Source organism: Trichosurus vulpecula, chromosome 2 (genome assembly GCF_011100635.1).
Source record: "Trichosurus vulpecula isolate mTriVul1 chromosome 2, mTriVul1.pri, whole genome shotgun sequence".
Taxonomy (NCBI): Eukaryota; Metazoa; Chordata; class Mammalia; order Diprotodontia; family Phalangeridae; genus Trichosurus; species Trichosurus vulpecula.
In genome coordinates, this window is record NC_050574.1 from 379,189,490 (window position 1) to 379,256,410 (window position 66,921).

At 38.0% G+C, this 66,921-nt stretch overlaps 3 protein-coding genes across 3 annotated transcripts; all 3 read right to left on the reverse strand.

Moving 5' to 3' along the window:
- Positions 1-3,541: 3,541 nt before the first annotated feature.
- PSMG1 (proteasome assembly chaperone 1) lies at positions 3,542-34,078 on the reverse strand. Its single transcript, XM_036745910.1, has 7 exons — positions 33,737-34,078; positions 15,813-15,919; positions 13,501-13,652; positions 11,327-11,389; positions 10,477-10,675; positions 8,855-8,991; positions 3,542-3,734 (listed from the first exon to the last, which is right to left on the reverse strand). Exons 1-7 carry the CDS (start codon positions 33,871-33,873, stop codon positions 3,660-3,662), a joined length of 870 nt encoding a protein of 289 aa, XP_036601805.1. The 5' UTR covers positions 33,874-34,078; the 3' UTR covers positions 3,542-3,659.
- Positions 34,079-45,219: 11,141 nt separating this feature from the next.
- On the reverse strand, positions 45,220-45,734 carry LOC118838569 (ubiquitin-40S ribosomal protein S27a-like). The gene has a single exon (XM_036745913.1). It carries the CDS (start codon positions 45,696-45,698, stop codon positions 45,231-45,233), a length of 468 nt encoding a protein of 155 aa, XP_036601808.1. The 5' UTR covers positions 45,699-45,734; the 3' UTR covers positions 45,220-45,230.
- Positions 45,735-63,344: 17,610 nt separating this feature from the next.
- On the reverse strand, positions 63,345-63,965 carry LOC118839678 (60S ribosomal protein L7a-like). The gene has a single exon (XM_036747188.1). The coding sequence runs from the start codon at positions 63,951-63,953 to the stop codon at positions 63,345-63,347; it is 609 nt and encodes a 202-aa protein (XP_036603083.1). The 5' UTR covers positions 63,954-63,965.
- Positions 63,966-66,921: the final 2,956 nt, after the last annotated feature.

The window sequence follows — 66,921 nt, forward strand, 5'->3', positions numbered from 1 at the left end:
TATCCTGTATGTGGCTGCTGGTTTGTACATCTTTACTTGTTTCCTCCTTTAAACTAAATTTCTTGAGGGCAGGGACTTTATTTTGCCTCTTTTTGTATCCCCAGGGCTCAGCGCAGTGCCTGGCACATAGCAGGTAATTAATAAATGTTCATTTATCATTTTCATAATATTCAATCAACCCTGCATTCTTGGCAAAAGAATAACTTAGCTGTAAGATTTTCTTGTAATATAGTTAATATTCTGCTGTAGCCCATTTTAAAATATTTTGTTATATGCTTTCCTCTTGATATTCATTATGAGATATTGGTCTATAGCTTTCTTTCTCTCCTTTGACTCTCCCGGGTTCAGGTATTAAGATATTGTTTCACGAAGTTTATATAACACTGGCATTATTCATTCTTCAAATGTCTGAATTCACTATAAATCTATCCGGTCCTTTATTCTCTGTCCCCAATTCATTTATGATACGGCATGTACAGAGGCATGTTCTCAAGTTCAAATCTATCCTCCGACCCTAGCTTTGCAACACTGAGCTTGCCCAGTTCACTTAAATTCCCTTAACCCTGTCTACCTCAGTTCCTCATCTGTAAAATGAACTAGAGAAGGAAACTGTAAATCACTCCAGTATCTTTGCCAAATAAAAACCTAAACGGGGTCACCAACTTGGACACGATTGAAGTGACTTGAACAAATGACATGTTCAATTTCTTTTTCTGAGACTAGGTTACTTAAAATTTTCTATTTCTACTTCTTGTTCTGTTAACCTGGGCATTTAAAATTTTTGTTAATATTAAACTACTTAAGCAATATTTTGTTGGCACATAACTAGGCACAATATTTTCTAAGAAATTTCCAATACCATTTACCCTACTCTATATTCTCCAGTGACTATTATTTGTAGAATATAATGTACACACACACCCACACAGTTTTAATATACTTTAGAACCTGACTCCAACTTACCTTTACAGCTTCCTTTTACATTATTCTCCCTCCTGCACTCTGTGAACTATTCAACCCTGGCCTTCTCTCAAATGCTTATAGACACTTCACCTCCCATTTTTTGTTCATTGACACTGGCTGGCCCCCATGCTTGGAATTCACACATCACCTTCACGTTGTAGCATTTTTCTCTCTTCCCTCAGGAGTGAGACTAAGCAGCAGCAGCTTTTCCTGATCCTTCCAAATGATTGGTTCTCCTTCCCAAACTAGTCCCTCCTTTTAGATTATAGAGTCTTAGTTTTTAATCTTTGCATTTTTATCCTCAGCCCTCAAGCCTAGCACATAGTAGGTGCTAAAAGCTTGTTAAGACTAATAAGTAATTGCTGTCAGGGCCTATTATCATCCTAATTGTGGTTGCATGGGTTTTGTTTTTTTGAGTTGTCTGCAGTATTTTTTCTTTGATTTAGAAGTTTGGGATTTAATGACATCTTCCTTGAGGAGACTGGTAGATTTTCCACCCTGTACCCTTCACCCCTGCTTTCACTTGGCCTTCAAGTTCTAAAAGATGTGAGCGTTTTTAGCAAAATTGATGTCTGAAATTGCATATACTGTTGTTTAGTCTTGGTTTTTAAGAAATTTGATGATTCCTTAAATTATCTAAATTTTTTTTTATAGGTCAGCTATTTCTGATAGTAGCTACCTTACATTTTCCTGTATCTTCTCCTCCATCTTTTGATTTTGACTTACCGTATTCTGGAGTTAAGTTTTTGCTGCATTCTAATTTTCAAGGAGTCTGCTATTTGGGTAAGGTTTTCTATTTTCTGTTCTAGGGTCTTTTTCCAATTCTTTTCCCTACAATTTTTTTAAACATAATTTCATTTTTAATTTTTGCTTCATTTCTTCCAGGTATTCCTGGAGCCCTTTGGTGAAAGTAATTTCTTAGACTTAAGGAGTTCACTCTTTTCTGGGTTTACCTCGAGTGCCTCCACCACTCTTATTTCTTCACTGTTTCTTAGAAAATATTGTGCCTAGTTATGTGCCAACAAAATATTGCTTAAGTAGTTTAATATTAACAAAAATTTCTTTTGTTTGCTCCTGACTCCGGTCAGTTCCTGGTTTGGGACTTTGTTCAGGGTCAGGCTCTGCCCTATTCTTGCACTTTTAGATGAGGTTCTGGTCCTGACCCCAATTTACTAGGTTTCCACCTCTCTAGGTCTGTCCAAACTAAGAGCACTGTAAGATTTCATGTTCCTCTGGATAATCATGGGTCAAAATATTGTAGTCTTCAGACCCCCACCCCCTTAGTCAGTGCTGCAAGTTTCTAATACCCGTGGAGCTTTCTTGTCAGAGACATGGGTTTCTGCCTCCTCCTCTCTTTCTCCTACCTCCCCCCTCCCCCAACATCCCAAGTGCTGTAGGCTTTGGTGCCCTAGGAGTGTTACTGGTTAAAACATTGTCAGGCTTTCAGCCAGTCTTCCTGTTATTGTACTGGCTTCACTGGCAAGACCCCTCCCAATGCCCAGAAGGCTTGGGGTTTTTGTACAGTCCTGGGATGAAGACCCTTAATGTTTTTCTCTTTGAATTTCTTGATCATTACTTGACCTGGTCCCCTTTTTAGGATCTTTGCTGGAGCACTTTTGAGAAAGCTGAGCTCTTCCTTGACCTTTTTATCATAAAAGGAAAAAGGGCCCTATCTTTACAAAAATATTCATAGCTGTTTTATTCATAAGATTCAAAACAACCTTTGTCCAATGACTGGAAAATCTCTGAATAATTATAGTATGTTTATATAATAATTTGTTATGATCATATAAAGGAAATACTAAGGTACAATATGAAAAGACCCATTAGAAATGGCATTTTTAAAATGAGACAAGTGAATCATAACATTCAAATGATTGTAATTACATACCAGAAAATTATTTACATGTATATCCTTAAATACTCAAACGATTCTGTGATCTTATTAATTTAGGAATTCCCTCCAATGACGCAGGTCACAACTCATCCTGCGCGCTCCCTCCCAAGTTTGCCACAGCAAATAGGAGGCCTTTTTCACTTCTTCATGCTATCGTAAGGGTAAGAACAGAACAAGGACAAGAGTAGATGGATGTCCACCCTTTATCCTTTGTTCTTGCCATATTACCAGCCTATCTTCTCTACCAATACTACTCTCCTTGACAGTTATTGGCTCTATGTTGCAGCCTGCTCACATCTACCCCATGGCTTCCCCTTGCCTTCTGTGTGGTATTCATCTTTAGTTTTTCAGAGGCAGTGGTGTTTACAAATTTTTTTGCTATTTGTTTGAAGTCAAAGTTAACAGAAATTTAGATAAAGGTGAACTTAGAAATTTAGATAGAGGAGCACAGACTAAATGCATTTCATTTTATTGGTTTGCTGTTAATGCTCAGTTTTACTTTGCTGAAAGCCAAGAATTTTATACAAGACTGTGTTTCTTACAACATTTTTTATAATAATTACATTTGTTATAAAATTTAAAATAATTTTTCGGTAATAATACTCCGACCTAGAGTTAGAAAGAAAAACTTGTTTTAATCACAAATCTAACTCCACGCTGAAGTAAAGAAATAAACTCAGGTTACTTTAAAATAAACTCTTTATTTTGCTTTTTTCCCCACCAGGTAAATTAGTTACAACTAGAGAACATTTTTCTTTCTGTCCCCCCATCCCCAAGACTTTCAAAAATCAATACAAAATCATGTATAGATGTTGCTCTGAATTTCATTTGTTGTCACCAGTTTCTTCAGTACCTCTGTACCACGGGAAACATTCTGGAAAGAGAAAAAGTTAAGATTAAAATGATATGTCATAATTTCTTTCTTCTCTGGCAGTGCTTCAATTGCCCCCTGGCTGTGGATATTTTTAAATTTAGTTTTTCATAATCAATAAAAATCTTTCATCACCCTGATTGGAAAAAAAAGAATTCTTGCAACAAATAAGTACAGTCAAGCAAAAACAAAAAATCCCCACATTTAACGAATGAGTTAGCAATTGTGCTATCAACTGAGATAATAAATATATAAATTTCTAAGGATGGGAGTATTATGGCTTAAATATCACTAAGCAAATACTCCTCCCAATCTCTTTAACTAAGATGATACTGATCAAGAATCAATCTTTAATGCTATTTTATATCTAAATGATTATTAGGTAACTATGGACCTCTCTCTCAAGTAACCAGACAAATTAGATCAGATATAAAAGTTCCCAATAAAAAAAAGCAATCAGCAAATAAGAGAACTTTCCAAGATAGCCACATTTACCTAATTCAAATAAATAATGGAATGGAAAAATTAAAAAGAAAAACAAACACAAAGTACAGTAAAAAATAATTCAAGCTGTTGTCTTAAAACATAATAGAGAAGACTTGAAGTCAGGAAGATCCAAATTTGAATTTTGTCTTCGATGCTTGCTGTGTAACCTTGGACAAACTGGACAAGTCACTTAACTTTTCTTAGCCTCAGTTTCCTCATCTGCACTGGCCTTCACAGCACACTGCTCCAATTCCATTCTAGTTGCCTTGCCTTGGGAAGAAGGGCCTTGCCTGGATCACCATTTCATTATTTTTCAAGGCCCCTACCCTTTTTCAAGCTTTCTACCTACACCTCACTGCCAGAGTCCTGGCTCACTGATTGGTTACTCTTTCCAGTACTGTTTGTACTTCCACTCATATTCCCAATCCCATGGTCACAGATGTGTCAGAATACCCTTTGCTCCCCACTTTTGAGGTTTGTTCAATCCGTATTTCTCACCCAATCAAGATTCTGGTAGGTATTCCCTATTGCCTCCTGGGAAAGTCTTTCCTCATTTCAGTATACCTGGCTTACAATCTATCTCCCCTCCCCAATTCCTGCCCTCATAGCAGGGGACTTCAAAAAACGTATCAATATTTCCTCAAACACCCAACTTCCCAAATCTCCATTTACTCATTTCCCATGAGCTATATTCTTTTGAAAGCTACTGTCTTCCTCACTTCTCTAATGTATGTCAACCTTTACACCTAAGCTACCCATTCGAAGCTGCTCTTGACAAGTCATGTGAGAAGTTGGTCTGGATCTAGTTTCCATTAGACTGCCAGTTTTCCCAACAGTTTTTGTTAAATTGGCTCCTACCTGAATAGCCTGGGGTTTTTAATTTAACAAACACTATGCCACTATGTTCATTTGCTTCTCTATGTTACATACTTAACCATTCCACTAACCAACTTCTATCTCTTAATAATTATCAAATAGTTTTATGATCATTGCTTTGTAGTATACTTGGAGATCTGGTACTGCTAGGTTCCTTTACTTCCCACTTATTTTTCTTTATTTCCCTTAAGATTCTTGACCTTTTTGTTCCTCCTGATGAAATCTGGTAGTTTGACAGTACAGCACTGAATAAATAAATTAATTTGGGTAGTGCTGTCACTTTTATTAAATTGATTTGGTCTAACCAGGAACAACTGAAGTTTCTTCAATTATTGAGAAGTCCTTATTTCTAAAAAGATTAATAATTGCATTCATATAGTCCTTGTGTGTGTCTTGGCAGGTAGACTCCCAAGACTCTTATATAATTTGTAGTTATTTTAAATGAAATTTCTCTGTTTTTTCCTGCTAGATTTTATTGATAATATACTGAAATGATGACATGTGGGTTACTTTGTATTCAACTTTGCTCAAGTTAGTAGTTACAGAATTGATTTAGTTGGTTCGCTAGGATTCATTAAGTATACTATCCTACCATCTACAAAAAGCATCATCTGTATCATCTACAAAAAGCAAAAATTGTGTTTCCTCTCTGCCTATGATTATTCCCTCAATTTCTTTTTAATATACTATCACTACAGCTAGCATTTCTAACATTATGTCAAATAGTAATGGTTATAATGAACACCCTTATTTTACCCCTGATCTTACTGGAAAGACCTCTAGCTGGCTCTTGGGATACTACTTATATGAAGAAATGCTCTTATTCTTATTCTTTCTAGTGTTTTTAACAGGAATGAGTACTATATCTTATAAACTCTCTTTCCTTTTAATTCTTTAAAAACAATACTGATTTTTTTCTCTTGGTTCTGCTCATTTCATTCTAAACTTATAAAAATCCTCGAAGCTGTTCATTTGTACAATACTGATGTTATAATATAAATTGTTCTTACTTCTGCTTACTGTACTCTGCATCAATTAAATCTTTCCATGTCTCTTTGAAATCACCTATTTCTTACAGCACAACAGCACTACATCACAATCATATGTCACAACCTATTCATTCCACTATTAGACATTTTCTTAGGTTCCAGCTTTTTTTTTGCCACCACAAAAAGAGCTGCTATATTTTTATACATCAAAGACTTTTTTCCTCTTTCTTTGATTTCATGTATAAGGCCAACAGTGGTAAAACTGGGTCAAAAATGTTTAATAACTTTTTACGTACAATTCCAAATTGCTTTTCAAAATGGTTGTGCCCATTCACAGGCCCATCAATAGTACATCAATACGCCTTCTTTTCTAACAGCACCTCTAACATTTATTATTTTCCTTTCTTGTCTTCTTTGCCATTCTGATGAGGCAGAACATAAAAAATATTTTAATTTCTTTTTCTCTAGTTAGCAGCAATTTGGAGCAATTTTTCCATATGGCAATATACAAACAACTTAAAGTTGTAAGAATATTATCAATACAGTGATTAGAGGATCAATGATGAAACATGCTATTCATAACAGAGAAGTGACAGATTCAGGGTCAGGTATGAAGTATATATATCTTTGTGTACAGTCATCAGGGGAATTCTTTTGCTTGACCGTGTCTATTTGTTACAAGAAATGTGATTTTTTTCTCTTATTCTCAGTGGAGTGGGAGGGTGGGTAGAAGAAAAAAAATTTTTGTAAAGAGATGGGATGCTATAGATGTGAAATGTTACATGAACTTTCAGAGAGGTTGCTGTAAGTTTTACTTCACTGTTTTACTTTGTTTCAACAGAACTTTATGGAGAGGGAGTAGTATGTAAAATCATGCAAAAACAAAAAACATCAATAAAACTGAAACTTAAAATAGTAACTGAAAACAGGAAGATTAAAAAAAAATGAGACAGCTGCTTGGAACACCTTAGTTGTATTAGATCTCTATAAAAACACCTGAAAACTTCTAGCTCTGGCCTAGCAAAGGAAAGCTTCATGTAATGCATTATCTTTGACCTAATGGAAGAAAAAGTGAGTCACGTTGTTCAGCAAGATGGTAGTGGTTGTTTTCTACATTCTGCTCCAACCTACCAATTTCAAAATATGTGCCAAATCTGGAAAAATTAGAACAGAAAATATAAGACAGAAACACTGAACAAGGTCAAAGCTTCATGAACTAATATTCAGTAACTGAAACACTTAGGAGCTCCCACTCAGTCTTTCTACCCCCAAATCCATGAAGTACAACCTTGTAGGTTTGTGCTTCAGGATTTTGACAGTTGAGGCCCCTGTCCAAGATCCCTACTGCAGCAACTTAGTCTGAACATCCTTCTTCCTTCCCTTAGCCAAAAATGGCAGCAGGACACCGGATCTTCTAAGCACTTGAAGAATGTAACTAGAGTAAGAAGGAAGTGGAGAGAGGAGATGATAGTACTTCAGAGCCAGCTAGAGGAGAAGCAGTGAAGGAGTCTGTGTCTGAGAAGGTGGTCAGTCTTCTTCCTAAAGAGTTTATGCTGGGTAGGAAGTCCACCAACTCGTGGACATAGAGGATACCCAGTTTCTTTATATCAGTTCTTTCTCTGGAGGTAGACAGCATTTTTCATCAAGAGTCCTTTGGGATTATCTTGGATCACTGTATTGCTGAGAACAGCTAAGTCATTGACAGTTCTTTGTCATACAAGATAGCTGTTACTGTGTATAATGTTCTCCTGGTTCTGCTCATTTCACTTTCTATCTGTTCACCTAAGTCTTTCCAGGTTTTTCTGAAATCATCCTTCTTGTCATGTTTTATAGCACAATAATATTCCACTACAAATCACAGGCCACAACTTGTTTAGCCATTCCCCAATTGATGGGCATTTCCTCAATTTTCAATTCTTTGCCACCATAAAAAGAACTGCTATAAATATTTTTGTACACATAGGTCCTTTTCCTTTTTTATATCTTTGGGATACAGATCTAGTAGTGGTATTACTTGGTCAAAGGGTACCATATATTATGTTAATTGTAGGGTCATAGACTTAGAGCCAGAAGGAACCTAATTCACCAACCTGCCCCACCATTTTTCCCCCCAGATGATGAAACTAAATCCCAGAGAGGTTAAGTGACTTGTCCAAGGTCACAGAGGTAAGGAAGTAGCAAAGCTGAGATTTGAACTCAGGTCCTTTGACTCTAACTGTAGCATTCTTTCAACTGTACCATGCTGCCTCTCTCTTCTTTGCTTTCACAAGTAGGAAAACAAGTCAAAGCGCAGGTCCATGCACAATTAAATGCTTTTTGATGAAGACATGATTAGCTGTATACACTACTGGCTGCTGAGCTGATTTTTAAAAGTATGTCAGAGGATACCAGATCAAGACACCTGAAGTCAACAGTCAAACAAACATTGTGGATTAAGTTATTTTTAATACAAATGAACTAGAAAGTGCACATCAGAGGAAAAAGAGAGACAAAGAGTACCTGTGGATTAACTGTCCATTTTATACGTATATATGTATGCTTATTTGTGTGTGTGTGTGTGTGTGTGTGTGTGTGTGTGTGTGTGTGTGTGTGTTAAACTACTATTAGGAAAAAAAAGATGCACAGAAAAATACAGAATGAACAAAGTAAATATTTGGAACAGGAAGATTACCTTTAGCAAGGAAGCGACTTAGCTCGGGCTGCTTGTGTTTAATAGCAGATTGAAATAATATTAAAATACATTTTTATCATATAAACAAGCAAATAACTTACCTTAACTAATCCTTTCAAGCTTGTTGAACCAAGTATTGGTTTGAAAGCTTCAATTGTAACTATGTCTAGTTTCATTATATCAGTGTAACACAGGTATAGAATTGCTGGAATTTTCCACACTTGACAGTAACTCAGAACTAAGAGCAAACAAGAAGAATGAAAAAGAATGAAATTAAAAAGTCAATTAAAAGTAAAACTTACAGATATTAAAGGCAAGTCAGTGAAACCTCAGTTACTTCTGTGGTATGTACATACCACAATGGAAATAATTTCAATTTATCTTAGGATATATATTTTTCCCCAGCACATTCATCCTCTTAATTTTTAGTGGAAATAAGTATTAAAATTAGGTTACATTTCCTTGGCGTCAATGACTGATGGCAGAATGGCTAACACAAATATTAAGTGGCAAGAATAAGCTACTAAAGATTTTTATCCCCCGAAAAACAATGGCATTGTACTAGATGATGTCTAAGATCCTCTTTTTAAAAGTCAGTTAAAAGTTCATTAAGAATTAACTATACCAACTATAGATTTAATGACAGCTTCAATGAATAGGAAATGGTAATCTTTACTACAGTAATATTCTGGCATAATTACCAATAGTTATAAGGTACTGTGGGAGCAGCTAGGTGGCACAGTGGATAGAGTTCTGGACCTGAAGTCAAGGAAGATTCATCTTCCTGAGTTCATATCTGGCTTCAGGTGTTTATTAGCTGTGTGACTCTGGGCGAGTCACTCAATCCTATTTACCTCAGTTTCCCCATATGTAAAATGAGCTGGAGAAGGAAACGGCAAAACCACTCCAGTATCTTTGCCAAGAAGACGCTGGACATGACTGAAAACAACTCAACAACAATAAGGTAGTCTAAAATTTAAAGCTAAAACCAAAATTCAACATCTGACAGCAACTACTAAGCTAATTAAAACATATTAGCTTCACTGGTGTAGCTGCTAGTAGACAAATACTTCACAAAAACTGTAACTAGCATCATTTTAGAGTCTTAGAGATATCAAAACTCAAATTATGTTATCATGGCTTAAAAGCTGATACATGGGAAATCTCTATTGTACATAGTAAATCAAAAGAACATAATGTGAATCTGGAAATTAAAAATAAAATTAAGTCTGAAACACAATTTATAGTCATTAAAAGACAGTTTAAGTAATAGGCTATTTTATTGAAAATATCAAATTAAAAAATTAGCCAATAAGCATTTTGTAAAGTATCTCCATTACTGGTGCCAGATGCTGGTGATAAAAAAAACAAAAATGAAGCAGTCTCTGCATGCACAGGGAAATAAATAAAAGATAAGACATGAAATACCTTTTGGGGAAGGAAGCACTAGTAACTGAAAGGACCAGGAAAAGCTAAGGCATAGAGATGAGTAAGTTTTACTGTTATAAAGATTCCTTTTGTAAAATCTAAATTCTCAGAAGTATCAGGTAATTTTATCCAAAGTAGACCATAAAATCAGTTTGCATATAAAGTCCTAAGGTTTAATAATCAATAACTTTCCATTACTCAATATACCTCAAACGATCACAAACAATACAACATTCCTGGGCTATCAAACTAGAAATGACAACAAAAAACATTAAAAATTATATTTAAAAATCACCTGCAGCAGGAAGATCATGTACTATATTTGGCTGTTCTAAGAGTGTACAACAGGCAGCATCTTTGAAACTCTGTGTTTTTAGGGCTTTCAGGAAGGGAGCAGGAAGGTTGCCACTGGATTCTGGAGTTTTATAGTCAGTCACATGACGAGATGTAAGAATAGTTATCTGTAAATTTCTGTTCGGGGAAGAACCAAAAACCTGGCATAGAAAATTAATTTTAATAATATAAGCATAATTGTAATATTTTGTCAGAAAACCGAGAGCTGTATTTATTGTGTACCTAGTTGTATGTGCTATGTTTGTTAACAGAGCATTATGTTTCTTCTCTGTCACTATGAAAAGTATGGTTTTTGATGTGTATTAATTCTCTTTTTCTACTCTGGGTATCTCAATTATTTCATCTGGAAGACGAGCGACCTGAAACAAGTGATTTCTACAGACAATTAAACTTCTAACATTCTTTGACACTTATGGATCACAAAGCACATAGTTATTTGCAAATTATGATTAAATTAATATCAAATTTAAGGATTTTTAAAACTATTACACAAATGATTTGCAAATACTAATTTCCTTATTCTATCACAGTCTTACAAAAAAATGCAATTAATACAAAAATATTTTCAGCAAGCTCAATGAGGAAACTCAACACTACTCACGCAGATAATTCTCCCTACTATCTTATAGTGTGTAAAAGAAATCTAATTATTTAAAAATTATTGTTCTTGTTTTCCTAAGTCCAAAAACCATGGTCTACACTTCTTTATCTCCACTGGCCCTAGCACAATGCTGAGCAAACAGTAGAAGTGTAAAAAAAAATGCACACACACATATTTTGGATAATTTTACCTTTTCAAGCCACTGATATTGTTGATCTTCAGCAATGTAGCAACTGCACTGGCACAGAAAAACCTAAACAAATTTGAAGTGTTTTGTCAAGCCACTTATTTATACCATGGGATCTTATGAACAAATAACTACAACAAACACAGTTGCCAAATATATGCACACCTTTTATATTTGTTCTCAAGTATGTTACTAGGATTGTTTATTTTGTTTTTGTTTTAAATGATCCTTAAGGAATCAAGAGAAAATCAACAGAGGGATACATTTTAAATTCCAAATTATGACCGATACCAGAACAACATGCATTTTTCAGCTGGCATGGCAACTAAAATAAACTAATGATTCCTGTTGTAGATGGCTTCATTGTGGAAACAAAGTTCTAGATACGCTTGTGCACAAAATGCTAACTATGTGCCCTGAAGCAACCATAACCCCCGCAAAAGGAGGTTGTTGACTGTTAGCATTCTATTTCTTATATTGTCAATTCTTGTCTGTCAATGTTAATGGAAGAATAAAATCTGTAATATACCTGAAACAAAGAGCTGATGTTAGTTAGTGGGGGGGGGGTGTGTGGGGGCAAATAAATTGCTGGCTTTGGAGCCAGAGGACCTAAATTTAAATCCCAACTCTGCCACCAGGCAAGCCTGGCAAGTCACCTCACTTGTCTGGACTAGATTATCTCTACATCCCTTGCAGGTATAAATCTATGATCCCATGATTAAGGTTCATCTTCCAAATGGCCTCAGACACTCATTAGCTACATGATCTTGGGCAAGTCACTTAGCCTCTGCCACAGCTTCCTCATTTGTAGGATGGGAATAGTAATAGCAGCTTTCTCCCAGGTTGCTGTGAGGAGCAAATGACACAATAAATGTAAGTGCTTAGCATAGTTCTTGGCACACAGAGAGCAATATATAAATGATCAGCATCATCATCATGATGATCAAAAATTTACAAGAAATGTTAACTGATGACAACTGATTCAGCTGTCACAGGATCTCTGCCTTAATCCCCCCAAGGTCCAACAATGAAATGACCCAAAGCAGACCGTAAGAGGAAAAACAGAAACAAATTAGATCTTGAAATTAGACGATTAATCAAATGGATCTGCAATCTCGATGATTTGGGAGTTCATGGCGATGATAAGGATAGGAACCAAATGATGGCTGCCCATCCCATGAGATGATTTTTCCACGTCTCCCTGTAAGTTCACCACAGGGGACCTATCTAACATCCTGGAGATCTTCTTCACTTTTTCCTTATTTTGAGACAGTAGCAGTAGAGCATTTGGCTGTCCACCTGTCATTCCTTTTACCTCACCCCATAACAAGTCCATTTTCTCTATCATATTAATTCCTTGATACCATCTTACACTCTTATAGTTTTTATAATTCTTCATTGGTTATATGTTGCAGCCTACTCAACCCCCCAAGCCCCTTTGTTCTCCATGTGATATTCATTTTATTTGGAGATTTGTTCTCCATGTCTTACTACCACATTAGACATTGGTTAATGCTGTAATTTAAGGGATGAGACTCTGCTTTCATGGAAAGCTTGGAGTCATAAAAGTAACTTTGCAATATCCCAAAGATCATTCAATATGATCCTTGTGTTTTAATCCTTTCAGTCATTATGTATCTCTTCCAGGAGGCCATGTAATGTTCTGGGGCTAGCACAATGTCATCTACATCTAATGCAACTGGAGGTTGCATCCACAAAGATTCTCTCTTCGACTTGGACTCTGCACTAGACTCTTCTATTGCAATGAACACCTATGTCAAATATACATTTTCCTGCTTTTTTACCTTGCCTGATGTTTATGACCAGAAGTTCATGGATTAAGGTTATTTCTATTATTACAATTTTCAAGGAATCTTGAATGATTCTGATATATATGTGTGGACGGGAGGCATCCACAATCTAAAAAAACCAAACCAACAACCAAAAACCTTATCTTATAATAAACTAGAATCTAATCCAAACATATAACGTGTAAACTCTACTACTAGATGTGGGACTATTAGTATGTCACTAAATCTCTCTGAATTCCAGTTTCCTTATTGATTATACAACAAAAAATGCTAAACTAGATAATCTATGAGCTTTCTTGTACCAACTCAGTCAATGCTTCTATTAAACTGCACTTAAATTGTCATTTCGACACATATCTCACTTACGGTAGGATCTGACTTTAGACGGTAGAACACACAAAATGCATCTGTTGGGGAAAGTTTTGTTGTATCTGTTGTTCTGCACCATTCATTCCATAGCTTAGTAGATCCAATTTCTTCCCAGGTGTCTGAATTCATAACAAATGAAGACAAAAATGCTAGGAAGAAAAAGTTAACACACATTACTACTTTTATAACTTTGTTATATTTTACTACACTCTGAAAGAGATTTTTAAATATTTAAATAATTTATTTAGAATAAGATAAAACAGATGAGAAACAGGATTAAACACTAGAAATAGCAACAGACTTAAAGTCCAGGTGCCTAGCTTCTAGTTCAGCGCGCTGACCTCATTACCACAAGGTCTGGGTCCTCATCTGAAAACTGAACAAGTCTGAGAGGATGATCCTTAATGGCCTTTCAGTTCTGATATTCTACAATTCCTAGCTGATTATGCAGACTAAGGTAGCCTTGTCTCACAACTTTTCTACAAAGGAAGAAAATGGTTCAAAGTTCTAAATCTAAGTCAATTAACAAAAGAACAAAAAAAGGTTACTTCTCTCACTGAAGGTCTTTAGACAAGTCTTAGGGACCTATACAGTCTTTGAAATTTAATGATTCCTCCTTCCCTCCCTCAGTGTTGAGGGCCACATGGGCTCCCTCTCTGCTTTCTGGTGAGCTTGATCTTCTAGGGAACAATATATTCTTCTAGCTATATAACACCATTCTACACGAGCCTCAGCAACTTTCGGCAAGAGAACAGTACTGAGCCATTACAGAGTAGGCCTGCATAATCGAAATAGGAACTCTTCTGCTTAGTTAAGAAAGCTAATAATAAAACTGGAAAGTTGAGAGGGATTTCAGTGGCCTTCTAGTACAAGCAACATACATGAACAAGAATCCCTTCTGCAAACATATCTAATATGGCTATGCAACTAAGGCTATGTCATTTAAGTGGGGGATAAAAATATGTACAAATTACCATGTCAAATCCAATTCTTTAATGTATAATTTCGAGAAACAAACTTGTGTAAACCTTTGGAGTGAAGCAACTGCAAATGGGAGAGAAAGTTATTGGAGGCAAGGCTCCTTAACACAGTCTTTGCTTAATAGTTATGCAACCCAGTGCCACTCCAGGCAGCCCATTCCACTTTTGGATAGGTTTAATCATTGGGACCTAAGGGAGAACTGGGGGAGAAACTAAAGACCAATGTAACTTCCATTTTGTCATCAACCTCTTAGTTAAAATGGTGGCTCTCAATCTTGTGTTCTCACTTCAAATATTCCATTATACTATGCTGCCTTAATTACAGAATGCCATAATTCCAAAGGAACCCAAACTGCAGGTACTCCAAAGGACAATGGAAAGATGTAAGGAGCAGTACATTAGCAAATATAAACTATGTGAACAAAGGGAAAAAGGAAAGGAAATGAGTCAGTCAAATATGCAGAATGAGATACTACAGCTGGACTAGCCTAATGACAAAATTCTTGACATAACATTGCTTCAGCTTTGGTATTCACGCCTCATCTATTATTAGCCATTCATTCATGAAGAAGGAACACTACCACCCTTCATCAAAAACAAAACAACAAAAAACCCACAGCCTCCCTTTATAAAAAGTTAAAAATTCTAACTATTTCTTCATTTTCTCCAAGCTATTTTGCTTGGTTTCAACTCTCTACCATCACCATCATCATGCTCTCATTCTGGGTACCCTCCATCCCCTTCTCTTTTCAGTTTCCTTTTGTGTACTGTCTTCTCCTATTAGACTGTAAGCTCCTTAAGAAAAAAGACTTCTTTCTTTTTCTTATCCATAGCATCAGCACTTAGCATGGTACCTGGCACATGGTTGGCACTTAGTAAATTCAGGGGGTTCTGTGAATTTGGAAAGAAAAAAATTATCTTTATTTTCATTAACCTCTAATTAAAATTTAGCATTTCCTTCAATGATTTAACCAAGAAAAGCCTATTTCACCAGATTGCCAAAGGGATCCATGACAAAAAAAGCGTAAGAAACCCTGGTCTAATGGATGCATGTTTAGCTAAGGAAAACCTCCAGTATGTGGAGAATGAATCCTTATTGGAAGATTTATGGAAAGGACTGAGATGAGAAATACACGTAAGGAAAAAGTAATGGGATGTAATGAAAGAAAAAGAACCTCTATGTATGAGACGGAGAATCCATATAAATACATAAAATTTTTTATAATGAATGTACAGTAATTTTATACCCACATGCATATATATATGTATATGTACATAAATATACTATCATTATTATCAAAATATCTGGTTTGTTGCACTTTCACTTACCTACTGCATTATGTCCTATGGCCATTATAAACTTCGAACATGGATACTGCTCTAGCAGGGGAGTTTCCAAAGATACATTTGTCTGCGTCCGAAGGACCTCTACTTCTCTGTTAATAAGAAAGAAGTGGTACTAAGGCAGCATTATCATTTTCAACAAATAATATGCTATAATAAAAGCAACATTTATGCAGCATATTCAGAAAGGGCTTTCCTCACAACATGCCAGTTAAGTAGGTACAATAACTAATATTATCACCATAATACACATAGCTTCAAGCTCTGGGGACTACGTGCCTTGCTCAGAATGGCAAAGCTGGTAAAGTATTTGGGACAGGATTTAAATCAGATATCCCCTAACCCTTTGCACTATACAATGCAACTAAAAATAACTAGAATAAGAACAAATTAAAACCTCCCAAGTGAACACCAAAAAAGGAAAGTCTGAAAATGAAAAGTGATTAAGAAAATTGAAAATTAAGAAACAACAATAAACTAGTAAATAAAACCATGTGCTCTTTTGGGAAACGGGGATGATAAACCACTGGCTAATTTGATTTTTTAAAAAGCAAACCAAATTATCAGTATCGAAAAATCAAAAAGGTGAATTCAAAACCAATAAAGTACAAATAAATTCAATTACTAGGAACTATTTTGCCCAACTATATGCCAACAAAATTGACAATCTAAATTAAACAGATGAATATTTACAAAAATATAACGTTCTCGGAAGAAGGAAACAGAGAGAACAGAAAACAGAAAAGGAAACAGAATACTTAAATAACCATACATTAGAAAAAGAAACTGAACAATTGATAAATGAGATCCCTACAAAAAACAAAAACACTGCAGGACCAGATAAATGATAAATAAATCTGAACAAACATTTAAAGAATAACAAATTCCAATACCACATAAACTTATTGAGAAAAAAAATAGGTAAGGGAGTCCTTCTGTCACAAATATAGTCTTGAGACATAAATCAGGGAGAATCAAAACAGGAAAAAAAAAACAAACCAAAAACTTATTTTTTCCCCTAGTGCTTCAGTTTCCTTATCTGTAAAATGAGCTTGAGAAGGAAATGGCAAGCCACCCCTGTATCTTCACCAAGAAAACTCCAAAAGGGTCTTGAAGAAGATAAGTCATGATTGAAAATGACTGTAAAAAAGCAAAAAAAGATAAAAAGAAGCAGTTTTCTGAGGAAGAAATGAAAGCTAAGAACGATCATATAAAAATTATCTATATATCAATAATAATTAGAGAAACATAAAGTAAAACACCTTGGAGGAACTGCCTCACACTCATCAAATTGGTTAAGTGACTAAAAGGAAAATGACAAAGGCTGGTCTGGGAAAACAAGTACACCACTGGTGGAGCTGTGAACTTGTTAACCATTCTGGAAAACAACTGGAAATATGACCAAAAGGCTATCCTACTAGGGCTGTTCCCTAAAGAGATCAAGGAGGAAATGTATACAACATTATTTATAGCAGCTCTTTTTGTGGGGCCAAATATGTCCAGAATGGCTGGACAAGTTACAATATACAAATGTGATCGAATGCTTTAATGCTATAAGAAATGATGAAGGGGATGGTTTCAGACTTATGCAAAGTGAAGTGAACAGAGTTCTTTCTGTACAAAGTAACAATATTGTAAAGATAATCAATTTTTAAAGACTTAGTAACTCTCATCAACAAAATAACTTGCCACAATCAACAGACTCACAATGAAACAGGCTGTACACCTCCCAGATACAGAATTGATGGATGTGTAGATTGAAGCATGTATTTTTTTCCTTGCTTTTTTTTGGGAGGGGGTTGGGCCAAGGGGGAAGTAGGAGAAGAACATGGCTAATTCTATGCTTCTCCTGCCTAAACATATTTGAAAAATGTTTTGTTTTTCTTGCCTTCTCTTTGAGGAGGTGAGACATACATTTTTGAACATGGCCCCTGTGGATTTGTTTTCTTGACTTATGATTATTTGTTTTTTAAAAATTTTAAATTTTTTAAAATTTTAAATTTTTCTTTAATATTTTTAGTTTTCAGCATTAATTTCCACAAGATTTTGAATTTCTAATTTTCTCTCCATTTCTACCCTCCCCCACTCCAAAATGGCACATATTCTGATTATCTCGTTTCCCAATCAGCCCTCCCTTCTGTCACCCCACTCCCCCATCCCCTTTTCCCTTACTTTCTTGTAGGACAAGATAAGATTTCTACGTCCCATTGCCTGTATATCTCATTTCCCAGTTGCATGCAAAAACAACTTTTTTTTTAAAAAAAATCTGCTTTTAAAACTTTGAGTTCCAAATTCCCTCCCCTCTTCTCTTCCCACCTACCCTCCCTAAGAAGGCAAGCAATTCAACACAGGCCACACACGCATCATTATGTAAAACCCTTCCACAATGCTCATGTTGTGAAAGACTAACTATATTCTGCTCCCTCTTATCCAGTCCCACTTTATTCAATTTCCCCCCTTGACCCTGTCCCTTTTCAAAAGTGTTTGTTTCTGATTACCTCCTCCCCCCATGTGCCCTCCCTTCTATTGTCCCCCTTTTACATTCCCTTTCTCCTTCTTTCCCGTGGAGTAAGATACCCAATTGAGTGTGTATGTTATTCCCTGCTCAAGTTAAATCCAATGACAACAAGATTCACTCATTCCCCCTCACCTGCCCCCTCTTCCCTTCCTACAGAACTGCTTTTTCTTGCCACTTTTATGCGAGATAATTTACCTCATTCTATCTCTCCCTTTCTCCCTTTTTCAATATATTCCTCTCTCATCCCTTAATCTTATTTCATTTTTAAAGATATCATCCCTTCATATTCAACATCCTGTGCCCTCTATATATATTCCCTTCAACTACCCTAATACTGAGAAAGATCTCAATTATACACACCATCTTCCATGTAGGAATGTAAGCAAAACAGTTCAACTTTAGTAAGTCCCTTACGATTTCTCTTTCTTGTTTACCTTTTCATGCTTCTTTTGATTCTTGTATTTGAAAGTCAAATTTTCTATTCAGCTCTGGTCTTTTCACTGAGAAAGCTTGAAACTCCTCTATTTTATTGCAAATCCATATTTTGCCTTGGAGCATGATACTCAGTTTTGCTGGTAGGTGATTCTTGGTTTCAATCCCAACTCCTTTGACCTCCGGAATATATTCCAAGCCCTTCGATCCCTTAACGTAGAAGCTGTGTTATCCTGATTATGTTTCCACAATACTCAAATTGTTTCTTTCTGGCTGCTTGCAGTATTTTCTCCTTGATCTGGGAGCTCTGGAATTTGGAGACCATATTCCTAGGAGTTTTCTTTTTGGGATCTTTTTGAGGAGGCGATCTGTGGATTCTTTCAATTTCTATTTTACCCTCTGGCTCTAGAATATCATGGCAGTTCTCCTTGATAATTTCTTGAAAGATGATATCTAGGTTCTTTTTTTAATCATGGCTTTCAGGGAGTCCAATAATTTTTAAATTATCTCTCCTGGATCTATTTTCCAGGTCAGTGGTTTTTCCAATGAGATAGTTCACATTGTCTTCCACTTTTTCATTCTTTTGGTTCTGTCTTATATCTTGATTTTTTCATCAAGTCACTAGCTTCCACTTGTTCCAATTTAATTTTTAAGGTAGTATTTTCTTCAGTGGTCTTTTGGACCTCCTTTTCCATTTGGCTAATTCAGTCTTTCAAGGCATTCTTCTCCTTATTGGCTTTTTGGAGCTCTTTTGCCATTTGAGTTAGTCTATTTTTTAAGGTGGTATTTTCTTCAGTATTTTTTGGGTCTCTTTTAGCAAGTCATTGACTTGTTTTTCATGGTTTTCTTGCATCACTCTCCTTTCTGTCCCAATTATTCCTCTACTTCGCTAACTTGCTTTTCCAAATCCTTTTTGAGCTCTTCCATGGCCTGAGACCAATTCATATTTTTCTTGGAGGCTTTTGATGTAGGCTCTTTGACTTTGTTGACTTCTTTAGGCTGTATGTTTTGGACTTCTTTGTCACCAAAAAAAGATTCCAAAGTCTGAGTCTGAACCTGAGACGTTTTCGCTGCCTGTTCATGTTCCCAGCCAACTACTTGACCCTTGAGCTTTTTGTTGGGGGTATGACTACTTGTAGAGTAGAGAGTACTTTGTCCCAAGCTTGAGGGGCTGCGCTGCCATTTTCAGAGCTACATCTACACAGCAAGCTGTGCCACACCAGCGCTCCTTCTCCCCCAAGAACCGCCAACCAGGATTGTGGCCCAGATCCAGGCAGGGCAAAGCAGGCTTTGCACACCGGCTTTAATCTGCCACTTAATTCCTCCCACCAGGTGGGCCTGGGGCCTGAAGCAACTGTAGCTCTGGAAGCAGCCTCAGAACTATACCACCTCCACTGCCCCCAGGGTGGTGACTGACCACTAACTCCTTTCACTCTGTTCCAGCAGCTTTTCCTACTAACCTTTTCTGTTGTCTTTGGCGTTTGTGGGTTGAGAAATTTGGTAACTGCCACAGCTCACTGATTCAGGGTGTTATGCCTGTTCTGCCTGGCTCCCAGTCTGGTTGGTCCTGGCACGGCCCACGCTGGGCTGTGCTCTGCTCCCAGATCCGTGTGATAGACCCTTCCCAGTGACCATCCAGGCTGTCCTGGGCTGGAGCCCTGCTTCCCTTTGCTACTTCGTGGGTTCTGCAGGTCTAGAATTTATTCAGAGTCATTTTTTATAGGTGTTTGGAGGGACCTGGGGGGGAGCTTAAGCAAGTCCTCCTTTCCAGCCGTCATCTTGGCTCCACCCCCCAACTTACGATTATTTGTAACAGGAATTTTTGCTTTGTTTTTCCTTTCTCTCAGTTAATTGATGGTGGTGGTACTGATAGTGGTAGACAACGAATTACTATAAATTCAGGGAATAGCGTGAATAACAAATACTTGTAGGAAATCTAAGTAAGTCATAGGGAGAAGTAGTCTATAGATCTTAATCTAATTTTTTAAAAATAAGGAAGTTAGTGAACTAGACAGGATTTTAGAAAAGTCAGAAATCACAGATCTCTGGAGATAGAAAGTATACATATCAGTCTGAGTGGGGCAAATTTCCAAGCCGGGAGAGTCTGAAAGGCCGAAGGCACGAATCTGTAGGCTTGGAGAGTACTTTGCGTGCGAAGCTGCTCCAGACCAAAGCGGAAGTGGCCGGCCGGGAAATCCACGTGGGAAACAGGCTGGGAGAAAGCTGGGCACCCGAAACCGGCGGAGATCCCCAGGCCTCCGAACACAGGACGGCAGGCTGTGGAAGTGACGAGAGGCAGCGCAACGCCACCAGCCGTGAAACATCAACTCCTGAGGCTTGCAGCCCAAAGGTACGAAACGTGGATTCTTGAACTTCTGGGAGACATAATGACCAGGTAAATGGCTCTAATCCCTTCCCCCCCCTCCCCGAGAATTCCTCGGGAACAAAAAAAGAATGCTGAAACAGAAGAGATAGAAGTGGGGCTTCAGTGGCCAAATAGTAGAAGTTCATTAATCCCAGAGGGGCAGAGCCAGCAGGGGTCAACACCAGAAGCCCAGACGTAATCTTGCTCCCCTAGGGGAAGTGCCCATACCAGCTCAAACAATAAAGAGCTGAGACCATTGCTGAAGAGTAAGTGCTGGAGAGAACCCCTACGGAAAGAGACAACAGGGAGCCAGACCCCTCCCCCACACCTCAGGAAACTGAAGGCTATAATTCACAAAGACAACAACTAGACTCATAATCCCCAGAATAAGAAAGCTGGGACAGAGAGCCCTCAGCCCGAAAGGCAGAAATTTGTTGTAAAGCCAGGAAAAGGCTAAACAACATGAAGAAGAACACAAAAAAACCGAGGACCATTGATTCTTTTTATGGAGACAGGCATGATCAAAATACCAATTTGGAAGAGCATGGCAATGACACTATAGATACATCTGATACCTCAAAAGGTAATGTGAACTGGTCTTCAGCCCAAAAAGCATTGCTAGAAGAGCTAAAGGAAGATTTTAAAAACCAAATTAGGGAGGTAAAAGAAAATATGGAAAAAAAATCCCTGATGAAATCAAGTCCCTAAAGAATAAGATTGGTGAAATGGCTACGGAGATTCAGAATCTAAAGAGAGAAAATGACACCCTGAGAGGTAAAATCAACCAGTTGGAAAAGGAGACTCAAAAGCAAAATGAAAACACTAACTTATTAAAAATTAGAGTTGAGCAAGTGGAAGCTAATGAATCTAGCAGGCACCAAGAAGAAGTAAAACAAAATGTAAAGAAAAAATAGAAAAAAATGTTAAATATCTGATTGGGAAAACAACTGACCTGGAAAATAGATCCAGGAGAGACAATTTAAGAGTTATTGGTCTACTGGAAATCCATGATGAAAAAAAGAGCCTTGACAGTATCTTCGAAGAAATTATCAAAGACAACTGCCCAGAGGTCCTAGAACCAGAGGGCAAAATAGTCATTGAAAGAATTTACCGATTGCCCCCTAAAAGAGATCCCAAACTGAAAACACCAAAAAATATTATAGCCAAATTTCAGAACTACAAAGTCAAGGAGAAAATACTGCAAGCAGCCAAAAAGAAACAATTCAAATATCGTGGAACTACAGACAGGATCACGCAGGATCTCCCAGCTTTCACATTAAAAGACAGGAGAAATTGGAATATAATATTCTGAAGGGCAAAGGAGTTGGGACTACAACCAAGGATCAACCACCCAGCAAAACTAAGCATAATTTTTCAGGCAAGGAGATGGACATTCAACAAAATAAGGAAATTCCAGACCTTCCTGATGAAAAGGCCAGAACTCAATGGAAAATTTGATCTCCAAATACAAAACTCAAGAGACACATAAAAAGATAAACAGGGAGAAAGCCCCCACAAACCTTATTAATCAATAAGGGCAAATTATTTGCATCTTTATATAGGATTATACCATCTTACGTATGTTTTTTTTATATACATATATATATATATATATATATATATATATACATACACATATATATGTCAGTCTTGAGAATAGTACAGCTATTATGACAATTGAAAGGGATACACATAGATTGTGAATGCCTGTACAAAATAAGTGATATAAGGATAAAATACATAAGTAAGAGATGTAAAGGGAGGGCTATGAGAGAAGAGGTAAGGAGGTAGTAGAAAAGAGCAAATTACACCAAATGAAGAGGCACAAAAACATATTATAGTAGAGGGAAAAAAGGGAAGGAGAAGAGCAGTATTTGAGCTTTACTATCATCTGATCTGGTTCAAGAAGGGAATAACATACCCTGATAAATATAGAAATCTAACTTGTCCTACAGGAAGTAGGAGGGGAAGGGGGAAAAAAAAGGGAGGGGGGTGGTCAGAAGGGAGGGGAGAAGTAACAAGTGGGAAAAGGTAAGATAAGGGAGGGGAATAAAGAGGGAGGGTAAATTGAAGAAGGCGGCGGTCAAAAGCAAATCTTTGTTGAGGAGTGGAAGGGGAAAGGGAGACATAAAAGCATAAACAGGGGGAAATAGGATGGAGAAAAAGACACAGACAGAAATTATAACTGTGAACATGAATGGGATGAACTCTCCCATAAAACGGAAGCAGACAGCAGAATGGATTAAAAACCATCATCCTACAATATGCTGTTTACAAGAAACATATCTGAAATAGGGGGATACACACAGGGTAAAGGTAAAAGGCTGGAGTAAAATATATTGCGACTCAGCTAAAGTGAAAAAAGCAGGTGTAGCAATCCTAATCTCAGACAAAGCAAAAGTAAAGATAGATTTAATTAAAAGAGATAAGGAAGGACACTACATCCTGCTAAAAGGCACCATAAACAATGAAGCAATATCACTGTTTAACATTTATGCACCAGGTGGTATGGCATGCAAATTCTTAGAGGAGAGGTTAAGGCAATTACAGGAAGAAATAGACAGCAAAACTATAATACTGGGAGACCTCAACCTTCCCCTTTCTGAACCTGATAAATCTAACCTCAAAATAAATAAGATAGAAGTTAAGGAGGTAAACAGAATTTTAGAAAAGGCAGATATGATAGACCTCTGGAGAAAACTGAATGGGGATAAAAAGGAATATACTTTATTCTCAGCGGTACATGGCACATACTCAAAAACTGACCATGTACTAGGGCATAAAAACCTCACAATCCAGTGCAGAAAGGCAGAAGTAGTCAAAGCATACTTTTCAAGTCATGATGCAATAAGAATTATTTGTAACAAAGAACCATGGAAAAATAAGCTAAAAATTAATTGGAAACTAAATAATCTAATTCTAAAGAATGAGTGGGCCAAAGAACAAATCAGAGAAACAATTAATAACTTCATTCAAGAGAATGACAATAATATAACAACATACAAAAACTTATGGGATGCAGCAAAAGCAGTTCTTAGGGGAAGTTTTATATCCTTAAATGTTTACATGAATAAAATAGGGAAAAAGGAGATCAATGATCTGGGCATACAGCTGAAAAAGCTAGAAAAAGAGCAAATTGAAAATCCCCAATTAAATACTAAATTAGAAATACTGAAAATCAAAGGAGAAATTAATAAAATTGAAACCAAGAAAACTATTGAACTAATAAATAAAACAAAGAGCTGGTTTTATGAAAAAACCAATAAAATTGATAAACCTTTGGTCAATTTGATTATAAAAAAGAAAGAAGAAAATCAAATTACCAGTATAAAAAATGAAAAGGGTGAGTTCACCTCTAATGAAGAGGAAATCAAAACAATAATTAGGAATTATTTTGCCCAATTGTATGCCCATAAATAACTTCTATCAAACATTCAAAGAACAATTCTGATATTACACAAACTGGGAAAAAAAAAGGAAAACAAAGGCATCCTATCAAATTCCTCTACGGAATATGGTACATATACAAATATGGTCTTGATACCTAAAAGAGGAAGACCCAAAACAGAGAAAGAAAATTATATACACAGATCTTTCCTTATTATGGTAAACAGTAACTAAGACAAAAATCTAGCATTTTATCTAATGTGGACAAGCTAGATGCCTTTCAAATAAGGGGTAAAGCAATGATGTCCAGTATCAACAATGTTATTTGCAATATTGCTAGAATGCTAGCTATACTGATAAGACAAGCAAAAGAAATTAAGAGATAAAAAGGATTTTTTCCCCCTAGATGGCGTCAAACTCAAAAAGAAACAGACCCTGACAGGATGTATACTGACTTAGAAAACCACAAATTAACAATATCTATGTAGTATTGTGTTTTTATTAATTTTGTTAAACATTTCCCAATTACATTTTAATCTGGGTTAGGGCTCCAAATGAGTTTGACACTTAGAGCACTTTAGAGTCAATTTAACTGAAACAATAATTGGCAACATTACAGGCTACAAAATAATAACACACAAATCATCATTTCTGCATATTACCAACAAAACCTGGAGGGAAAATAACTACAGGATGTTTAAAATATCGGGGAATCTACTTATCAAGGCATATGTGAGAACTATATAAATATAACCACAGAGCACTTTTTAGAGAAGTAAAGACTTAAGTAATTAGAGAACTAATTGTTCATAGCAAGCCAGTATGATAAAAACAACAACGCTGACTAAATAATTTTATATATCCAGTGTCGTTCCAATCAAGCTACCAAAAGGATTACTTCATAGAGCGTGAAAAAAAAAGAATAATAAAATTCAACAGGAGGAAAAAGGGTCAAAGAATTTCAAGACAAACAATGGAAAAGAAAAAAAAAAGTTTAAGAAGAGTGCCTAATAGTACCAGATCCCTACTGCTACAAAGCAGTACTCACCAAAACAATTTGGTATGAGTTTAAAAAAAAAAAAAGAGCAGCTAGGTGGCACAGCGATTAAAGCACCAACCCCAGAGTAAGGAGGACCTAAGTTCAAATCCAGCCTCAGACACTTGACATACTTACTAGCTGTGTGACCCTGGGCAAGTCACTTAACCCCAATTGCGAGAGACAAGCTGATTAGCAAAACATATTGATGCAGAAGATCCAACTAGTGTGGTTAAGGACTCATTTCTTGACAGAAAACTGCTGGGACATTTGGAAGGTAGTCTTGTGGAAATTAGGTACAAACCAATACCTCACACGATATACAAAAATAAACTTCGATGGATACATTACTTAGATATAAAATGTCTTATCATAACAAAATAAAGGATCGCATAAGAAATTACCTTTGAGATTTATCCACGTCCAGAGAGAGAACTGATGAACTCTGAATGCAGATTAAAAACACTTTTTCTACTTTCTTGATGTTTCTTAATTTTTACTACTGTTGTTTTTTAAACAACATGTTTAATATAGAATATTTTGCATGAGGAAAAAAAATTAAAACATGAGATAGAAACCATGACTTGACACTGATGAACAAAACTGAACTAAATCATTTGAATGATTTCCAATAAACAATTTGGTTCTTTTCAGCACGCGTACAAAAATATACATCCCTTTTCCAACTACATATCTCAGTGAGGCTGGATTTTCATCATATATTTCAACAAAAAACGACATATTGAAACAGATTAAACACAGCAGATTAAAATCTAGATTTGAAAAAAAAAAGTGAAATAATGGCATTCTTCTCACATTGTTCTGGAAGTTATTTTTCTTTTTTTAAAAATTTTTAAAAATTTTTTTTAAAATTTTTACTTTTCAACACTTGGTTCTACATAATTTTGAGTGCCAGATTTTCTTCCTTCCCTCCCCCCTCCCTCCCCAAGATGGCATGGAATCCCATATACCTTCCACGTATAACTTCGCATTGAATTAATTTACATACTAGTCAAGTTATGGAGAAGAACTGCGATCAATGAAATGAATCATGAGAAAGAAGGTACAGGATCAAAAAACAAACAAACAAACCAACGCAAAAACATAAAAGAGAGAAAAAGAAAAAAAAAAGAGGAAAAAAAGGCTAGCATGAAGTATGCCTCAATCTGCATTCACACTTCACAGTTCTTTCTCTGGATGTAGATAGCATTCTCCATCATGAGTCCCTTGAAGTTGTCCTTACACCTTAGGTTGCTGAGAAGAGTGAAGTCTGTCAGGGTTGGTCCTCACAGAATCCATATATCTGTGGTTGTGTATAATGTTCTCCTGGCTCTGCTCCGCTCACTCAGCATTATGTCGTGAAGGTTTTTCCAGGTTGTTATGAAGTCCGTATCATCCCCATTTCTTATAGCACATAGTATTCCATTACCTTCATATACCATACTTTGTTCAGCCATTCCCCAATTGATGGGCATCCCTTTGATTTCCAACTCTTAGCTACCACAAAAAGAGCTGCTATAAATATTTTTGTACATATGGGTCCTTTTCCCACTTGTGTGATCTCTTTGGGATACAACCCTAGAAGTGGTATTGCTGGGTATGAACATTTTTATAGCCCTTTGGGCATAGTTCCAAATTGCTCTCCAAAATGGCTGGATCAGTTCACAACTCTACCAGCAATGTAACAATGTTCCAATTTTCTCACATCCTCTCCAGCATTTATCATTTTCCTGTTTTGTTATTTTAGCCAATCTGACAGGAGAGATGTGGTATCTAAGAGTTGTTTTGATTTGCAGTTCTCTAATCAGTAGTGATTTAGAGCATTTTTCATATGCCTATAGATATCTTTAATTTCTTCCTCTGAAAACTGCCTGTTCATGTCCTTTGACCATTTCTCAATTGGGGAGGACGTTATTTTTCATAAAAATGTCTTACTTTAACATGCAATGGGCTTGTTATTATTTGATAAATATTTTAAAATCTTATCAGTTTTATTTCTAATATACGTGTGTATATATGTGTGTGTACACACACACACATATAAGTGTGTGTGTATCCCCTATCAGTTATGTGTATACACACACATATGCGTGTGAGAGAGTGTGTGTGTGTGTGTGTGTGTGTGTATATCCCCTACAAAAAAAAGCTCTTTGGGGTCCTTAACAATTTTTAAGAGTGTAAGGGGATTCTCAGATAAAAAATATTGTATTTTAAGGTTACTTAGATCACTGAGACTTTAAATAATTTGCCCAGAGTAAAAAAAAAAAAAGTGTGTCTCTAAAGGCAATGGAGGTGGCAGAGTGTAACAACAATGCTACTTGCTGCTACCGTGGCTGTGTAAGGACAATAACACCAGCACACAGGACTGCTAGCACAGGTTCTTTGATGAGCTTTTCCAAGGAAAGCAACTTCAAGGAGTTTACAATCTCACTTTAATTAAACATACATATATCATTCACTTAGTTCAGAGGAAAAAGTCAGCACCCTGAACTTCAGAGAAAACACCAACAGAAATTACACACAGAAATTATATAAACAGAGCAAAATGACACAAATCAGCAGACAGGCTTCTAGCTGTCTGTCCAAGACATTACATACATAGTTGCCAGAGAGAGAGAGAAACACCAACATCTGGGTTTTTCAAAGTGTGTGTATGTGTGCGTGTGCGCGCATGCTCCTTAATGGCTACCCAGAGTCTGGTCTGGTCAAATCACATGACACCCTTCAAGTGAGTAAGCCCCCAGCAAAATCTCTCCTCCGAAGTTCTGAGAATTCTAGCTTAAGGGATACCCTTAGAGTACACCCTTTTTCGGGGTCAAGGGCTTTACAACGCCCAAAGGCTTCATGCCAGCCCTTTCCAGGGCTTCACCTTCCTACAAACAAAGGCAAGACTCAATCAAGGGCACCTGATTGCCTTGGTGCTTAGAAGCGCTACAAAACAAAAGACAACAAAAAGTCTCACTTTGCTTGCCATTACACATAGCCAAGGTGGAGTGTAAAGGCAGGGATTCACCCGAGCTCTCCCAAAATAACACCCCAAAACAAATTGTGGAGTGGCAGAACCAACAAAAGGGTGAGGTGAAACAATTTTGCTGCTCAAGACAATTTGGAAGGTTGGGCAGGAAAGGTCTGTCTCACTGGGGTGAGAGTGGAGTACAGTCCAGCAACCCAGCCACGTGGGGCTGCAGGGTAGGAGGGACCCTGGTCACAGTTCCAGGGCAGAGTGGAGTGCTTATCCACAGCACAGGCCAGAAGAATAGTGACCACACCACATATCCTTTCTTCCAGCAATACTACTACTACTAGAATTATATCCCAAAGAGATAAAAAAGCAGGGAAAGAACCTATTTGTACAAATAATCATAGCAGCTCTTTTTTTGGTGGCAAAGAATTGAAAATTGAGGGGAACTTCATCAACTGGGGAATGGCTGAACAAGTCGGGGTATGATTGTAAAAGAATACTATTGTGCTATAAGAAATGAAAAGTAGGATGATTTCAGAAAACCTTGAAAGACTTGTACAAACTGACGCCAAATGAAGTAAGCAGAACCAAGAGAAAATTGTACATAGTTAACCGTAATACTGTACAATGATTAACTTAGCTATTCTCAGGCATACAATGACCCAAGACAATGGGACTCATGATAAAAAATGCTATCCACATCTAGAGAAAGAACTGATGGAAGTCTCAATGCAAATCAAAGCATACTTATTTTTCCACTTTGTTTGCCATTTGTGTTTTTTTTTGTTTTGGTTTGTATCTTCTTTTAAAACATGACTAATATGGAAATAGGTTTTGAATGATTGCACATGTATAACCTATATCAAATTACTTACTGTCTCAGGGATGGGGGATGGTGTATGGGAGGGAGAGAATTTGGAACTCAAAATTCTAAAAAAAGAATGTTAAAAGTTTCTACATGTAATTGGAAAAAAATAAAATATTGAAGTTAAAAAAACCCCAAAACAAAGTTACTATTCCCCATAATCAAAACCGATTGCAAATGTTCATCTATTAAAGCTGATGTGTAATAAAATTTTACATATTTAAATCTCTGAAAATGTCTTTTTACACAAATATGTACTGACAAAATACTGCAATTCATATGCATATGATTTTAATTTAGCATCTTTATAACTTAGAAGGCATTTTAGAATTCTATTACATTCTAATTTCTAATTGAAGGTTAGATGGAAGCTCCTTGATTTCACAATTAAATGGGTTTTGAAATATGGAAATTTTTTTTTGCACTTGATCAAGGTCCAAAATAGCCTTCTACTACTGCAGCTTGAACTTGGAAAATTTATCTGTGGCAAAATTATGTGGGAATGGAAAATCTGTTTTCTGTTTTAACTTTTGACAGCACTGAGACATAATCTGTAATTCAAATAACATTAGTTGTTGAATTAACATCATTACAATCTGTTTCACACATAGATGCTATTTTGCCTGTAGTTTTACACTAAATTCAGTAAGAAGCATTATCAAGTCCATAGCAAAAGCTAATTTCCAAAGTCATTCAGCATTTGATAGTAATGGTTGAGAGTAGTTTTTGTTCAGAAAAATTTCAGTCCTTTTTTTCTTCCTTTTTTGTTTTTACATAATGGGTATGCATTAGTACTAAAAATAAATGAACAAACGAAGTGTCATGGCATGGAATATACCTGGCATTTGAAACACTGTGAAGTTATAATTTAGTTGCTGAGATTTGAGGTGTAACTAGCAGCAGTGTGAAGTGATAACGCTGTGGCTGCTATCTGGTCATATAACCTATGGCCATCTATAGGTCTGTCTCTCTCAACTACTCAGATCTGTAACTGTAGCTCCAATATGTTGGCTGTGTTTCAATAACACCTTATTTGAAAAATGTAAGAAAAATTCTTAGCTCCTAGGCCACAAGAAACCGGTCAGGGTAGGTGGTCCAAGGGCCAGAGCATGCCGACCCCTGGTCTAGACAATCAACAAAAAAAATAAATCAAGCCCAGATTTGTAGCAAATAGTTTTCTACTGATACCTTGGACAACTATGGTTTGAAGTGGGTAACATTTGAGAGATTCCAGGGCTGCCTTGATTATATCAATGATTTATTCCTGGAAGGGGGAACCAGAAGTGGAGGAGGATAGCATGCTTGTCCTACAATAACATGTAGGACCTACATGGACAAAAGAGAGTTTCAGAGCAAATGCCAAAACAGTGAAAAGGCACCAACAGGATGTGAGTGTGAGTGTCATATGTGATGAAAAGCAAATATACCAGCACAACCAGAACAGAGGGTATGTAAGAATATTGGAAAGGAGAAAGTGTCAAGTTGTAAAGGGCTTTAAAAACCAAATAGAGTATTTTATATTTGATCTGAGAGGTAATAGAGGGAGTCATTGAGATTTACTTCCATTCAGATCCCCTCACGGCAGTGTCCCTCCTCCAGAGAGCAAAGAAATAATTAAGACAACTTGCAGATGAGGCAGTCGAAAAGGCCATGAACTGTGATGAAAGGAGCTCACTGGCCCTGGTACTCAAGAGAGCAAGGAATTCAGGACAATGGCTATTGCTGTTACTAGTCTTCTATAAGGATGGTGACCTGAACTGCACAGAAAAAAGCAGGGAGTCTCCATGTAGACAGTAGTACCTATAACCAACCCTTTTTCTGTAATATAATGTTTTAAGTTCATATGACTTGGCAGTTTCATTTGCTCAAAAGAATATAAAGACTACCTGCGGGGGAGAGTTGAAAACAGTTCTTAAACTGCAGTACATGAAATGATTTTAAAAAAATATTTTGATAACTATTTCCTTTGTAATTCTACGCTTTCATTTTATCCATTTACAAACAGTATTCTGAGCAGCAGTTCATAGGCTTCACCAACCTGCCAGAACGATTCATGACACAACAATGCTTCAGAATTTCTGGCTTAAAAGGAGTCAAATTCAGATGCGCCTAGAAGGCTACAAGAGAGAAAGGAACTCAGATGTCATTCAGTCCAGAGCTGTTCTGGATCATAGAACTCCCTGCTTTTGTTCTTTCCACCTTCCAATATATCCACACACACACACACACACACACACACACACGCAAAAACCCTCTTCTGCTCAAAAATCTCCAATGGCTTCCTGTTGGCGATGAAGTTCAAACTTCTCAGTTTGGCACTTAGGGGTCCTGTACAATTTAACTGCCCCATTTCCAAATTACTCACTCCCTGCCCCCCAATTCAAGCCCAACTCAGGCAGAAATTTCCACCCAACAAACCTGATCAAGCACTTTGTTCTATATCTAACACATCCAAAATACTAAGTACAGAAAGGACTTAACGTAGTGCCAGGCATATAGCAGGTGCCATATAAATGCTTATTCCTTTCCCCTCTTACAGAAATTTGAGTTTGTGACATCCCCATATTAGTCTGTAAATTTTAAGCAAAAGGCTTAAATCTTATCAAATTCTTATCAAATTCTGAATACGCTCTAACCCTAGCATATTGTTCTTCACACAGTAAGTACTTGATGTTTGTTGCATGGTTAAAGTGTAAGAAGTCAACTTTAATTCCTTAGCTTTAATGAAAACGTTTCAACATTTAAGTTCCCAAAAATTCTTTTTAAAAATTTTTTTTAAATAGCGATATTAAAAACCATCAACAGATATATTTCAATATACAGTGGACAAGTAGGACTCTCAAAAAACAGTGAACTTGTCACAGTGTTTTTTTAAAAGAAATATATTACATCTAATGAGGTAGTAACAAAATTCCTCTATTTGTGGACCCTTATGTATTTGTTTTCTTTTCAACATTTAAAAATTTTTATAGACAATCTTTTCTGGACAGATTCTATCATTACCCACTAATCCTTTTAATTTCCCTCATACTTTGGACACTTCCCATCTGTCAATATTTCTATTAAATGTGGCAGCAAAGCTAGAAAAAGACATCAGATACAGTTTAACAGAGTGCTGTGTAACTATTAACGTCTCATGATGGGCACCCTAATTCTATTGACAGAGGTTATTCCACAGTTAATTGGCACCGGATAAGAGTTCTGGAACTGAAGTCAGGAAGACCAGAGTTCAAATCCATTTTGAGCTGTAAAATCTTGGGCAATTCACTTAACCTTAGCTACTTCATCTGTAAAATAAGGGCACTACCTTCTCATGGCTCATGTAAAGATAAAATGGGTTATTAGTAAAGCTGTTTGCAAACCTTAAGGCCTAGGATTTAAGAACGCCTCAAAGAACCTTTTTTTTTTTTATCCTTGAGACAAAGAACAGAGCGTTAGGATGAACATTTTTATTTCAAGGTATGTAAAAATATAGTATATACTGAAGTATATAATATAGTATATATACTTTATATAGTAATATTATATGTATATAATATAGACTTTATATATTTATATAATATGTATATAATATAGACTTTATATAATAAAGTATATAATTACACATTTGCATCTTAAGGGCCTGGTTCTTCTGAGGCTAAAACCATACATTAGTACTGTAGTGGTTCAGTCCTGTCCCGGTGAAGCATAGCACACTGACACACTGTGCGGGGGAATTTTTCTGCAAAGACCCTGCAGTGGTTTGCCATTTCCCTCTCCGGTGGATTAAGGCAAATAGAGGTTAAGGGACTGTCCCAGGGTCACACAGCTAGGAAGTGGCTGAAGCCAAATCTGAACTCCCGTTTTCCGGACTCCACGCCCGGGGCTCTATCCGCTGAGTCACCTGCCAGCCTCCTAAATCACTTTCATTTTGCCGGCTCAAGTCAAAGACTTCTACAGGAGCAAAAACAGTTGAGCACAAAAAGAGTTTCAGCCAGTGAACCAAATGCTTGAACGAGGGCCTGGCACGCAAAAGTCTCAGCATCACGGAGAGTTGCTCGGGGCTGAGTGACGGAACCACGCACACGCAAACAAACGCACACAGAAAACACGCGTGTACACGAGCGCACCTACAACACACGCGCAGAGTGCCTTCCAGCACCACATTTACGTCGCTAGGATCCGGGACACGCTTACGCAAGGGGCGCTTGACCAGAGACTAAGCTTCGTAACCGTCCCCTCACTTCTCCAAACCCCCCGCATCCCCCCGGGGAAATCCCCGCCTGGGCGCACGTGGAGGCCTCCAGCAAAGCCGGGAAAGTCGGCGACGAAGTCCGGGGCGCGGGGGGACGAAGGCGGCCTTACCTCTTTCTCTCGAGCTCGCGCCGGACTTCTCTGTCCTCGAGGTTATCGGGCGCCCAGAGGTCCTCCTCCTCCTCCTCTTCCTCAGTCACTGCTCGGGAGCGCACCTTCACTACCTCCCCGAAGAAGGTAGCCGCCATCTCGCCCGCTGGACTCGGCCGTCGGCTTCCACAGGGGCCAGCACCCCGCCCTCTCAAGCAGAAAGCTCAAACCACGCCCCGCCGTGCAGGGAGAAAAAGGAGCGCTAACTTCGGCATCGCCAGAGCTCCTCCCCCAGCGACACCGAGAGGCTCGGGCTGGAGAAGAAGAAGCGCCCTTCGAGGGGGCTGGGCCAGAACGCGAACTGCGCAGGCGCGCGCAGGCGCCTCTCCCTGTCGGCCCGGAAGAAGTTTTCTTCGGCCCGCCTCCTAGAGACCTGTGCTGCCCTCCTGCCCCGGAATGGGTTCGGGACTTTACCGTATTACGGTAACTAGGCCGATTAACCAGGACTCCTTCTAGGCCTTCCCAGCCCGAGGATCCGATTGAATGTACTGCATAATATTGTTGAATTGGCCTAGATAGCCTCGAAGAGTAATGCTCCCCCTGCTCTTCCCCAACACATTTGTGGTCTTCAAGGCGGCTGAATGCGTCTCTTTTTAATTTAATATTTTATTTCTTCCCAAGTTACAGTGTAAAAACAGTTTTTTAATCATTTGCTTGTTTGTTTTTTCTTCGAGTTTTGAGGTCCAAATTCTCTTTTTCCTTCTCTTCCACTTCATTGAGAAGACAAGCCGTTTGACACAGGTTATACATGCGCAGTCATGCAAACATTTCCGCTTTAGTCATGTTGTGTAAGAAAACACAGAGATGAAGAAGTATGCTTTGATCGGCATTCAGGCTCCATCAGTTCTTTCTCTGGAAATGGATAGCATTTCTCTTCATAAGTCCCTCAGAACTGTCTGGGATCTTTTAATTGCTAAGAATAGATGGGTCATTCACAGTTGATAATCATATAATATGGCTGATGCAGAAATCTGGTTCTGCTCATTTCACTTTGCATTGGTTCATAGTCATCATCGTTGCATCAGTTCCATGTTTTTTGGAGAGCATCCTGCTCATCATTTTTTTTTTAATAGCACCATAGTATTCCATCACAATCACATACCACAGCTTGTTCAGCCATTCCCCAATTGGTGGGCATCCCCTCAATTTCCAATTCTTTGCCACCGCTGAAAGAGCTGCTATAAATGAATGTGTGTTTCTAGGAAATGTTATAGAAGAGATATTTTGGTTAAAAATAGAAATAGAAGGTTCTGAGGAGATCTCTGATTCATTAGCGAGTTCCATATCCAGTCTCAATAGAATGGTACCATTGGCTCTTCTGTGACATTTGCCTTGACAAAACTTTAGTTCCCCACCCCCACCCCCATATTTGTGTTAGGAAATAGGCCTTTGTGAGTTGTTGCCAAGAACTTGGACTTTATCCCATAAAAGTGGAACTTTCTAGGAAATTTTAATTCATATTTTCATCTCTCACAATTTAGTATTTCTTTTTCTTTGTGTAGCTCTTTAAGGTTTACAAGACTCTTTACAACCTTATGATTTAACCAAGTTGCTACTTAGATTAAAAATTGCCAAAATCTTTGGAATAATATTAGATACTATTACAGAATTTTGAGCAAATAGCCCAATTATATCACATACAAATGGGTCTGAAACAACTTGTTTTACTCTTGGAAGATTCTCTATCAGAAAACTACTGAATCAAAGAGAAAGAAGACTATAAAATGTCCAATTTGCTTTAATACTTCCCCCAAAAGGTATAATAAAAATACTGGGCTTGATTTTTTTCTTTTTATGAGGAATAGTCATGATTTTTTCCTTTCGTGAGGAACAATATGTCTTTCCAGGCATGAAGGGAAAGAGTCTCCTACTTTTTATTTTGCAATTTCTAGTATATTGGACTAATAATTAGTAATATAATAACTAACAATATTTTATATAACATAAATATGTATACTATATTATAATATAGTATAATAAGTAATAATTAGTCACTAATTATTACTGAGCCAATACAAGTACAAAGAAATTTGTAGCAGCTCTTTTTGTTACAGCTGAAAACTTAAAATTAAGGGAATGGCTAAATTACAACAACTAGCATTTACATATGCTTTAAAGTTTTCAGAGCACTTTATACATTATCCCCATTTCATCCCCTGGAAGGTAGCCATTATTATTTAGCCATTATAGATAAGGAAAATAAGGCCAAGACAGGTAAGTGATTTGCCTGAGGTCACAGGTGTCAGAGGCAGTCTCCAAGTTCAATACTGTTTACTGTGCAAATGTAACGTATCATTATTACAACCAAAGAAATGAGGAAAGAGACAGTTTTGGACTTATATGAAGTAAACAGAACCAGGAAAACCATTTTTGCAATAATACTGTTGTAAATATGGTTAACTTTTAGTGATGGATTCAAGATGTGGGATAAGACATATTTTTAAACATGGCCAATGGGGGAATTTGTTTTTCTTGACTAAGCTCATCTGTTATAAGATTTTTGTTTTTTGGAGGGAGGCTAGGGATAGGGTAGCAAAAAAAAAAAAACCCAAAGAAAGAAAAAAGAAGAATCATTGAAGCATTTTTAAATGCATAGAACACAAAAAAGGCCAGAAAGACTCACTGACGTACAAGACAGTTCTGAAAGTTACATGTCAAATTTATTAAGTGTTTAGTCATTTTTCAGTCATGTCCAACTCTTCATGACCCCTTTTTGGGTTTGCTTGACAAAGATACTAGAGTGGTTTACTATTTCATTCTCCAGCTCACTTTACAGATCAGAAAAGTGAGGTTAAGTGACTTGCCCAGGGTCACATAGCTAGCAAGTATCTGAGGCTGGATTTGAAATCAGGAAGAGACTCCAGGCCCAGAACTCTATCCACTGTGCCACCCACCTGCAGTTTGAATTTACTATATAATAATCATTTGCACTTTCATTGTTTTACTATGTGTGTGGAAATGTTAATTTTATTTGGTGTGTATGACTTCCAAATTTAATAAAGGTAATTAAAAGAAAAAGAAAATAAGCTGGTGGTCACCCCATATTTGCCACATGATTTCTGTATCCATTTCAAAAGCAATATAGAGGGTTCAGTGAAAAAGAAGTCCATGTGTTTGTACCCTGTTGCTTTATCCCTAGCCACCTTCCCTTTTGCTAGTTTTCAATAAGGCCTTACTTAGACTCAGTGCTAAGGCATAAAAGAGTAGGATAACAGTGTTATGGAACCAGAAGGTACTGACTCTGGAGTAAGAGGCCCTGACTCTTCAATCCTTTCTCCGATGCTTACTACCTGTATGACCTTGTGCAAGTCACTAAACTTCCCAGTCCTCAATTTTCTTCTGTGTAAAAAGGTATGGTATTAGTAAAATGAGGGGGTAAATGAGATGGCTCCTGAGGTTTCTTCCAGTTCCAAATCTATGATCTTACAATCTGGTCAGGTTGCCTCATGCTATAGATGTGGAAACTAAGGCCTAGAGAGTCAGTAAATAAACATTTCTTAAACACCTACTATGTGCCAGGCACTGTGCTTTGCATTGGGGATACAAAAAAAGTAAAAGGTGATCCCTGATCTTGAAGAATTCACCATCTAATGAGAGAGACAAATGCAAATAACCACATCCGAACAAGCTGTATAGAGGATAAATTAGAAATAACAGAGGGAAAGCATTTGAATTAAGAAGGATCAGGAAAGGCTTCCTGCAGAAGACAGAATTTTAGGTGAAATTCTGGGAATCTTATGTATATTAGGCTAATTTTGCTTTAATTTTTAGTATCCCTCAATTAACGACTGGGAAGATCCCCTGTTTACAGGCTTCCTTGACCTCTTACAAAATGGCCTCCCCTCTGATCCGTTTCTCCCCCTCTCCCTCACCTTTCTCCCCTACTCCCTTACCCCACCCCCACACACACACACACTGAAGGAGGAAGTTTTCCTTCAGGGGTTCAGTGACCTTCCTGGCCCTCTTGTGAGAACCAGGAGCCACTCTTGAAAAATAAAAATTCTTCAAGGGTTCAGAGGTGTCAATCCCTTAGGGGGATTTCCTGGGTTTTCTGTTGCCACTTATTGCTGGTCAGTCAAACTTAAACACAGATAGGAAAACAAACAAACACAGCTGCAGCTTCCCCAACAGTATGGGGGCTTATCTGGCTCAGAAGAGATTTGGGGCAGTGGTTGTAATCCTTCATGGAAAAAGCCTCAGGTGACAAATTCTACTACGGAGCTCTTAGGGCTTTTCCCTGGAGTGCTGTTTCAGAGACAGTTCTCCTTTCCGTCCCTTCATGGGTCACCAACTGTTACAGTCAAAATAAGCTAAACTGAGGCACAAAGTTCCAAGCATGGTCAATTTATTAGTAAAGCACAAATTGCCCAATAGATAGAATCTCAGCTTCCTCAGCAAAAACTAAGACTCCAAATGAATGGAACAGCTCTTTTTTCGTAGTTTTTGGGGAGTACAGAACAAAGAACAGGACTTCATAGGCAGTGTTAACATGAGCTCTGTAATGATTATAGTGTTAGAACTTCCCCTTCTTCCCGGGGAAGCAGGACAATGGAGTTACACAACAGCTGGCCAATTAGAAGGATTTCTGAAGCCCAAAACTGCTTGACATAGTAGTGATCCTTTCTGAGTGAACCCTAACCAAATTGCCAGAACCAGTCTTGATCATCTCAAGGGCAACTTTGAACAGAAGTTGCAGACTTGAGACCTTACTCACGACTTTCTAAACATCCTGCTTCCTAGCTTATTGTGTCTACAAATGTCTTCTCCCTTAACCCCTCTGCGCCCCACCCAAAAGCCTCTAGGAACTATTAACTTCTCACCCTTTTCTATATCCTCTTTGAGCAGCTGAGAACTCTTTCTCTCCTTCCCTCCCTCTCCCTCTCCCTGTCCCTCTCCTTCTCTCTCTCTCTTTCCCCTTAAAACATTTCTCTTGCAAGCACTTCTCAGACAATGAATGCTTTGTAATCTGTGATTGGACTCGGTTTCATTTGGGCCCTGAGTCTTTCTTTAACAGCAGGGAACAAGAATTTGACATTATGAACAGTGAAATCGATATGATTGATTACATATGGAAATGTGTTTTGCGTGACTAATATGTATAAACTATATCAAATTGCTTGCCTTCTCAATGTGGGAGAGGGGAGGAAGGAAGGGAGAGAATTTGGAACTTAAACATCCTAAAAATGAATGTTTAAAATTGTTTTTATATATAATTAAGGGAAAATAAAATATTAAATTAAAAATATGATTGGTTACAGATCTCAGGTGTGGGGGACAAAAATGTTTGATTGCAAATTGGGAATGACGGGCTAACAACAACCCCATCCTTCCTTTCTGTGACTAAGAAATGTTCATTGTTTGAGTTCACCTGTAAGGTTAGAAATGGACCAGACTTCTTTGGTTAACAAATCAGACATCCTTGAAGGATAGCTTGGTGGTGTACCAGACTCCCCAGTGTCTACCTGCATCCCTGAAGGATAACAGATTTCCTTGAGGCAAGAATAGAACAGTGATTAATGATTCTAAACTTGACTCATTATAGGATAGCTGAATGTCTGAACTAAATTCAGAGACAAAGAACCACGACTTTGGCAGTAACAGGACAAAATCAATTAACTGTAAATAGGATCAATTAAAAAAAAGCCACAGAATCCATCTGATCATTTGGGATACATCCACAATTAGGAAGCATAATATGGGTAATATTCCTGCAAAGGAGGCTGAAAAGGAATGGTCAGATAGGTAGGAGGAGAACCAAGAAAGAGCAGAATAAGGAAAACCCTTAGAGGAAAAAGTATCTAGAAACAGTCAACTTCATTAAATGCTACAGAGAAGAGCAGTTAACAAGGAAAAAAGGCCAGTAGATTCACTGACTTATGATTAACTTGTGACTTTGAAAATGTCAATTTAAGTTGAGAAGCCAGAACAGAGGATTTGGGAAGAGTGTGAGAGGACAGGAGGTAAAGACAATGAGTAGAGATAGCTTTTTCAAATGAAGGAGATAGAGGATGATAGTTCGCAGGGATGGTAGTATCAAGGTAAGAATTGGGGAGGTGGGCATTATACAGGGACCAGGGAAAGGCTGAAGATGAGAGGAGAGGCTGATTGTGGGGACAATGGGGTCAAGAGTACATGTAAAAGGGTTGGCTTTGGCAAGAATGGCCATCTGTTCATCAGAAACTGGAGTAAAGCTGGCACTGCACTGTGTTCCAATTCAAAGGGATTTTGTTAATCTGTTCAGGAAGTTTCCTACTTTATTGAAGCTTCTCACTGATTTTGAGGCACTGGATCTCTGAGCCCTGATTAGGCCGTAGAGACTGGGGGGCTTAGCCCACATTTCCTTGCTGTTTTTCTGGGCATAATGAGAAAACTGACCCCCTTGTCAGTCCTACATTATGTTAGATAGCCATACTTGAAGTGAATCTTTGGAATACTTGTAGCTTCCCCATCTGAGTCCAAGATGCAAGACATAGCCATGGTTATGTTCTAGCCAACCCTTCTCTCCAGGAACAATTTTCCATGGACAAAATAGAAAATAGCAAGGAGTATTCAGGGAACTCTGTGATCCAGTGAGTATAGACTTTCTAATTTTTTTCTGGTAACTAGAACTAGGTGATCAGAATTGACACATCATTCAGTGGTGCCCTAGCATAGAACCCCATGGCAGCTAGTAGGCACAATGCTAGACTTGGAGTCAGGAGGACCCAAATTCAAATTTGACCTTAGACATTTACTAGCTGTGTGACCCTGGGCAAGTCACTTAACCTCTGCCTCAGTTTCCTTAAATGCAAAATGGGGATAATTATAGTACCTACCTCACAGTTGTCAGGATCAAATGAGATGATATCTGTAAAGTGCATTGCTTAGTGCCTGATACATTTGTTGTTGTTGCTATTGAGTCTTTTCGGTCATATTTGAGTCTTCATGACCCCATTTGGGGTTTTCTTGGCAAAGATATTAGAGCAATTTGCTATTTCCTTCTCCAGCTCATTTTACAGATGAGGAAACTGAGACAAACAGGATTAAGTTACTTGCCCAGGATCTCCCAGCTAGTAAGTGTCTGAAGCTGGATTTGATCTTCCTGACTCCGGACCTGGCACTCTATCCACTGTGCCTCCTAGGTGGTCCTTAGAAGATAAATAAAGTAAGCGATAATCTCCATCCAAAGAGAAAACTTTTTCTCTCCAATTTATAACAGGATTTGAAAAAGAAAGGCAATACAGATGGGAAAAGGGAAAGGGTTAACAGAATCATTACTGGAGTGGACTAAAAGGAAAAGTCTCAGAACTTGGCATGAGTCTCAGGACACAAGTATTTTCTGCATGAATGAATTTGATTGAAATAAGTGTCCATATTGGTGTATTTAAACATAACAACACCAGCACAGTCAGCTGAGAAAAAGTGATAAGTAGCTATTAATTTGTCTGTGGACAATTTTGGAAGTCTGCTATTGACTTTTTATTCTTTACAAGGCAAAATAAGATGATTTATTAACTAGATCTAGGAAATGTTAAGTTAACCTGTTCCTTTTGACCAGTTGGTCAACTAGCATTTATTAAGCATCTACTATGTGCCAGGCTCTGTGACCATAGTATGTTTGGTAAAATATATATGAACTTGTCTGAAGTTTTTTTTTTCTCTCTCTACTGTGAGAATATAAACTGCATGTATGGTTTGGGGAGGAGGGGAATCTTAAATATTATGATTTGTGATGCTTCAGCTGTCATTTTAAATTGAAAAGTAAGTAGCCTTGAAAGGAAAATAAACATTTACTGGCTTTTTCGGCGGAATGTGTATGAAAACAAAAAGCTTCTTACGGATTTTCATCTGAGAACATTAACCATTAAAATAAGAAAATTAGTTTAAAGTATCAGATTAACTTATTATTAAAAGGCTTCATGGATTTTCGTACAATTACATCTTTAAATATGTGCCTATTTGCACAATTACTCTCAATATAGAGAAACAAAAGTAATTCGTTCTTTTCTTCTTCCTAACAGGTATAAGACCCTTGATGCCTAAGTATCTGCTGGCTTCCAGTTAGGCTTCTTTCCAGTACTTCATGAAGAATCTCCCTCCCTACATCTTGCTTCAGTGCCCCAATGCTGTGTCCAGGGCCCTCTCAGGGTATGCTGGAGGCAGCCCTTATCAGTTCACAAGAACCAGCTGTTAAATTTTCTGTGTGAGCATTTACTGCCACCAGCGGCTGTGGTGCTAAAATGGCTGGAGATGGCTGAATGCTGCGGAGAGTGAAAAGATTACACAGGCCAGGCGGGAGAGTATAGGACAGCTCTGTTTATTATGCATAGGGAAAGGGCTTATATACCCTTTTAGGCAAGCAGATCAACAAATTCACCTGGGAGACATTTGTTATAATGCATGACTTCCTCATGCTTAGTTCCCCTTTTTCCATAAACAGTATTATGTTAATTAGCCCATAGGTGGTGTTTAACACGTGTGTGCTGTGGGGGTTTTGGAGAGAGCACGTGTATGCCAAGGAAGCTTTGGAGAGAGCACAGTGTGTGCTGAGGTGGGGTTAGGAGAGCCCACATTCTGAGTTATCAGCCCAAGGTCAAAAACAGGCTTCAGGGAAAACCTGGCCTGTATCTATATCCCAGAATGGACTTTCTCGGAGCTGGCCCTCTAAAATTTACACCAGAAATCAGAGAATACTACAAATCAGATGTTGGTTTATAGTTTTGTTGATTGTTTAGACAAGAAAGTGCTGGAGATGTTAATAATGCAAATTAAACTGAAGTGTGTCATGCATACTTTTTTTTTTTGAGAGCTACTTGTCAAACATTTACCAGAACACCCAGTCTGATATCTTCTAGGAGCAAGACCTTTTCCTCCTGCCTTCCCTGAAGACCTATTGCAGGGCAAGCAATAAACATTGACTTCCTGTGATTAGATTTGGCTTCCATACATCTTTCTGCTACTACCTGCTATAAGGCATGCTTCCAGGAGCCTCAGAGGACAAAATACTGCCATCCGTCACCAGATTGAACCTCAGAAAGGACTTGTACAGTCTAGTCCAGGGTGGGGAACCTGTGACCTCAAGACCACTTGTGGCCCTCTAGGTCTTCAAGTACGGCCCTTTGACAGAATCCAAACTTCACAGAACAAATTCCCTTAACAATAGGATTTGTTCTATAAAACTTGGACTCAGCTAAAAGGCTGCACCCGAGATCTTAGAAGGCCACATGTGGCCTTGAGGCCGCAGGTCCCCTACCCCTAGATCCCATGCCTTCCTCAGTGAATCTTTTTCTGAATCTTACATGCTTGTTGGTTAGCAAACTGGACTCACTCATGGTTAACAAAGTCCCGTGCCCATATTTTGCCTCATCTTGGTAATTTTGAACCCACACTGGTTACAAACCATTGATTACACTGAACCACCAATTACAAACCCTGTTTTCCATCCCTAACTCACCCATCCATTTAACTACACTCCTCTCTGCAATGTGCCACTGTATGTCTACGTGTCCCTTCCACTGTACTCTGCTCCATAATGAGAAAACTTCCTTTTATCTTAAAACTTTTCCTTTTTTATTTTTTCCATTTCCTAGCTCTCACTGAGACCTGACTCCTTCCTGACTACCACTTCCCTTGACACTTTTTACAATACTGGACACTGTTTTTCTCATACCCTTTACTCCCAACTCCCTGGTAGGGAAGTTGGAATACTCTGTACTCCCCTTTGCCACTGCCAGACTCTCCCTTCTTTAAGCAACGTCTCCTTTGAGGTTTATGTTTCCCAAATTTATCACCCAATGCATACTCTGTTACCAGGCTACTATCAGTCAACTCCCAGGATATTTAGTGCTTGACTCAACTGTTTTTCTCATATCAGGGGACTTCAACATACATTCTGATGCTACTTCAAATACCCTAATTTCCCAGTTCCTTATTCTACTCATGGAGCAGGTCTATAAACTACCCTTCCATTCTAAAGAGATATTCACATATCTTGCCATCACCTATAAATCTTCCACTTTCTTGTTTATAAATTCTGAAATTCCCTTATTTGATTATAATCTTTTATAATTCCATTTTTCCTTATGCTATATGACTCATAACCCTGTTCTTTACTTTGATTTTCATTCCCTTCTCCTGTCAGTTTTTTTTTCTAGGCCCTCATCTCTACACCGGTTACATTTTCTTCCCTTTCCCATCAACCCCTTGGTGAGGCAGTTCAAACATTTGACTTTACCCTATCCTCTAGTCTCTTGCCCGCTTGATCTGTCTCCAGTTATGCCTTGCCGAGTCCCACCCTAAGCATAAGTTAGTATAAGTGGGCAACAAAGAAGACACATGGGAGTTATTATGAAGATAGAACTCGTAAGATTTGACCACAGATTGGTTATGTAGAATAAGTGAGAGTGAGGAGCTGAGGTTTAGAGCTTAGGTGACAAGGAAGATAGTAATGTACTCCATAGTAATAGCAAAGTTGAAAAAAAGGGTAGGGTTTGGGGAGAAAGAGTATGAGTTTGAGAAAGAAAGACAAACAGGATTGCTTGAAAATCTGCAGGTTGATTTAATTACGAGCTTAAAAAAGAAAAGCAAGCTGTATTTAATAGAGACCTATTGTTTAGTATACAATTTTCTTTTTCTTTTCTACTGTGTAGATGCAAATACCGATTATCAGAAAAACAAAAATTAATTAAAGAATGTTTTCTGAAAATGCATATATTTGGACCACATATGGTTCTCCAGTATTAGGTCAGCTTCTCTTCTACAGTGTATGCAGATTGATTTGACATAAACAGCTGGAGATACACAAAATTAAAGCCTGATTACTTCTTGGGAGATCGGATGTTTTAAAATTAGAATTGGTAAAGCTTGTCTAGTGTGTGTCTTACAAGGCTTTTCCAACATTAAGTAAAGCCAAACACATTGTGTTCAGCATTTTCCTTTTAAATAATCCCTGTAGATTTTGAATCACATTGAACACTTCTTTTTTATCCTAAATTTTTGTATTTTATTTTTTCCAATTACATGTAATACCAATTTTTAACATTTAAAAAATTTTGAGTTCCAAATTCTCTCCTTCCTTCCCTTTCCCCCTCCTTGAGGAGGCAAGCAATTGATATAGGTTATACATGCAGAGTCATGAAAAACATATTTCCAAATTAGCCATTTTGTGAAAGAAAACGCAGATTGAAAAAAGAAAAACAAAGAAAGTTTAAAAAGGCATGCTTTGATCTGCATTCAGACTCCATCAGTTATTTCACTGGCGGTGAATAGCATTTTAAATCATAAGTCCTTTGGAATTGTCTTGTATCATTGTGTTGCTGAGAATAGCTAAGTCATTCATAGTTAATCACTGTACAATATTGCTTTTACTATATACAATGTTCTTCTGGTTCTGCTCACTTAAATTTGCATCAATTTATATAAGTTTTTCCAAGTGTTTTTTTTTAATAGTTGACTTTTTAAATTAACACATATACATTTACTTGTCTTCTGGCTTGTTGAAGCAATAGGTTAGACAGCACTTGCCACAATAATGTCTGTCAAAATGGCTAGCCATAAAGACTCCAGCACCACATTCATCAGAAGGGCACTCTCGTGGAAGGCGGCTAATCTTGCCATTCTCATCAACCTTATAGTACTTCAGAACAGCAAGATTAACCTTCTTTCTCTTGTGCTTGTTCTTTTTGGGGGTGGTGTAAGACTTCTTTCTCTTCTTGGCACCACCACGAAGTCTCAGAACAAGATGAAGGGTAGACTCCTTCTGAATGTTATAGTCAGACAAAGTACACCCATCTTCCAGTTGCTTGCCCGCAAAAATCAATCTTTGTTGATCAGGGGGAATACCTTCCTTATCTTGTATCTTGGCCTTGACATTTTCAATAGTATCGGACGGCTCAACCTCAAGGGTGATGGTCTTCCCTGTCAAAGTCTTCACGAAAATCTGCATCGTGGCACTGGGTCCACCTGCTGATGGTGGATCCGAAAGAGAGACCTCCCCACCAACTCACAGGGTTTCCTACTGCTCTAGTCAAGGACCCTCCAGTTTTTCCAAGTGTTTCTGAAACTATTCTGCTTGTCTTTTTTATAGCACAATAACGTAACATCACAATTATATACCACAACTTGTTCAGCCATTCCTAAAATGCTGGGCTTTCCTTCAATTTCCAATCCTTTATCACCACAAAAAGAGCTGCTATAAATATTGTTGTACAAATAGGTCTTTTTCCTTTTTTTTTTTTTGATCTCTTTAGGATACAGTAGTGGTATTGCTGGGTCAAAGGGTATGCACAGTTTTATGATCCTTTCTGCATAGTTTCAAGTTGCCCTCCAGAATGATTGGATCAGTTCATAATTCCACCAACAGTGCTTTAGTGTTCCAATTTTCCCACATCCCATCCAACGTCTGTCATTTTCTTTTTCCGTCATATTAGCCAATCCGATAGGTATGGGGTGGTAGCTCAGAATTGTTTTAATTTGCATTTCTTTAATAAATAGTAATTTAGAGCATTTTTCACATGACTATAAATAGCTTTGATTTCTTTGCTTCAAAAATGCCTGTTCATATCCTTTGACCATTTATCAATTGGAGAGTAACTCAGGTTCTTATAGATTTTACTCAGCTCTCTATATATTTGAGATATGAGATCTTAATCTGAGAAAGTATCTATAAAATTTCCTCCTCAATTTTTCTGCTTTCCTTCTAATCTTGGCTACATTCATTTTATTTGTGCAAAACTTTTTTCATTTAATGTAATCATAATTATTTATTTTACTTCCCCTAAAGCTGTCTCTTGTTTTGTCACAAATTCTTCAGTTGTCCATAGATTTGACAGGTAAAATAATCCATACTCTTAATTTGCTTATGATATCACTCTTTTTGACTAAATCACGTACCCATTTTGACCTTATAATGGTAGAGGGTGTAAGACATTGGCTTATACCTAGTTTCTGGCAAATTGCTTTCTAGTTTTCCCAGAAATTGTTGTCTAATAGTGAGTTCTTGTCCCAAAATCTTGGGTCTTTGGGTTCATCAAGATTAGATTTCTATGGTCACTTAGTACAATATAGAATGTACCTAATCTATTCCACTGATTTACCACTCATTTCTTAACCAGTACCAGATTGTTTTGATAACTAGTGCTTTACAATACAGTTTGAGATCTGGTATGCTAGACCACCTTCCTTCACATTTTTTTTCATTGATTTCCTTGATATTCTTAATCTTTTGTTCTTTCAGATGAATTTTGTTATGATTTTTTCTAGCTCTATAAAATAATTTTTTGGTAGTTTGATTAGCATGGCACTGAATAAATATATTAATTTAGGTAATTTTTATTATATTGGCTCAATGAGCAATTAATATTTTTCCAATTATTTAAATCTGACTTCATTTGTGTGAAAAGTGTTTTGTAATTGTGTTCATATAGTTGTCGGGTTTGTCTTGGTGGGTAGACACCCAAGAATTTTATATTGTCTACAGTTATTGTAAATGGAATTTCTCTATTTCTTGTTGCCAGATTTTTTGGTAATATATAGAAATGCTGATGGTTTATTTAGGTTTATTTTATATCCTGTAACTTTGCTGAAGTTATTATTTCAACTAGCTTTTTAGTCAGTTCTCTAGAACTCTCTAAGTATACCATCGTATCATTTGCAAAGAGTGATAGTTTTGTTTCCTCATTGCTTATTCTAATTCCTTCAATTTCTTTTTCTTCTCTTATTGCTATAGCTAGCATTTCCAGTGCAATATTGAATAATAGTATTGATAATGGACGTTCTTGCTTCACCTCTGATTGTACTGGGAAGGCTTCTTGCTTATTTCCATTATGGAAACTGCTTGCTGATTGTTTTAGAGATATTCATTCATTCATTTATTTATCTGTCTATTTATTTATTTATTTTAAGGAACTCTCTGTTTATTTCTATGCTTTCTAATTTTTTTTAAATTAAAAAATTATTTTAAGCTGAAATACAAAATAAGAAAAGAAAAGAAATATTGCCATGTATACCGCAGAACATAAGAGGGGATTAAATATAAAACAAAACATTTCCATTTCAAGAAAACCTATATAATTAATACTGCATGTTGTTTTCAAAGTTGCTCAGCTTTTCTTTGCTTTGTAGGTTTTCTTTTGATCTCTGCTGTGCACTTTTAAATTTATTTTTCCCCTCCCCACCCAAAAGTCTATAATTAAGTGTGGAGATATATGTACATGTATATATATATATGCATATATGCACATACACAGGCACATACACATACATAGATCTCTATAAATGCACACACATGTATATACATATACACTCATACACATATATGCAAGACAGTGTTTTGCTTATTTTTACTTGTCATATGTTTGTAAGTGGATAGTATTTTCCTTCATAGGTCCATTTCTTTCCATGTTTTTCTAAATCAACTAGCTCACCATTTCCTACACCAAAGCAACAGTCCGATCCAATCACATCCTCTCTGAGAGATGGTCTATGAAAGTTCCACTCTCCCTCCAATTTTCTGCATTCCTTCTATTCTTGGCTACATAGGTTTTATTAATATGAGAAATTTTTAATTAAAAATAATTGAAAATAATCCATTTTCGCATTAATAATGCTCTTACTTTATAATATAGTTTAAGGTCTGATACTGCTGAATCTGCTTCCTTTACATCTTTTCTCCCTGGTTTCTTTGAAGTTCTTGACCTTCTGTTCCTCCAAATGACCTTTGTTATTATTTTTTCCAACTCAGATAATTCTTTTAGCAATTTAATTGGGATGGCATCAAATAAATAGACTATTTTAAAAAATAAGAATGAGTGTTGTATTTTTTGCATCTATTGAAATAATCATATAATTTTTTGTTTTATTTTGTTTTGTTATTGGATATGGTCAATTATGGTGATAGTTTTCCTAATATTAAACCAGTCTTACATTCCTGGTATAAATTCCACCTGGTCATAGTGAAAGATCTTTTAAATATATTCTTATAATCTCCTTGATAGTATTTTATTTAAAAAATTTGCATCAGTGTTCATGGGGGAAATTGGCTGCATCTAATAAATTTTGATATGTTGTGACATTGTTCTCATTCTCTTTAATGAAATTATTGATTGTTCCTATGGTTTTTTTCTTTGACCCACTTGTTATTTAGTTTCCAATTAATTTTTTATCTATGTGTCCATGGTCCTTTATGGAATGAGATTGTTATTGTATTATAATCTGAAAAGGATGCATTTAATATTTTTGCCTTTCTGCATTTGGTTGTTAGGTTTTTATGCCCTAATACATGGTCAGTTTTTGTGTAGGTGCCATGTACTGCTGAGAAAAAGTATATTCCTTTTTATTCCTATCCAGTTTTCTACAGAGGTCTATCATATTTAACTTTTCTAAAATGCTATTCATCTCCTTAACTTTTTTCTTATTTATTTATTTTTGGTTAGATTTATCTAGTTCTGAGAAGGGAAAGTTGAGGTCCTCTATCAGTATAGTCTTACTGTTGATTTCCTCCTGTAACTCACTTAACTCTTCCTTTAAGAATTTAGATGCTATACCATTTGGTGCATATATGTTTAGTATTGATGGTCACTGTCCTTCATATTCAGGGAGAACCAAAATGACATCACAATGTTGGTGTTATTGTACAGTGTATCTGACTGTGGTTGATCAAACCACAGGTTAGGCACAAATAGTCCACATGAAATACTGATATTACTTCATTGTCTATAGTGCCTTTTAGCAAAATGTAGTTTCTCTGCTTATGTCTTTTAGTTAGATCTGTTTTTGCCTTTGCTTTGTCTGGGATCATGATTGACACTCCAGTTTTTCTATTTTTACTTCAGTTGAAGCCTAATAGATTCTGTTTCAGTCCCTTATTTTTACTGTATGTATGTCTCTTTGTTTCAAGTGTGTTTCTTGTAAGCAACATTGTTAGATTCAGGTTTTTTATCCATTCTGCTTGCTGCTTCTGTTTTTTTGGGGGGGGGCATGGCAATAGGGTTAAGTGACTTGCCCAAGGTCATACAGCTAGTACATGTGTCAAGTGTCTGAGTCTAGTTTTGAACTCAGGTCCTCCTGACTCCAGGGCCAGTGCTCTACTCACTGCGCAACCTAGCTGCCCTGCTGCTTCTGTTTTGTGGGTGTGTTTATTCCATTTACATTCACAGTTATGACTGTGTATTTCCCTCCATCCTATTTTTTTCCTGTTAATCCTTTATCTTGGTCTTTCTGCTATTACTCTGTTGCTGTTGCATTTATTTTCTTCTCCTGCATTTCTGTTGTTTGAGGTATTTGAGAAGCAAATAAACTCTTCATTTCTGGTTTTCTTTCTAAAAATGTTTCAAATGTCTCCTTATTGAATATCAATCTTTTTTATGTATGGTTAATCTCAGATTTGCAGAGAAGGTCTCCCTAGGCTGCATCCTGAGCTCAGCTGCTCTTCAGAATACATTATTCTCTTCCTGCCTACATTTTCTAGAGCCTTATGGCAAGTAGGGACTGTTCCCCCTGCTCCAGGCAGAACTAAGTACTAGGTCAGTCTTGGAGTAGCCTAGTCTGTATCTGGTATGAGCTATCATAATTAGGACCAGGCTGGCCCTGCCTATACCAACCTACGTGAGGGCTCTTCAAATAGATACTTAGGTGGATGAGATGAGCAAATGAAGGGAAAACCCAAAGCACCATGAAGAAATACCTGGTTTTGAGAGAGACCCAGGGGTTAAGCCCTGAAACAGACAGGGACCCCATAAAAAGTCCAGGCAAGGCCTCAGAGGAAAAAAAGAGTTCTGGCCACAAGTGCTGATAGAGAACCTGGAAGAAAAGAAACTGAAAATTTAGAATGGAAAAGCTAGAGAGGAAAGAATAGCTATGAAATTGATACCTTAGAACAGATGATGGAAAACCTCCCCTAGGAACCAAATGCCCAGAGAATTAGAATGGGCTGGACAGAAATCAACGACTCAGTAAGACAAGAACTATCAAAACAAAATCAAAAGATTAAAACAAAAAATGTAAGAAATATAATTGATCATACCATCACCCACTTCCTTATTCATGAACTCAGAAATTCCTTTATCTAATCACAATCTATTGTCATTCTATCTTTCCTTCTTCCATGTAACCCTTACCTAATCATATTTTTCATCCCTTCCATGATTTCCAATCCCCTCATTTCTTTCACAGGTCATCTTCCCATGCACTAGCTATACTTTCCCCATCTTGATTCCTTAGAGAACCAGTTCAACTCTACACTGTCTTTTTCTTGAGTCATTTTCCCCCTTATCTTATTTTGGCTCTTTCCCTGCCAAGCCTCACCCCTGGATTACTCCTACCATACCCCTACCTTTGCTCCTATTCCTGTGCTGCAATACAATGCTAGAGAAATCAAGAAATCATGTTGACTGGGTTCTCTACAATTATATGTCACATAATCTCAAGTGGGCACTCACTGCAGCAAGACAATCCTTTTATTCCTCCTTAATCAGTTCCCTATCTCACAAAGGCTTTTCCAAATTTTTTTCCCTCTTCAAATCTCCCATGGCCCCCCTTTCTATTCTCCCTTCTCCCACTGTCTCCTCCTTTACCCCTGCCTCACATGAAGAGGTGTCTCTCCTTGCTAAAGCAAACCTCTCTACATTCATAGTTGATTTCAGTTTGTTGTGTCTTCTTTAGCATATTACCCCTCTATCAGTCCCCACTTTCTCACTAATCTTTAATCTATTCCTAATTCTTGGGTTCTTCCCTCCTGCCTACAAACATTTGCAAGTGTCTTCCCCATCCTTCAAAAAGCCCTCACTGAATTATCCATCCCCATTAGTTGTGATTCTATATCTCAATTCTATATCTCTCCTCCCTTTCATGGCTAACCTCGATGCATCTACAATTGATGCCTTCGGTTACTCTTTTCTCGTTTTCTTATTCACTCTCTGCAGACTGACTTCCAGCCTCATCATTCAACTACAACTACTCTCTCCTACCAATGATCTCTTGATTAAGCCAAATCCAAAGGCCTTTTCTCAGTCCTCATTCTACTTGGCCTTTCTACAACCTTTGACACTGTTGATCACTCTCTTCTACTTTCTACTTGATATTCTCGTCTCTTTAGGTTTTTACAGCACTGATCTCTCCTGATTCTCTTTATATCTGAGTCTCTTCAGTTTCATGTTTGTAGTTTTGTGCTTATCTTTGAAGTAAATATCCCTATTTTAAAAGCTATTTGTTGTTAATTAGTTAAATGCTAGTCTCTAGAGGCTAATGGTTGATGGGGAAACATAACAGAATGAGGCTTGAGATAATAGCAGTAGAGAAGAGATCCTCTAGTGGCTGGAGGGGCTGAACCCCTCAGGTATACCTCCCCCCAAGGGGGAGATTTGGCCAGCACCAGAGTATATTCACTAGATGTTAAATGCACCATCAAACCTCTGTTTTGGAATTATCTGCATTATTCTGAACTCTTACCTTACATATTTGGTCAGTTGCCAATCTTGCCAATTCTAATTCACAACATGTCTTGCATCCTACCCTTTCTCTCCACTCACACAACTACCTCCTTAGTTCAGGCTCTCATTACCTTTTGCCTAGGTTATTGTAACAGCCTTTCAATTGGTACCCGTTCCTTATCTCTCACCATTCCAGCCCATCTTATACACTATTGCTATAATTACTTTTCTTAAGCTCAGATCTGATCATGTAACTCTTACTTAACCAACTCTAGTGACTTCCTATTGCCTCTAGGAAAAATACAAACTGCCACATTTAGCTTTTTTTTTTTACCTGTTGCCATTAACTTTATTTTTTTACAATTTATTTTTAGTTTTCAACATTCATTTTCACAAGATTTTGAGTTACAAATTTTCTCCCCATCTCTACCCTCCCCCCCACCCCAAGGTGGAATGTATCCTGATTGCTCCTTTCCCCAGTCTATCCTCTCTTCTATCACCCCTCTCCTCCCCCATCCCCCTTCCCTTACTTTCCTGTTGGGCAAGATAGATTTCTGTAGCCTATTGCCTATATATATTTCCCAGTTGCACGTAAAAACAATTTTTAACATGTTTTTAGAACTTTGAGTTCTGAATTCTCTCCCCACCCACCCTCCTTGAGAAGGCAAGCAATTCAATATATGTTATACATGTATCGTTATGCAAAACACATCCATAATAGTGATGTTATGAAAGACTAACTATATTTCCCTCCATCCTATCTTGTCCCCCTTTATTCAATTTTCTTCTTTCACCCTGTCCCTTTTTGACTACTTCCTCCTCTAATCTGTCCTCCTTTCTATCATCCTCCCCCTTATCCCCTTCTCCCCTACTTTCCTGTAGGATAAGATATCCAATTGAGTGTGTATATTATTCCCTCCTTAAGCCAAATTTGATGAGAGCAAGATTCATTCATTCCCTTTCACTTGCCCCCTCTTCCCCTCCATTACAACAGCTTTTTCTTGTCACTTTTATGTGAGATAATTTACTGCATTGTATCTCTCTCTCTTCCCAATATATTCCTCTCTCACCCATTAATTTTATTTTTTAGATATCATCCTTTCATATTCATCTCACCCTGTGCCCTCTGACTATATATGTATATTCCCTTCAACTACCCTAATACTGAGAAAGGTCTCATGGGTAACAAATATCATCTTTCCATGTAGGAATATAAACAAAACAGTTCAACTTTAGTAAGTCCCTTATGACTTCTCTTTCCTGTTTACCTTTTCATGCTTCTCTTGATTCTTGTATTTGAAAGTCAAATTTTCTATTCAGCTCTGGTCTTTTCACTGAGAAAGCTTTAAAGTCCTCTATTGCATTGAAAAACCGTATTTTGCACTGAGGTATTATATTCAGGTTTGCTGGGTAGGTGTTTTTATCTTGGTTTTAATCCTAGCCTTTGACCTCTGGAATATAGTATTCCAAGCCCTTTGATCCCTTAATGTAGAAGCTGCTAGATCTTATCCTGATTGTGTTTCCACAATACTCAAATTATTTTTCTGGCTGCTTGCAATATTTTCTCTTTGACCTGGGAACTCTGGAATTTGGTGACAGTATTCCTAGGAGTTTTCTTTTTTGAGATCTTTTTGAAGAGGTGATCAGTGGCTTCTTTCAATTTCTATTTTACCCTCTGGCTCTAGAATATCAGGGCCATTTTCTTTGATAATTTCTTGAAAGACGATGTCTAGGCTCTTTTTTGATCATGGTTTTCAGGTAGTCCAATAATTTTTAGATTACCTCTCCTGGATCTATTTTCCAGGTCAGTGGTTTTTCCAATGAGATATTTCACATTGTCTTCCATTTTTTCATTCTTTTGGTTCTATTTTATAATTTCTTGATTTCTCATAAAGTCACTAGCTTCCACTTGCTCCATTCTAATCTTTAAGGCAGTATTTTCTTCAGTGGTCTTTTGGACCTCTTTTTCCATTTGGCTAATTTTGCCTTTTAAGACATTCTTCTCCTCATTGGTTTTTGAAGCTCTTTTGCCATTTGAGTTAGTCAATTTTTTAAGGTGTTATTCTCTTCAGTATTTTTTTGGGTCTCCTTTAGCAAGTCATTGACTTGTTTTTCATGATTTTCTTGCATCACTTTCATTTCTCCTCCCAGTTTTTCCTCTACTTTTTTGCATGATTTTCCAAATCCTTTTTGAGATCTTCTATGGCCTGAGACCAATTCATGTTTTTCTTGGAGGCTTTTGATGTAGGATCTTTGACTTCTTCTGGCTTTATGTTTTGATCTTCTTTGTGACCAAAGAAAGATTTTATAGTCTGAGTCCTTTTACACTGCTTGCTCATTTTCTCAGCCAATTACTTGACTTTTGAGCTCTTTGTCAGGGTATGACCACTTTCAGAGTGGAGAGTGGTATGTCTCTGTAAAGGCAATCAGTGAATGGGAAGATCTTTCCTGCCCATTTGAGTGGGCTCTCAGGGTCCAGGGACTGGAGCCAATGATAGGTGCCTGAGCTCTGGTCGCTCGGATGATGTTCTGGTCGATGTGATGACATCTGGCGACTGTGTGGGGGGAGGGAACACAGCTTGGAGATTGGGATGAAGTGGTGGCGGCAGTGGTGGTAGAAGTGGCGGTGGTGGTGGCAGGTGCTACAAAAAGCAGGACTGACCTTCCTGCAGACCAGAGAGTGCTGAGCAGGGGCTTGAGGCCAGTGGGTAGTCTTCTTGCTGGAGGGCCCTGGCATTGGGGGAGGGGAGCACCAGTATGGTCGGCTTGCTGCCATATGTTTTTCTGTGGCCCTCTGATCACTATTGTGAGATGGGCATACTGGTTTTGGAAGGTTCTTGCCAGGATGTCAAATTGGGGGCACTGGTCCATGGGTATGCTACTTTGGAGCTTCAATAAATGCTTTAATTCCTCTGCCTTCTACTTAGAGAATTCCTTATATCCTGTGATTCTGGACCATTCAGACATATACATGGTTATCTTTGAAGTCATGAATTCTGCCTTAATGTTATAGTCCCAAGCTTCAGGGGTTTTGTGGTGCTGTTTTCAGAGCTACTTCTATTCTGAGGTGGTATGATACTTCTCTCCTTGCCTGTGCTCTGGTCTATGAGTGATCTCAAGCACTCCTTTCTGCCATGTAACTACCAGGAGGACTCCCTCTCCACAGCCACCACAAGCTCTGCCACTCCAGTGCTCCTCCTCCCCCGAGGACTGCCAACCAGGACTGCAACCCAGATCCAAGCAGAGTAAAGCAAGAGAATGCTGCCTCAGGGCCAACAAAGAGATCCCTGTACTCTCTCTGATCAGCCACTTGATTACCCCCACTGTGTGGGTCTGGAACTGCAGAAGCAGCCCCACCCTGCTGCTGCAGCTGTCTCTGCCACCCCAGTGCTGGGGCTGGACTGCGCACTTCTCTCACCCAGGTCCAACAGTTTTCCCACTGACCTGCTCAGTTGTCTTTGGTGTTTGTGGTTTGAGAAGTCTGGAAACTGCCACAGCTGCCAGTGATTCAGTGCCCTGAGGCCTGATCCATCAGGTCTACTCCAGCCTGGTCTTTTCCAGTGTGGCCCACACTGGACTGTGCTCTGTTCCCAGCATTGTGCAATAGATCCTTCCTAGTGACCATCCAGGCTGTCTTGGGCTGGAGACTTGTTTCACTCTGTCATTTTGTGGGTTCTGTAGCTCTAGAATTTGTTTAGAGTCATTTTTTACAGGTGTTTGGAGGGATTTCGGGGAGAGCTCAAGCGAGTCCCTGTTTTCATGCTGCCATCTTGGCTCTGCACTGCCATTAACCTTCTAGCATTTAAAGCTGTATACAACCTGGCACCAACCTACCTTTCTTGAGCTATATTAGACATTATCCACCCACCCACCCTGCTTCCCACTGCCCCTTCCTGAACTCTCTTAGCCACTCAAACTAGTCTTCTCTCTGTTCCTCACTTATAACTCATCTCCAATTGCTATGTCTTTATGCTGGTTGCTCTCCGTGCCTAGAATACACTTCCTACCTCATAGAGTCCCTCTCTTGCTTTAACATGCAGCTCAGACACTATACTCTTCACAAAGCCTTTTCTGGTTTCTCCAATAGCTAGGGCCCTCTCTTACAAACTACCTTGCATTTAACCATCTTATGTGCATACATATTTATTAACTTAATATTTATTCCATATATATTTTATATAGACTTCTTGTCTCCTGCATTAGAATGTAAATTCATTGTAAGAATTGATTCAGTCTTTGTAATTGTATTCACAGTACCTAACATAATGCCTAGCACATAATAGGTACTTAATAAATACCTAATAATTGATTGCTACCAAGACACTCATTACACATACACACACATGCATAGATAGACAGACAGACAGACAGATAGATAGATAGATAGATAGAAGGCATTATTTACAGAAATAAAAGAAGACAACTAATTTGGGAAAAATTAATTGCTCAATTGTACTGTGCTAACATAATAAAAATTATGATATTGTCTAAATCAATCTATAGATTCAAATGCCATAGCAATCACACTTTGTAGGACTACAAAATAATAAAATTCATCCAGAAGAACAAAAGGTCAAAAATCTTAAAGAAAAGAATGGAAAATGAGTGGGTAGGAAGGGGACTGACCTTAAGAAATGCTATAAAACAGTAATCATCAAACTAGTAGTGTTAAAAAGAGAAATGGTTAGTCAGTGGAATGGATTAGGCGCTGAAGATCCAGAAACAAGTGGAGATAATAACAAAGTGTTCAATAAGTCCAAGGAATAGAATTCCACATAAATACTGTTGGGGAAACTGGAAAACAATTTGGGAGAAATTAGGCTAGAGTCTAGACCAACTTCTCATACCATGTATCACAGCAGTATTGAATAAAACCTTAGTAAATATCACATATCCAAATGTATACATGAGCCAAATATAAAAAGTCACATCATAAACAACTACCAAACATTTACTTTTTCTCTTCCTGTCCCCCAACCCAAATAAAAACAGCATCCTAGTAATAAGTATGCATAGCCAAGCAAAACAAATATATCATTAAAAAAACTTAGAAGAGCAGGGAAGGAGATCCCTTTCACAACTATGGATAGGAAGAAGTTCTTGATGAAATAAGGGATTGGAGGGATTACAGAAGATTAAATGGATGTATTTTGATTACATAAAATTTAAAAGGTTTGTCCCCCAAAAAAGATCAATAAAATTAGAAGTAGTAAGATAGATCGGGGCTGACTGACCCCCAGTATAAGGTCATTACCTGGAGAAAGGCAGATAATTTACAAAACCATTTTGCTAAATATAAACCAACCATAAAGACATGTGTATGTGTATGTATTTATGTATATATTATACATGTCCTTGCTATACAGTAGGTCAATAGCAGTAATTCATGTGGAAATAAATAGTATGAAATTCAAAGAACTATCCTTCCTTCTTGATGCTACTTTATATAAGACTCTAAAAAAATTAACCTATATTCTTCCTGGATCATTATGACTAAGATCTAGTCATGGGCTTAAAGTCGTTAACACCATACAGCTTAATGAGTCCCTTAGAGCTCAAGGACTGGGCAAAACAAATAATTCCCAAGACATTATATTCCTTAGTTTTGGTCCTGATGTTGCTGTTTCAGGCCGACTGACATGGCTCACCTAAATACATATGAGCAAAGTTCCACCGGTGATACTGACCCTTGATGTTCTTAGCTATTGATCCTCCAATGAGATCCATAGCGAAAACCCCATGAAAAGACTATCCAAGTTGTCTACCCTCAAGGACTCTCCAAAGACAGAACTGAGCTCCATAGAGAACCAATAATGGACTCCAGGAAGAGCCATCCACAAACCAAACATCAGAACAGGTGGTACTGTCCAGAGTCTCACAGGGAGGCCCATATAGTTGGCAATAGCAGAGAAAGGGGTTCGCTGAGAATATCACACTCAGGGTGTCAGTGATCTCTACATAGAAGGTATTAATAGCAGGGGGCCCAGGCCTAGCAGTGGGCACATTCCTGGGTGCTGCCCACCCTATTAACATTCATGTCTAAAAATCTCGGTAATCACTTCTCCCTTCCCCTACCTGCCTCCTATAAAACCCTCCTGAATGTTAATACCCTAAAAGGTTTCTCCACTGTAATGAGCTAATCCAATGATAGAAAAGCCTGAATGGGGACCAACCTCCCCAAACCAAACAAATCTAGTCCCTTTATACATTTGGGTTCATTATAGCTATAAAAAGAGCACATACTACTGATTGTCTTCCCATATTAATCCATCTTTATCCAGAGAATGGTTACCTGATATGGTGACTACTTAACACTTTTCACCTTCACTGGAATTCCATGTCTAAGTGGAGTCTTTTAACTTCCAATATCCAACAGACACTCAAAGATATGAACCTGCTAAACTGCCACCCAGGCATAGGGTTTCTGGTGCCTTTCTGGTCTGATGGTGTAGTAGGAGCAATAACTTAATTCTTTCCCCTATGCAAGTTAAGGTAATTTTTTCTTAAAAGATACTAACACTGCGCTGGAATCTTGGTGGTTCAGGGATGAAAGCCTCGGGCTATTCACATCAGTCCCTGGTCAGCTAAGTTCAAAGCCACCACAAGAAGCTCTATGAGCTCTCTGATGCTTGGTTGGTGTGTCACAATGGGCAGCTTGGGCAAGGGCCACTTAGCTTGATTAATCTGAGGTATCCTCAGAGCCTATCCTTGTTGAATATTCTGCTGTGACAGGTAAGTAAACTGTTGAAAAACCTATAAACATTTTATTTTGTTCCAATATTTAACCTACACTATCAGGGGACTGGATTCAATTGAACCTAGAATAGAAGAGATAGTAAAAACTGAATTGAGTATAGGGAATTTAGCCCCACTTGTGACAATGGAGACAAAACAGGTTCTGGGGCTATTGCCTAGTAAGACAGTAGCTTTACCGTTCTTGATTTACTCACTAGGATATAAAAGACTGTCAATCAATGTTATCAACCCCAAGTTTTTTTTTAATTCTAATTTTCTTTATTATTCAAAAAACATATCCTTTTTATTTACTTTTTTGACTCTGTGTTTGTTCCTTCAACACCTTCACAACGATTTTCTGCTCCTCAATCAGGAAAGCACACTTGATCCTGTCACAGACACAGCACACATGGAGCCACCATAAGCCCTGCTGACATGCTTTTTTGTCTTTGATAGTCTCATAAGAAATTTAGGAATCACTGCACGAACACCTCGAAGTCTTCCTGGGCATACACCACAGGCTGATTTTGGTGCTTTTCCAACTTCCTTGGCATAAAGGTAAACAGTTCTGTTACCCAGGGTTCATGACAGCTGAGTTTTGTTGGAAGCTGTATTGTAGGACAGCCTATGGCGATATGTCAGATGCTGAACCATTTTTAATTTCTGTCAGGTCTGTCAGTGGAAGAGGGAAAAGCAAACCCCAAGTTTTAATAACTAGATCCATAACTCTGCCTTCACAAGACCTCTTTTTTCATTTTTTTTAGAGCAGGGTTTCCTAATCTTTTTTTTTGTGTCATGGACCCCTTTGGCAGTCTGGTGAAGCCAAGGGACCTCTTCTCATAATCATGCTTTTAAATGCTTAAATTAAGCACATGAGATTACAAAGGAAATCAATTGTATTAAGATACACTCTCTCTCTCTCTCTCTCTCTCTCTCTCTTTCTCTCTCTCTCTCTCTCCTTCTTTCTTTCTTTCTTTCCATCTATCTGTGTGTCTATCTATCTATCTATCTATCTATCTATCTAAATTTACTGATCTCAGGTAAGGACTGCTGTTGAATTTAGAGGGAGCCTGTAGAGAAGTTGTACCACTCAAGTATATCAGGGAGGTCCAACCTATACTCATACCTCAAAAGTATATCTGACTAATCTTGAGTAGTAACAAGTGGGGTTGTGTGGTTTGTCCTTCGTTCTCGAAGAGGACCACGACATCAGGGAGATGATGACATAACTTGCAATTGACTTTGATTTGAGTGAGGGAGGGCTGTGCAAAGTCACCAGCCACGGTTTCTCCTCCAGAGACATCTGGGTTCAGTGGCCAGATATTGATCAGGGTGACTGGAGACAGCCCAGTGGTATAAGGTCCACAGCAATCTACAACTCTAGACAGGAGTAACACTCTCCAAGAACTTAGCTGTAATGGTTTTTGAAGCAGGTGGTTCATAAGGGGACTAAGGCTTGTTCAGCTGATCAGTATTATATAGCCAAACAAGAACTCCAGTTCTTTCATATAATGAGAAAATACCCTATCTAGCCTGCTTCCAGATTGGAACAGGAAAAACATGCATTTGTCCTTACAGAGCCTGCATTTCACCTGAGCCCACTTGAGAGATAACTGGTCAAAATTACTTTACAATAGAGTTTTTGGTGAATTCTTCCAACTTCTGAAATTCACTCTCAGCAAATAAACCAGCTTCCAGTGCCCATAAATGAACCAGCCAAACCTCTAAAGCCTCTTTCTGGCAATATTTAGTCTTCAAGCTGCTTATCTCCTTCTCTGAACACTTAATCTTTTCCAATTTAATATCTCCTATGAGCATAGCCTTGGGCTGATGATTAGATATATCCTCAGAATACCAATCTTTGGAGAAAGCTGGGGCCAAGACGAAAAGGGACTGGGGGAAAAGCCTAGGGGAAATATTCATGACTCCAGTTATAACCCTTCTTCCAAACTTCATCTTTAATCTATAGATACAATTCCCTGAAACAAGGTTAGTTTAGAGCCAATATCAGATGTTGCCTAGCCCCAGTGCTAGCGGAGAATGAAGTGCTACACATTTTCAAATGAGATAGCACTTAATTTCACATTCAACAATAACCATTAGCAACAACCAGGAGACAATGAAGAATTTCTTCCCCTAGCTTTTTCTCCCACAAAAGCAAACTGGCCTTACTCCTGAGTTTGTGGAGATTCTTGACTTATCCCACAGATAGAATTCATCACACAGAGACCATACTTTCTATGTCACCAAATAATAAGGGCCAATATCAGACCACCTACACAATGAAAATGCTTCAGCCTTTCTTCATTAGTGTCAGCCCTTGTAAGTTACAAACCAAAAGTCAATCTTGCCAGTCTTTCTGTCTTCCACAAATACATTAGGCCAGGATTGAACGCTCTATGTAAGTTCATGATCTGGAGATATTAAATTATTATGAAAATAATGATAATAATAATACCTTAAATGGTAATTTAATATTATAATATAATTAAAACCTTTTTGTTTTGATTATCAAATAGTATAGAAGTATGTATAAAATAATTTTACACATATATACATACATATGCAGAGACAAACAGACAGACAGATAGATAGACAGAGAGACAGAGATGACTGTTTGTGTCTCATGGTGGCCATCTCTAGGGCAGGGGGGAGGAAGGAAAAAAAAAAGAAATTTACATGATAATTTTATTGTATATTTGAAAGAAATAGTAAGTTGTGCACAGTAGATTTGCAGTTTCATGTGCAATCATCTTTTTCATTGTATTATGTAATGGAAATGCTTGTTTTATTCCATAAATTAAAAATAAAACTTAATAATAAAATTATCAAATAGTAAAGCTATTAAGTATAGACTCAGCTCTCCAGGTATCCCTTTGAATACCATGAATATGCCTAAACCAATAACAACAGTCTGAAAGGGAAATAGTTTTTCAAATCCTTAAGACCCCTTCCATTTTTTAAAAAATTCTTTTTTATTGATATATTTTTTTATCACCATAGTTTCCAAGAATTCCCAGAATTCTTCTCCTTTTCCCTCCCAGAGAGCCATCCCTTATAGCAATTATTTAAAAAAATACCCCCAAATCAGCACAACCAGTGAAAAAAATCTCAAGACATGTACAATGTGCAACACCTAAGGGGTAGTGTTGAGAGTGTCCTCTCATATTGCTTTTTTTGATCCATGCTTGTTCTTTAGTATTTTGCAACCTTCACTTTTTTGTATATTCTTTCCATTCACATGATTGTAGTTATGTATAATGTAGTCAACAAATATGTTATTCTCTTGGTTTTGCTTACTTTACTCTTCATCAGTTAATATGTATTATTCATATTCCTAATTTCTTAAAGCACAGTAATATAATGTTACATTCACATACCAAAACTTATTTAGCCATTTCCCAATAAATAGGCAGCTGCTTTGTTTCCAGTTCTTTCCTATCACAAAAAGAGTTGCTATAGGTCCTCCATTAGCCACTAACATAATTTTCCTAAAGTGGAGGTCTAATCATGTGTTATATCATTAAGGCAGAATTCATGACTTCAAAGATAACCATGAATATGCCTGAATGGTCTAGAATCACAGGATATAAGGAATTCTCTAAGTAGAAGGCGGAAGAGTTAAAGCATTTATTGAAACGCAAAAGTAGCAGACCCACAGACCAGTGTCCCCAATTCGACATCCTGGCAAGAACCTTCCAAAACCAGTATGCCCATCTCACAATAGTGACCAGAAGGCCACAGAAAAACATTATGGCAGCAAGTCAAACCATACTGGTGCTTCCCCCCCAATGCCAGGGCCCTCCAGCAAGAAGACCACCCACTGGCCTCAAGCCCCTTCTCAGCGTTCTCCAGACTCCAGGAGGGTCAGTCCTGCTTTTTTGTAGCGCCTGCCACTGTCAGCCGCTGCTTCCACCTCAATCTCCAAGCTGTGTTCCAGCTAGCTGACTGTTTCCTCTCTCCTTTAGTTCTTAACTGCTCTCTCCAACTGCCTCTTAGCTTTTCTTCAACCATTCAGCAAGCTCCTCCCATCACAGGTTTCATGTCATCATGTGGACCAGAACTCAGGTGCCTATCATTGGCTCCAGTCCTAGCCACACCCCCCAGGACCCTGAGAGTCCCACTCCTGAAGCCCAGTGAATGGGTGGGAAAGATCTTCCTATTCACTGATTGCCTTTACACATGTGTAGTAGCAATTTAGATTTTTTTTTGTTTAAATTTTTATTTTTGTAGGGAAAAATCAAATACATGTTTAGCTCAATTTGGTTGCAAGTTCCTTAGCTTTTGCCTTTTCCAGCTTGGCAATATGAACCACTGAATTTGGACCCAGAACATTGCCACCCCAGTGACAATGGATCTCATCATGTCTGTCATTGTAATTGGTTTTGATAGCTCCTACCAGTTTAGCCAGGGTTCCCTTATCTTCAGGATTAACCTGTGTGAAGGCAATGCTTGTGAGCTAAGAGACCCAGGCTGGATTTACCTTTGATAATACAGTAAGGAACCCTCATTTTTTGGCACAAGGTAGATAGGAAGACCACTAGCTCAATGGGATCCATGTCATGTGCAATCACTACCAACTGTGCTTTCTTGTTTTCTACCAGGGTAGTAACAGTGTTAACACCTGCTCTCAGGACAGGTGGTCTCTTGGTGGGGAAATCTCCTTTGCCTACAGCCTTTTCTTCAGCCTGAGCCAGAAGCGTTTGCTTCTTATCTTGCTTTATCTTGGGTCTATACTTATGAGTCATTTTCAGTGGTTGAATAGCTGTCTGACGATCCAAAGCCTGGGTAAACTGATTAATTGCTGGTGGGACATTCAAACGCTTATAAAGGATAGAACTTTGACGCTGCAGTCTGATGTACCGAGGCCATTTGACAAATTGAGTAAGGTCCTTTTTGGGCTGGATGTCCTGACCCATGCCAAAGTTCTTGGGCTGCTTCTCAAACAAAGGATTGACTACTTTCTTGGCCTCCTGCTTCTTTACTACAGCAGGGGCTGGAGCCGCCTTCTTCCCCTTGGCCTTCTTCCCTTTTGGCATCTTGGCCGGCTGAACGAGAAAAAAGCAATTTAGATTTGAAGATCTTTCCCACCCATTAATAGGCCATGTGACCCGCTTACATCACAGGAAGCCTAAGACACATGTGGTAGGAGGAGCTTCCTGACAGGAAAAGGAAGTTATGTTACAGGAAATGCTGAGAGAGAGAAAGATGCTACGGCTGCTAATGGCCGCCCTCGTGACTGTTAGATCTGAGCAGGCTGACTTAGCTGTACTATGGGTTTGTTTTGGGGAAGACCCCAGCAGAGGGTCGGAGAGGTTTTGGGATGGCGAGTCTCCAGGTTGTTATATTGTGTGTGGAATGTTTTACTGCTGTGGTAGACTGGATAAATAGCTTGTGGGATATGGTTCTCTGTTGTCTGAATACCTTCTTCTACCTTCTATGTGGAGAGTCTCATATACTTTGTGATACAGAACTAAATAGGCATTTTGACAATTATCTTCTAAATTCTTATTATTGCCTTACTGTTACATTTGGCGACTAGGAGGATGGGATCGCAAGGTATAAGATCTCTATTTAGAGGTAGAAGGGCTTTAGAAGAAGAAATGATTGTCCCAGGATGGGAGGATGTAACTTATTGCTCCCTTGCAAGAGAATGGTCTAAGGGCACTGGTCTCTGTGAGGACTGGAAGCAGAAGCTACAGGGTGGAGGACCCAGAGATTTGGAGCAATGCCTCAGAGAGGTTACTGTTGAGCCAGGAATGGGGATCCCAAGAGCGATCTCTAGACGAAGCTGGATTTTACTCACAGCCTATCGTATTGAAGGTGAAAGCAGAGACAGATCATTACGAGAGAGGAATCAGACAGTTGCCAAAAGATCTGATAATTCGAGTCAAAAGTACTTCTCCTGTACCACAGCAAGATGAAGAAACTCAGGTGGCAGAACAGCAGGAAGCTAACAACCTTGTTGCAAATTCAGTTAGAAGGCAGAGGGAGCCAAGGAGGTCAAGAGCACGCCTCAGTTTAGCCCAGGTTGAGCCTAGCAGTGGTCTGGTTACCATGGTAACAGGGGCAGAGAATCTAGACAGGAGGATACAATGTTAGAACCTCCAGTATGAGGTGATACTTTGTCACATGGTACTTCTCACAGAGAGAGTGAGACAGTATAACACCAGACTTCTCAAAGAGAAATGCGCCCCATAAAGTAGAGGAGGCAGGAAATACAAGATCATGCTACTCAGTTTAGGCTGGTTTTGGAGGATTTTATACAGCAGGAGATCACAGATATCTTGAGTAAGTTCACCCAGAGAATGAGAGAATCATTAATATCTTGGATGGTGAGAATCAGTGATGAAGGGGCCACAGGAGTGACTATAGATTCTGTAGATTGCGTGAGATTCATAAGTATTAGTCAGAATACTTTTGTACAGCAAGCTTTTAGGGATTATCATTCGCAAAGAACTAACCAAGCCACCAATTTGTTGGTTTTGGCTGCTACAGGCTGTAAAGAGGAATATCCTGCTGATACTTTGTGGCCTACTACAGATAGACCTTGGTATTCAATTAGGGACTGTACAAGAAAGTTAAAGGAGGAGGTAATGAAGACTGCTATTATGTTGGGGTATGCTGAAATTAATTATGAAACTCCCTTGGGAGTCTGTCATAGGAATTTGATAGTTAAGATGGCACCTCCCACTTATATGTGATTCTGACTTTGCTGATTGCAGCAGTAGAGAACCCTCTTTCAGAGGTGCTGGATAAGATTTCACAGTTAAGTGACTTAGGAGACCAGGGAAGAGATAAGTTTCCTTGGGAGAGAAGGGTACATAGCCAATGGATTCAACATCCAACGAGTAGAGTGACAAGGAAAGAAATATTTACTGCTCTATTGAAAGCAGGGGTAGATTTTAGAAGAATAAATGGTATTCCAATTAATGAGTTATACAAAATGTACCAAGATAAGGGGCTTAATAGCAAATGTAATGGAGAAGTAAGAACTGCCCCTGCAAATCCTACAGATCTTGAACCCTTGCATCCAAGTGAGTCACACCTTCTAGGAGACTAGGCACAGCAGAGATTAAAGAAACACACAGACAGGACCTCATATTAATTGACAATATATCGAAAAAATGGATCAAATACTGTAATTAGGGCATTGATAGACACTGGAGCAGAGGCCAGCTTGATTTACTTAAATCCTGACAAATTTAAGCATGGGACTCCTATTACCATCACAGGACTAGGAGGGGTTGAACTATCAGCCAAACAAGTGAAACTGATGATGAAAATTGGACAATCGCCTAAGAAAGAATATACTGTGGTCATTGTACCCATTCTTGAACACATCATTGAAATAGATATATTGAAAAGCATGACTCTGAATTTGCCTGAGGGGAGATATCAATTTGCAGTAAGGAAGATAGAAATTAATACAGTTTTAGTGGGAAAAGTAAAGATGGACCCAATCACTTTACCTGAACCTTCTAAAGTAATTACTTTGAAGCAGTATTGTGTACCAGGTGGGCAAGATGAAACTGCCAATACTATAAAGGAATATGTTGAAACAGGAGTGTTAGTCCCTACAACCACTCGATGGAATAATCCTGTATGACCAGTACGAAAGTCAGATGGAACATGGAGAATGACAGTGGATTATAGACAATTGAATGAAGTAACTCCACCCTTGTATGCTGCTGTTCCAGATACTGTTACCTTAATAGAAAAGATCCAGAAACATGATGGAACTTGGTACCCAGTTATTGATTTAGCCAATGCTTTCTTTACAATCCCAATAGACTCCAAACAATGGGACCAGTTTGCTTTCGCGTGGCAGGGCTGACATTATACTTTTACCCAATTGCCACAAGGATATCTGCACAGCCCAACTATTTGTCATAGGATTATGGCTGAATATTTGGATGAATTGAAGTTACCTGGTGTACAGCTTACCCACCACATAGATGATATTTTGATACAGGGAGAAAATGTAAAAGAAGTGGAGAAGAATTT

Excerpts from the sequence above, each read along its gene's own strand:
- PSMG1 (XM_036745910.1), bottom strand. The coding sequence starts at position 33,873 with ATGGCGGCTACCTTCTTCGGGGAGGTAGTGAAGGTGCGCTCCCGAGCA. Across the intron at positions 13,653-15,812 it reads CATAGGACATAATGCAGTAG|CATTTTTGTCTTCATTTGTT; the intron begins GTAAGTGAAAGT and ends TTTTCTTCCTAG. Across the intron at positions 11,390-13,500 it reads GTCTAAAGTCAGATCCTACC|GTTTTTCTGTGCCAGTGCAG; the intron begins GTAAGTGAGATA and ends AAATTTGTTTAG.
- LOC118838569 (XM_036745913.1), bottom strand. The coding sequence starts at position 45,698 with ATGCAGATTTTCGTGAAGACTTTGACAGGGAAGACCATCACCCTTGAG.
- LOC118839678 (XM_036747188.1), bottom strand. The coding sequence starts at position 63,953 with ATGCCAAAAGGGAAGAAGGCCAAGGGGAAGAAGGCGGCTCCAGCCCCT.